Genomic DNA, 72089 nt, shown 5'->3' on the forward strand with positions numbered 1-72089 from the left:
CTTGGATTCAGCTAAGGGATCAGATCCACACCTTTGTCATGGGAGATAGGTCTCATCCACAAGACAAGGAGATATATTCATATCTTGACAATTTAATTGGAAGGTTGAAGGAAATCGGCTATTCCCTTGATGTCAATCTTGTCATGCAGGATGTAGAAGAAGAACAAGGGGAAGTACTTATTGGTCATCATAGTGAAAAACTTGCAGTTGTCTTTGGCATCATTAACACTGCTCCTAAGATGCCGATTCGAATTATGAAGAACCTCCGCATTTGTACTGATTGCCATAAGTTCATCAAGTATGCTTCTCAGCTTCTAGAACGAGAAATAATCGTTAGAGACATTCATAGGTTCCATCATTTTAGGCATGGCCATTGCTCTTGTGGAGATTATTGGTGACAATTGACAAAAGCCAAAATTATATTATACATAATTACCTAGTCTATATAGAATATTTCTGAAACCACTCTTCATTCTTTAGCATGTAAATCTTCACTCACCAGACACCAGTCCATCCGAGCCTTGTAGGCTGTAGCAGTAGCAAAAATTGACAGCAAATTCTTGTTCTAGTACTGGTTTCAGGTTAGTTTCAATTTCTGGTTTATATCTTCTATTCTATTCTGTTTTAATTTATTAAAGTACATGTTAGGCTGACCAATAATTTCAATCTAGATATGTTTGCTATCTAGAAAGTACGGACACTTTTCTGAATTGTCGAGTCTGCATGTCAAGCACATTACAAACACTAGCACCCAATGGTACCTGTCTAAAACATGTCTTATGCGTCCAACTATGTCTTGATAAAAAATCAAAATATAAGGTGGCCAAATTTTCAACTCATGACAAATTAACAATCACATCCTTTGTAATGGTAGTATGATATGATGTCTTCTCTAAGCAATTTCTAATAATAAAAAAATAGTGACTAAAATTAACAGAACTCTTCTTCACTTACCCTTCCAACAATCCATTCTGGTTTGATACGACACATATCTTAGTTATGGTTTATAGAAATCACAACTAAGAACCAACCCCTCATAAGCATCTTGACTGAAAGTAAAAAATCCTATGCTGTCTCATATTTCTGCATACTATATTCCAGAACAGTGCTCACCTAACCATTTTGATGCTTTGCAGAAGGTTATGATCATATACGCCAAAGAAAACTCTGGCAAAGTTCTTTGTTTATATGCATTCTGGCACCACGTCCTGTATCTTCAAATTTTTAACAATAGGAAAAATCTTACAACACTATTGTATTGCATTGTTTCAGAACAGGGTGGTGGAAAGTATAAAAGAGGAAAACAATTGTTAAATTCGGCATGACTGAATGGAAAAAGCAATTGAAAATGTTGTACTAAGCATTATTTGAAATTTCTTTCGTGAAGAGTAAAATTAGTGATTTCACCTTTATGTATAACAGCAAATTGAAAAAGAAAGACCATATTCACTCTTACATTAATAAATTACATCGTCATAATCACAATTTATTAATAAAGTGCATATAATGTTAATTTAGATCATTTTTATTTTATTTTAGAGAGGAATCTCTCTTAGAGTTTTTTCCTATTTAATTTTGGAATGTAAAGAAATAGTTTCTCCCTATTTTTTTTGTATTCTACTGTATCTCTGTGTTTGGCAAGCTAAAGATTAATTCGTCGCAAACTTGACTTCCTTTTAAAGGTTTTGTTGTTGGCCAATAACTTACTGTATGCACGCGCAAGGAATGATTCAAACTTTCAATACTTAATTAGATCAGTGAGCTAACTACTAAACCAACTCAACTTAAGACACGTATTAAGAATCATTTGATGCTTCTAGTCCTGCTCTCTTTATTGGAATAGTTGATTCTCATGGTTTATCTACACAATGTTTAGTTCTTTATCGGTTTTACACCAATCATGCATAGGCTAGGTGAACAATATTGTTAGTTAGGATAAAGACAGAAGATTGCCATTTATTATTTTGAGTGTTTTATTAACATTAAGGAACAGTTGCTATCCATATACCATGATATTAATATATTATGAGTATGTATTTGTTAGACTTGGAAATTTATAATTAAAGGAAATAATAATGGTTTGGGAGAGTGCTTTAAAAATTGGAACAAGGTGCCGAATTTATAATGTAAAATGATGATGAAACCATTTAGGATGGAAACATTGCAAAATGCTAGTTTACGATTTCAATTTGAGAATTAGTTTAATTTTGTAATAGAAATCATTTGTTCAATAAATAATAATAAAAATAAGAATAAAGTATGTTTTGAGAAAATACTCAGTTTAGTCCTGAAGTTACACTCGAGTTTCAATTTAGTCTTTAAAATTTCAATTGCCTTAATTTAGTCCCTAAACTTACAGAAATCATCGTAGGGACTAACGTGATTAAAATTTGAAAAGTTTAGGAATTAAATTGAGGCAATTGAAACTTCAAGGACTAAATTGAGACTCGAGTGTAACTTCAGAGACCAAACTAACTATTTTCTCTATCGTTTTTGTTTCTAACGTTTGGGGTAAGTCTTAAAGTTGTCTCTAACATTTAAATCGTCCTATTTAAGTGCATAATGTTTCAAAATCGTCTCAATATTGTCTTGCCGTTAGATCTCTATTAACAAAATTGACGATGGGACAAAATTAAGACGATTTTAAAACGTTAGGGACTTAAATAGGATGAAAACGTTGGAAACGAAAATGAAACATTACTTTTTAAAAAAATTACTAAATCAAGTAAAATGAAAGTAAATTTTAACGGAATGAATTGCATTATAAATTCAAGATTTTTACTCATCATAAAATACTTGTAGAATGACTAGTAAATAAATTTCGGAAAAAAGAAAAAAATAAATATGATACATATATAATAAATAATAAAGTATAAATTATAACCTTTTGTCTTTAATATATTGAACTTTTTTAATATTTAATTTAATTAAATTTTATTTTAACTTTAAAATAAATTTTAATTTTATCTTTTAATAATATTAATTTCTTTTCGGTACATAGTTATTCAATTATTTTTTTATCGTATCTAAATAAATTACTCTTAATCACATTGCTTTCATTTTAAATAATTTTTTTTTTTAATTTTACTCTTAAAAATTTTTACTCATTATGAAATGTTTGTAGAATGACTAACATATAAATTTGTGAAAAAAAACATGATACATATATAATAAAGTATAAATTATACTTTTTTGTCTGTAATATATCAAATATTTTTAATATTTAATTTAAATAAATTTTATTTTTAATTTTAAATAAATTTTAATTTTATTCTTCAATAATATCAATCTTTTACAGTAGATAATTATTCAATTATTTTTTTAGTTGCATCTAAATAAATTATTCTCAGTCACGTTATTTTCATTCTAAATATTTTTTTAAACTCTTAATCACATTACTTTCATTCTAAGTAAATTTGTTTTTTACTAAGAGCAAAACTAAAAAATAAATTAAATAATTATTTGTCATAAAAAATTAAAATTATTGAAGAAAATATTAAAATTCATTTAAAAGTTAGAAATAAGGTTAATTAAAATTCTTTAATGTTTAATTTAATTAAAATTCTACTAGTCATTCTACAAGTATTTTATAACGAGTAAAAATCTTGAATTCGTAACGCAATTCGTTTTTAAAATTTACTTTCATTTTACTTGATTTGGTAATTTTTTTAAAACATAATGTTTCATTTTTGTCCTCAATGTTTTCGTCTTATTTAAGTTCATAACGTTTCAAAATCGTTTTAATTTTGTCCCACCATCAATTCTGTTAACAGACGATTTTAAAACATTAGGTACTTAAATACGACAATTTAAACCTTAGAGACAACTTTTAGACTACCCCAAATATTAAGGACAAAAATAATATTTTACTCTAAAAATAATTTTTCACGTGTTCAATTTTTATTGGTAGGATATACTAAGTGATGACATACTTATAGAATAGATAATTACTGTAAGTAATGTTATGTAACTAATTTTTATTTTAAATTATTTTATTCATTTTAAATTTTAAATTCTAAATCATAAATTTTAAATCCTAATTTTTACGTTATGAACTTAAACTCTAAAATTACCTAAAAGTTAGTTCTCTGTTCTTTCTTCATCACTATTATCATCAAAAATTTTGTTTCATTAAGCTTTAATCTTGAGAATCTAATCATGTAAATTGATAAATTCCTTTGATGAGTTCAATGTTTTTCAGTTATCACTTTTTTTAAATATAGAGAGATTAATAAGGTCAAAAAAAGAAAAGAAAGAAAGAAAGAAAGAGTAAGAACATAAAAGTATGTAAACTTTATTAACATGCTAAGCATCTGTTAATCAGCATACATCAGATTTAGTAAGTGAAATTAGATAACTTAACCTTCTGCCTTCAACAAACGCATTTTCTATTCCTACAATCAATGATGCCTTTTCTTCTTTGGATTCAAGAAATATCAGATTTTGGTCTCAATCTCCATGAGGTGGTGGAGGAGATTCATTCCAAATAGGTCGCTTCACTTCCACTACTTCCACTTCGAGTCCAAAACAAGTAAACAAAACAACAAATATTTCAAAAAAGTAAAAGAAAAAAAAAAGAAACACTAAACGTATACTATAATATAGACCTACTAAATAAAACATAAAAATGAAACATTTTAAAAAGAAAAGAAAAGAAAATTGTTGATGAATTATTGTAGAAGACAGGTAAGTGAAAGAAAAGTAGTATGAGATCTCATCCTCATTCTTAGTAATTGGTTTTGTTTAGCCACTCACTACTCAACCAATTTTTTTTTCCAATGTGAAATGATGTCAAATTCGTTAGAGACACATAAAGTGAACTTGATAGATTTTGATATTATGATATAATAATAGAGAAATTTGTAGGACCAGTAATTTTTTAATATTTTTTTGTCATTATTTAATTAGCACAAATACTAAATTGTTTTTAATAAATAATTTTTATTAATTTATATGTATAAATTATATTAATTTATGTGTGTAAATTCTAATAAATATAAATACAAATTATATATTTTTGTGTATAAATTTTTTATAAATATAAATGTAAATTATTATTGATCAAATACTGACAAAAAAATAATAATATAATATTTACTGATTGTGCAACATTACTACTAATAATATTACTGTAATAGTACATTGCAATTTTTGTAGCTAAACACCTCAAACATACATACCCCTAACTATATGTTATTATATGTGTGAGTATATGTCCCTTTCACCTACCAAACGGACATTAAATTATATTAATTAAATATATTTTATTTATCTATGTAGCTAGCTTGACTTTCCATACGTAATAATAATAACATGCTTCATAACAAATTCAATTTAAGGGTAAGGAAAATGAGTGCTTCTTGATTATGTTATGTGTAGCATATGATTATGATTAATATATAATAACATTTAGCAACAACTTTTGCTATAGCCTATGATGACTATATATTATACTTGTCAAATCTTAGTTCATGGTACTTGCATCTTTGTTTGCTCATAGAAAATGAGACAAAGAATGGAGAGGCTTGTGATTCTTCCCTTCTCTGCTGGTTGTATCTCGGAGGCTAGTGTTGCTGTTGGTCTTCCACAACCAAGAAGATCAAAATCACTTTCCAATACTTCAATTGATGCAATAAGTCTCTCTCTCATTATTTCTTATTATCTTTCATAATTTTCTTATTTTTGTGATGAGTTGTAAAAACAACAGAATTCGGATGTGTTAATTTGTGTTTTTATTTTTAGTATTTTTTATTTTTAGAATTTTATAGAAAATAAAAAAAATAAGAAGTAAAAATACTGTTTTTCTTTTTTCTTTGCAAAATCTATAAAAAAAAAAAAAGCACAAACTAAGTGTACACTTAATTATTGGTTGTCTATGTTTATGTGTTGATCATGCTTTGTGGCATGATATAATAAGATCTCCATTCTCTGAGTTTTGAGTACTTAATAAATGAGTTTATAATATGTAATCATATTTCAAATGCTTCATTTCATTTGTATCTGATTTTTTTTTCTTTTTGTTAATTATGTGATAAGTTTAGAAGGATCTAAAGGTCCTGAAGATTCAGATGCTTCCACTGGTGAAAACCTGAAGAACCCTATGAGATTACTTGACAATGTTCCCAAGCCTAACATATCCACCGGCTTCAATAGGTTGGTCAAGGGTTTCAAGAACATCTCTCAACTATTTGGTGAGTGTAGTTTTTTTTTTTGGTGACTTTTTTATTTTTTTTTTGGTGACTGGTGAGTGTAGTTGTGTTAGGATTATATGTTTTTTAGGTTCAAACTAAACATATTGTTAAGAAAATATTACTTACCACTTCTCTTAATATTTTTTATATTGAATATAAATAAACGGTTTTCACATGAGTACTTGAAATTTTGATTTTTCTAAGATTCTTAAAAACTAATATGTGATTCAATCCGTAGAGTTAGAAATTTAAAATTAAATGAGATATAATAAAATAAAAGGACAAATCGATTCATAACTTTTTGGTCAGCAGACTTTTCATTGAGGATTTAAAAATGCATTCAAGTCCCGACTTTTTTAAATTTTGAACATATCGATTCTCGAGTCTAATTTGTTCAATTTTAAAATTCTCTCACGTGTGTATCTGTATCAACTAGTACAAAGGGAGCCATGTTTGATTTTTCTGTTGAGTCTAATAGAATCAAGTGAAGATGAGAGATCAATATGTCTAGGTTTTGAAAATTTCAGAGATTTAAATGTATTTTCAAATCTTCTGTGACTTAAATGTCTGCGCATCAAAAGGTCAAGGATCTATTTGTCATTTTCTCATATATTTATATATATAATATATTTTTTAAAATAATTTTTTGTATTTTTTTATTTTGACTGATTTAATGACAACCAATTTTTGTCCAAAATTGTAAACTGAATTAATTTAGTAGTTAGTTTCAAATAACCTGATCAAACCGACCGTTCAGTCCAATTTCCAAAACTATAAATTTTCTTGTTTAAAAAAATTTATTTACCCCCTTAATTCCTAACCGAATAATCATTTTTCTAATTAAAAATAATTTAGGAGGACAAATCATTCCTTTGGCCATAATTTCTATAAACAAATTAACCATGAAGCATAATTATGATGTGGTTTAATTATTTTATAGTGGAGAAAGATGATGATGAGGAGGATGATTTTGAAGAACTAGACATGGACATGGAAATAGGGTGCCCAACAGATGTACAACATGTTACACACATTGGTTTGGATGGAATCACAACAACAACAACAATAATAGCACCAACAAATGCACCACCATCATCTTCATCTTCTTCTTCTTCTGTTGACTCCATCAAAGGATGGGATCATCTAATACCCCATGAGCTTCTCACCCTCTCTGCTCATCAATCTTTGCTACAACAATATGATGTGGTTCCTAGTTTGGACCCTAAACTTGAGCCTCCATCATGTTCTCCAATGAAACCTTCTTCTTCTAATTAATCAAACTTTGCATTTCATGTACATGATACATGAAGAAATAGATCCTTGCTATTATATATATGCAAACAAGATTTGATTGTTGTGGAAATATATATATATATATATATTTTATAGTGAGTTGCATTTACTATTATGTTGGTCATGATTGTATTTGTATGTAAATGCATAAACCAAGGTGATATATATGTCTCAGTTTGTAAACTATTCCTAGCACATATATAATTCCTATAATTTTTTTAGGAAGATTTTAGATTAAGTCTAATGAAAAGAGTAGGACTTTACCAAATCCATAAGAACTAATTGGGATTAACCATTTAACTATAGATGCATGTTATAAATACTATGCCACTCTTTGCTGATCAATTTTGTTATCCACAAATTAAATTAAGATGAGAGAACAAGAGGGGGAATTTAGCATTGTAACAAAAGTGAGAGTCATTCATATACACATCCATCTCAATTCAACACTAGAAATCATTATATCATTCCTTGGTACAATTCATTGAGATTGAATATTTAGTAGATAAACCAAAGAAATTAAAATTTCTAAGTTTCTTCACTTGAAGTAGTAAGGAAGGTCCAAAACATAGAGAAGGAAGTAGGCCCAAGTAACACCGGAGATTCCTCCGAAGAAGAATCCACCGGTGAACTTGGCCCAACCGTCCGCTGTTTGGAGCTGATCGGGCTCCTTCTTGCGGCCGGTTAGGGTCAAAGATGGCGCGGTCGACGGCTGCCCTTCATTAAAGGATGCAACTCCATAGATTGTGAGGCAAATGCTTAGGATCACAACAAGTCCGGCGGCGGCAAGGGAGCCGGCACCACCGGCATAGGGAGTGTTCCTTAAAGGCCCGGCCTTTACAAATGGGCCTACTAGGAGGAAGCCATGGGCCAAGCCCACTTCAACTCCCCTTAGTAGTGGGTTCACTGCTGTTCTATATGCTGGGAGGTTGGAGAGGTACCATGCAATCAATGGGCTTGATGTGACTGGGGTTTCAAGGCTTCCAATGAAAGGGTCACCATTAATCGGTTGAATCACTTGATATGTTGGCTGCAATTGAAGTGCATATTGCAATCATTATCAAAACACCAATGATTAGTGGTTTAACAATTAGTATAAGTGTCCTAAAATTTGCTTAAAGAAATACATCATTTGTAATATTATCTAATCTCAAAAGAGAAGATAGAATTATGTAATTTACTTTGAATTTTTTCACATGCTTACATCATAATTATAACCCTAAACCCATTTCTTGACTCTACTTACAAAAATATACTTTAAAAATTGAATGTGAAATTCATCTACATACATGATAATGTTTATATGAATCATATTTCATTACACAATTGAAACACTTCATGAGACAATGAATGATAGAAAACACTAAACTATATATATGCATAAGTAACAGATTAATTTGATAAACTATATAATAGTAAGCAAAAATAGCATGGAAAATGTACCTTCTCAGATTGAATGGCCTTAACAGAGAAGGTGAAATGTCTTCTAGAAGGAGAGAACTTCAATGGAGAAGAGCCAGCAAAGCCCTTAGGAGTGGCAAGAGGCCTAGTGAAGCTTGACTTGAGCTGGCTAACCATTGGAGAAGAAGCTGCCATTTTTGCTTCTTAGAGACCCAACAAAGAAAGAGAGAGTTGCTACTACACAAAGTGAGTGACAGAATTTGGCTAAGTACTTCTATAGCTATCTATCAATGCATGAGATCAAAGTTGTGGCTGATGAAGCCTCTCACACCTCATTGGTTGATATGCATATCAAAACCTTATCCCTTATCCAAACCCCAACTTTCTTTTCATTTTTTTAAATTTTTTTTTTATTTTGTTAATTTTTTCAGTTGATATCTTGGTTTCCTAATGGGCTCTTGGGTTGGGGTTGACCCCTTTGTATACAGGCCCTTCTTTCTCATGCAACCCATCAACACATGGCAATACAAACTCCAAAGTTCATGAGTGCAAGATGCACAACATGCTATTAAATTTGGGGAGTAAATCAGTAAACCATAAAAGATACTTCTGAATCATTAAATTGGTAAAAGAGGGTATTCACCAAATTTGCTAATGATAAAAATATTTTAAGATGCAACAAAAGTATTTGAGGGTCAAATATATATTCTCAAAAAAATATTAGAGATTAAATTTTAATACAAATTTTTTGTAATATGATTATAAAAATGAAATATTTATATCATTGAAATTTAATAATTTTACATTAAGTTAAAATTATTTTGTGATTTTTTGGTCAATGACCAAAAATATTTTTTAAAAAACAAAATATATAAAAATTAAATTTTGATTTTTCGCATGCGAATTCTAAATAATTATGTAATATTTTTAAAAAATATTGGATCAAATATATAAATAATTTGTTAAATGTAAAATCCCACTTGTCATTTATAAAGAAATTGATATTTTTTATTTTTTTATCACATTTTAAAATTTTTTTTGTTAACAAATTTAAAAATAATTTTATCAGTCATTTGATAATTTGAAGATGTTTTTAATAGTTTATTCTAAATTTGGATAAAGTTTTTTTCTTTTAATTTTTAAATTTTAGACTAACAAATATACAAAAACCTAGTTAGGCAGCAACTTTGTTTCTTTCATAATGTTTACATTTGGGAATATGTGTATGTGATGTAATATATAGTAGAAAAAAATGTGTAAAAAATTCTAAAATTGTATCAGAATTAACAATTCTTTATTATGCTTATATCATGAGAAAAGTGAAAAAAAAGTGTATTATTCAATATGTGAAATAAAAAAATATATTTTTTTAGTTAAAGGATTGAGAATTAAAAATTAAAGGTAAGATAAGTTATATTAGGAAGGATAATTTAAGAATTTTGAATAATATTTTACAGTTTTTTCATTAATTTAATGTGTGGTTGTAATTAATTAGAGTTGAAATATATAAGGGGTGGCAAACAGCAAAATTCGTTCTGTTAAAAGTTCTCATCTGACGGGCTGGTAGCCCGTTTTATCTAGTGAGACGGTCTTTTTTTTTTTTTTTTGTTATATTTAATGGTGGGTTTGCGAGCCAAATCTGCCAAAAAAATTTTTAAACTATTAAATATTAAATAATATATATAATTTCACAATCATTTTAATAAATTTATAATTTTTAAAGATATAAAAAATTATAATTTCTAAATTCACAAACATTAAAGTCTTTATAATTATAAATATGTAATAAATATAATCATAAATCAAATTTTTTGAAACAAAATAATAAAACTAACATTGTCCCAAATAAAACAAATCTTGTCCAAAATATATAATTAAACATCTTAGGATTTATAATCAATTAAATATAAAACATGATCTAAAATATAACTTAAAACATTTTTAATTATCATCTTCATCATCTTGTAAATTAATAACATCAGAGAAATTTGTAAAGAAACGGCCTTGACAAAAAAAAAAGCCTGGCCTGCCGAGGAAGCCTTTCCCCGCCTGCCGAAGTCCGGACAAAGCCCATAGATTAAGTGGTGCGGTTAGGTGGGCTTTTTAAGTTTGGTAGTTTTAAATTTTTAGCCAAGCCTGCCTTTTTTAGCGGGTTACACAGGTCGGTCTGGCGAGTTTCAACTGTTTGTCACCATAAGACAAATATTTTTTGAGAAACTATAGGGAGCCAATGAAATATTTGTACAATATGTACAATGGAGGTTTAGAGAGTATTAGAGATATAACCATTAGTGTTACTTTTTTCCATTAGCTGAAGTTTTTGGAATGAGTGGTATCATGACATGGTATTAGAGCTTCAGATCCAAAAGGTCAAATTATTATGAATCCCAAAATGAGGTTAAATTTTTGGAATGAGTGATGTTCATTTTTAACTCAATAACCCATTATACACATTCTACAAATAGTCCATTCACTTCCTAGTAGGACTCATATTTTTTTTTTCATTTCAAAAATTTTTAAATTGCACATGTAATAATAATAATAACAAAATATATTTGTTTTTATTTTTTAAACTGATCTAAATAAAATTATTAAATTTTTATTATTTTAAAAAATTATATTTTTATACTTATAAATTAAATTTTTAAATTAAATAATTAATTAATCATATGAGTAGAATAATACGAATAGCTAAGTAAAATTGTGTATATCAAGAAATATTCTACAGATTAGGGATTTCATAAATAATATATTTATGGTGAATTCTATGGTGTCTATGGTATGGTGTCTAACTTTTGTCTAATTTACTTAATATGATAAGTTTTGAATATTTAATAATTTTTTATTTTTATACTTTTAAAATTAAATATTAATTTTTAACCCTTTTAGGAAGTTAGACAAACATTTGTAGGCACCATAGCAATTACCTATTATTTCATTTGAATAAAAAAAATCTTACAATTTATATTAAATTATTTTTTTCCCTCCAAAATGATTCAAAACCCTTTTCGCTCCTCTCACATTGCTCTTCGACTCCATTCGCCTTCACTGAGCTTTCTCTCTCTTGGGTTACTCCAAAACACAAAAGTTCGCTCTTCTCACCTCTCAAATCGTCGATGGCGGAGACCCAGAAGAGCAATGTGGTTGTGGAGGTCTTGGAAGAAGAGGAGCTTGCGGTGTCTCTGGTCAACAAGTTCACCTCTGAAAGAGGCGCTGTCACCGTTTGCTTGTCCGGTGTCTCTCTCATCAAGTTCCCATTTTGATGCATATCCAACATACAAAATGGAAGCAATTTCATTTAATTTGAAAATTTTTGAGATTAAAAATTCGGTGACTTGGGAGGTTTATGTCTGGGGTTTTAGGAAATTGCTGGAACCACCTTATGTTATTCTATTGAATGGCTTTGAGTGGAAGAGAGGTCATTGGGCTAAGCGAGGACAACAAGAAGCCCAAGAATTCCCTTCAAGCTCATTAGGGGGACAGAAATTCAAATTTATTTTATTAGAGTTAAATTTGACTTGTTGTTAGGGTTATCAAAAGATTGGATTAAATCTGAATACGTTCAAATCTGAATTAAATTTGGCGATGTATTATCTGACCTTGTAGAAGTTTCACCCGATATATACTTAGTTGACCGCTTTTGACTTCCATGTGGACCAAGTGAAGAAGAAAGAAGGAACGAACTGAACCTCTGAATAACGAATATTAGTGGGCCTGTGCACATAAGAGAGGGCCATGCTGCCCATGCAGAGACCAATTCTATTACTCACGCCCCAGAGCCACAATTGTTGGAGGGAGAGTAAGTTTACAAACCAAGGATAAATCAGGGACCATGCAGGAGCACAAGAGTGCATTGTGTTCGTTAGTGCATTCTCTCTCTTACACTGAATTTCCCTGCTAATTTCAGAATTGGAGGAATTCATTATCAAATTCCTTTGGTGTTGGTGTTACTTATCACAATACTTTTCTTTACTATACATTCTCGTTGTTTGGTAATTTCGTATGTCAGGCAGAATCAGCATCAACGAGTGAGAGGGAAAAGTTAGTTATTGGGACTGGACAGCTGTCAAACGATTCTTCAATTCAAGAAATCAGGAGAAGCACGAGGGGGAGGGTCATTAATAGAAGGCGGGAGGACTTTGAGTGATAGCTATGCAGTGCTAACCTCACTCCCTTGTAAAATTACTCCTCTGCTCTCCTTTCTTCTTCTCAAATTCTTCCCTCTCTCTAGTCTAATTCTCTCTCTCTCTGTTCTTGTTCAGGAATCACCCTTCCAGATCCACAATGGTGAAGAACTTGAAGTACGTTATCCTTGGTGGAGGTGTTGCTGCTGTAAGCTCCATTTCTTCAATATCAGTTTTAATTACTGTTATCGCTTCTTAATGTTCGGTGTTGACTCGTGTTGGAATTTTTTGTGATCTGTGAAATTTGAGTTGAATCTGAGTTTTACTGATTTGAATCGGAAGATGAAGATTCTAGAATTACGCTGAACTTAAATATCTATATGTAGCGCTTAGTAATTACGGATATAGCGAAGTAGTGAATTCACTTTATGCTTGATTAGATATGTTTGCTCATTAGAACTGTTGAGAGATTGGATGAGATGTGATATGACGTGATTTGATGAAACTTTTGAAATCTGAAAAAGGTTCTTCTTCTGTTTTTCTCTTTTATTTGCTAACTGATAGAATTTTGTTATGGAATTGTTAAATATTTCCGTAATTGCAGGGTAATGCTGCATGGGAATTCGTCAAACAGGGACTTCAGCTTGGGGAGCTGGCAATCATATCCAAAGAAGCGGTATCTTTTGTTTTCAACTGCACATTGCATCTCATATCGATGTTTAGAAACGTGTGATTTTCTCGTTTGCGATTCCTTCTCTTTTTTAGATGTATGAAATGTTTGTCGAATATATACATATATATTTCTTTTCTCGTTTACATTTTGTAAATTGATACATCATGGACCTCTAAGCCAGGAGTCAAATATTACTTATTCCCTGTGGTTTCATATGTTCCAATAGAAATGATTTTCCTTTTAACTTACAAAACGAATTTACTAGAAGTTGCAATTTTTCTTTTGAACCATGACAATAGGAAGCAATATACATATTATTTTCTAGTATATCCTTCCTTAAGTGTTTTCTATACATTTTGTCTTCAAATTTTGTGTTGAGTTTGTCACTTGAACCGAATACAGTTATCTCTAATACATGTTTCCTTATTTTTCTTTTTGTATTTTTTTTTGTAGGTACCACCTTATGAACGTACTATACTAAGCAAGTCTTACCTTCATCCTGAGTGTAAGTTGTGATGCTTTTATATGTTCATATTCTCTCTCCCTCCGTCCCTCCTTATGCTATAAGTTGTGACAATTGGATTTTGCAGTCCCTAATAGACTCCCTAAGTTCTATGTTAACGATCCAACTAGAAGAGAAACATTGCTTCCTGAGTGGTACAGTGAGAAAGGTGATTATTACGTTTGGTTCAACACAATTATTGGATAGTTTTAAGGATAGCTAGCCTTTCATGCCAAGTGAAAAGAAGAGTAAACTAGAAAAATGGTCCTTAACAATGATTTTCCAATGCAAATTTAAATGATTGATTGCAGGTATAGAGTTGATTCTCAGCACAGAAATAGTGAAAGCAGACCTTGCTGCAAAATCTCTGACAAGTGCGGGAGGAGAAACAATCAGTTATCAGATTTTGTTGATTGCAACTGGCTCAGCTGTAAGGATCCTTGAGGATATTGAATGAAATGTATAACTCGTATCTAAAAAACAATGAGAGTGAAAATTAAAGAGTCCTTTCTTATTCTACGGTTAGTTAGATTTTGAATTGAGAATGAGATGAATTGTATCTAATAGGTGAAAGAGTATGCGAGTTAGTTAGAAATCTTTTAAACTTAAACTACAAGATGCTTATAAGTTAAAAACAACAAATGCTGCTAAAATAAATAGGTGAACATTAGAAAAAGATTTAAAAACAAGTCATAAAAAAAATATATGTGCAATCTCAACATAATGTTCGTCTTGCTAATACCTAATATTTGTTTGCAGGTTATAAGATTGAGTGATTTTGGTGATGCAAAAAACATCTTTTACTTTAGGGAAGTTGATGATGCTCATAAACTATATGAAGCAATTAAAGCAAAGAAGAATGGCAAAGCTGTGGTTGTTGGAGGTGGATACATTGGTATAGAGCTGAGTGCAAGGTTGAGCGACAACAATCTTGATGTTACCATGGTCTACCCAGAACCTTGGTGTAGTAAGTGGATAGTTATAACCTTTTCTTTTCATACTATCCTATTTTATCTTTCTTTATATGTTTCTAAAGAAAGGTATTATAATCTTATTGATGTTGCAGTGCATGGACTTTTTACATCTGACATAGCTGCTTTCTATGAGGGATACCTTGCGAAAAAGGGGGTCAATATTATGAAAAGAACAATTGTTGTTGGATTCACTGCCAATTCTGATGGAGAGGTATATTGAACTCTTAATCTCAGTATGCTACTGATAGGATTTCCTTTGACATGATTTCAATCCACCGTTTAGGTGAAAGAAGTCAAACTAAAGGATGGGAGGGTCCTAGAAGCTGATTTCGTTGTTGTTGGTGATGGAGGAAGGCCACAAACAGCCTTATTCAAGGGACAAATTGAAGAAGAGAAGGGTGGAATTAAGGTTAGTCCTACCATATCCATTTCTAGAAGTTTTGAGTTAGTAGTTTAATTAGGATCAGAATATTAAAATTAGTATATTAGTTAACAAATATAGTTAGAGTGAAACTGATTACTTGCTAACTAGTACTGCCTTTTATGCCATTTTAGTAAAGTTTTTCATTTTCTTATTTTTTTCTTTATTTTTCTAATAATTATCATGAATTTTTACATGGCAGAAAAGTATACAATGACCACATGCACCCTTTTATATTGGTATAAAATGCGACTAACAAGTGATTAATTTCTAAGGCCTAATTTGATAAAGTTTTTATTTTTTAAAAGTTGCTTATAAAAATTAACTTTTAAAAAATTTTAGCATTTATGATCTCCATCAAGATCTTCATAGTTCTGTTTTGGCAGCCTCATTGATGACAGTATTGTAGAGCCCTTCCCCCATGTCTTCAAACCCCAACTTTCTTTTTTTTTTTTTTGCTTACTTTTGGTGTTGATATCTTGATTTCATAATGGGCTCCTTTGGGTTGGGGTTGACCCCTTTGTATACTTCTTTTAGAAATGATTGTAGTACAAAAAGTAATCTTTCATTGTTGACAATAATGTCTTTTATTGTTGCTGCAGACGGATGGCTTCTTAAGGACCAGTGTTCCTAATGTGTACGCTATTGGTGATGTTGCTACTTTCCCCTTGAAGTTATGCAACGAGTTTAGAAGAGTTGAACATGTCGAGCATGCTCGCCAATCAGCTGCAATAGCTGTGCAGGTGAGAATGGCATCCAATTTTGAGAACATGAGTTGGTTTCCAAAGCTACTCAGTAGATCAGTACCCAAATGGATTTTTGTTTTTTTTTTTTCATGAACTATTCTTGCCTATACGGTCTCATTTTGAGTAACATGTATGTAGGCCATCAAAGCTGCCGAGAAAGGGGAAATAGTGCAAGAGTATGATTACCTTCCAACATTCTTTTCCTACCCGCCTGAAATGTTTTGGTATTTCTGCGGTGACAACGTAGGTGACACCGTGCTATTTGGAGACAGCAGCCCCGAGTCAGCTAATCCCAAGTTTGGGTCATACTGGATTAAAGATGGGAATGTTGTCGGCGCCTTTTTGCTGAGAGCAAGCATTGAGGAGGTCCAGGCTATGTCCAATTTAGCAAGGGTCCGACCTTCAGTCCAGAATGTGGATGAACTTGCAAGGGAAGGTTTTTCCTTTGCTAGAAGAATATTGAACCTTTAGTTTCGAATGATAACTCTAAGGGTGATTGCATAGAATAAATTTCTGTACTGACTTCATTTTACTTTGGGTTTATGCGATTGTGTCATAGAGGAACTTTTGTATGTTTTATTTGATTTCCTATGAGATTGCAATGGATATCCCTTATTTCTGTGTTACTATTTATGTTTACAGTACTTGATATGTACATCTATGTTAGAATAATCCCTGACTGTGGGGCCATTCTTGAGAATGTTTGCATGGGAATTTTGGTTCCTATGTTTGAAACTAGGTATCAAAGAGGATCTGCATGTGAAATATTCCCCTGAATTATACATCTATTAGGCTGTTTCCAGCAGAGGAACCATGCACAAATCCCATTCGGATTATGCAGGCTTGAAAAGCCATGGCCTCTTTCAATACCGAAAAACATGATACAGATGGAAGTATGGTCACAAATGTCACTAAATTAGGCCTCACATTTTCTAGTCTCATCTGATTGAAAGTGGAAATCGCTTTGTCAGTGCATCTGTTATGCAGGTACCCTGCAATCATAACATTCCAGTATACCTCATCTCTTGCAGGCTTTGTTAAGCAAAACAATTTCTCAGCTGAGAAAAGGCTCCCACATTTGGCATACATGTCTATTAGAGCAACCTTTACATGAATGTAAAGAAGATCATTCTATGCTATGACTACAATAGCTAAGGAGGTATTTATAACCTCTTATTATGTTAAAAGTTAAAACAAAGACAAATCCTAAAGCCGATAAACATAAGACCCAGTCTAGTAATTAAATAAACAAAATCAAAATACATTAAATTAAAATATTCTAAAAATATAAACTAATATCTTATAAATAACACTTAAACTCTTCATATAACGAACATTTGAAACTATATCATGAAAGCACAATAACTAGGTATCAAAGATAAATGTTTAATATAGTTTAAGTCACTATATCTAAGATGTGTAAAAATTGTGTATATCAATAAATAAGTATTATGTATATTACATATTTCGGTAAATAATATATTTAATTCATTTAAATAAAAAAATCCTACCATCTATATTAAATTACTCTTTTTTTCCCTCCAAAATATTCAAATCCCTTTTTGCTCCTCTCACATTGCTCTTCGACTCCATTCTCCTTCACTGAGCTTTCTCTCTCTTGGGTTACTCCAAAGTACAAAAGCTCGCTCTTTTCAGCTCTGAAATCGTCGATGGCGGAGACCCAGAAGAGCAATGTGGTTGTGGAGGTCTTCGAAGAAGAGGAGCTTGCGGTGTCTCTGGCCAACAAGTTCACCTCTGAAAGAGGCGCTGTCACCGTTTGCTTGTGCGGTGGCTCTCTCATCAAGTTCCCATTTTGATGCATACCCAACATACAAAATGGAAGCAATTTCATTTAATTTGATGATTCTGTTGTAAATTTTTTAGATTAAAAATTCGGTAACTTTGGAGGTTTATGTCTGGGGTTTTAGGAAATTGCTGGAACCACCTTGTGTTAATTCTATTGAATGGTTTTGGGTGGATGAGAGGCCATTGGGCTAAGCGAGGACAACAAGAAGCCCAAGAATTCGCTTCAAGTTCATTAGGGGGACAAAAATTCAAATTTATTTTATTATAATTAAATTTGATTTGTTGATAGAACTTAGAAGTTTCAGCCGATATATATTCCCTTGACCTAACTGAAAAGGCGAAGAAGAAAGAAAGAACGAACTGAACCTCTGAAACTGTAGTGATCCACAATGGTGAAGACCTTCAAGTACATTATCCTTGGTGGAGGTGTTGCTGCTGTAAGCTCCATTTCTTCAATATCAGTTTTAAGCGACAGAATTTTGTTATGGAATTGTTAGCTGCATCAGCTAGAAATTTAGCCATGGCTATCGAAACCTAGTGTGAATAGTTCAGCACTATTATTTCACTACTTTCCCCTAAGAAATTTGGTAAAACGCAAAAAGAAAAAGTGCTAGGTCATTTGTTTTCACTTGCATTCTGTCTTATTTTCAGTTTTCGGATTGTGTAGTTGATATATTTTCGTAATTGCAGGGTTATGCTGCAAGGGAATTTGCCAATCAGGGACTTAAGCCTGGGGAGCTGGCAATCATATCCAAAGAAGCGGTATCTTTTGTTTTCAACTGCACATTGCATCTCATATCCATGTTTAGAAACGTGTGATTTTCTCATTTACGATTCCTTCTCTTTTTTAGATGTATGAAATCTTTGTCGAATATATACGTATATATTTCTTTTCTCGTTTACATTTTGTAAATTGATACATCATGGACCTCTAAGCCAGGAATTAAATATTACTTATTCCCTGTGGTTTTATATGTTCCAATTGAAATGATTTTCCTTTTAACTTGCAAAACGAATTTACTACAAGTTGCAAATTTTCTTTTGAACTATGACAATTGGTGAAGGAAGCAATATTCATATTATTTTCTAGTATATCCTTCCTTAAGTGCTTTCTATACATTTTGTCTTCAAATCTTGTATTGAGTTTGTCACTTGAACCGAATGCAGTTATTTCTAGTACATGTTTCCTTATTTTTCTTCTTGTATTTTTTTGTAGGTAGCACCTTATGAACGTACTGTACTAAGCAAGTCTTACCTTCATCCTGAGTGTAAGTTGTGATGCTTTTTATATGTTCATGTTCTCTCTCTCCCTCCGTCCCTCCTTGTTTGATATGCTATAAGTTGTGACAATTGGATTTTGCAGTCCCTAGTAGACTCCCTACTTTCTATGTTTACACTGGACCTAGAAGAGAAATATTGTTTCCTGAGTGGTACAGTGAGAAAGGTGATTATTACGTTTGGTTCAACACAATTATTGGATAGTTTTAAGGATAGCTCGCCTTTCATGCCAAGTGAAAAGAAGAGTTAACTAGAAAAAAAGAGTCTTTAACAATGATTTTCCAATGCAAATTTAAATGCTTGATTGCAGGTATAGAGTTGATTCTCAGCACAGAAATAGTGAAAGCAGACCTTGCTGCAAAATCTCTGACAAGTGCGGGAGGAGAAACATTCAGTTATCAGATTTTGTTGATTGCGACCGGCTCAACTGTAAGGATCCTTGAGGATATGTCATGCATTGTAATCATTTCTTCACTTTTTTTTCGTCTTGCTAATACCGAAGATTTGTTTGCAGGTTATAAGGTTGAGTGATTTGGGTGTTCAAGGAGCTGATGCCAAAAACATATTTTATTTTAGGGAAATTGATGATGCTGATAAACTATATGAAGCAATCAAAGCAAAGAAGAACGGCAAAGCTGTTGTTGTTGGAGGTGGATACATTAGTATGGAGCTTAGTGCAAGGTTGAGATGCAACAATCTTGATGTTACCATGGTCTAGCCAGAGCCTTGGTGTAGTAAGTAGATAATTATAACCTTTTCTTTTCACACCATCCCATTTTATCTTTCTTTATATGTTTCTAAAGAAGGGCATTATAATCTGATGTTGCAGTGTCAAGACTTTTTACATCTGACATAGCTGCTTTCAACGAGGGGTACTATGCGAAGAAGGGGGTCAATATTATGAAAAGAACAGTTGTTGTTGGATTCACTGCCAATTCTGATGGAGAGGTATGATTGAACTCTTAATCTCAATATGCTGCTGCTGATAGGATTTCCTTTTAAATTTCAAATCAAGCTTGACATGATTTCAAACCACCATTCAGGTGAAAGAAGTCAAACTAAAGGATGGCAGGGTCCTAGAAGCTGATATTGTTGTTGTTGGTGATGGATTAAGGCCACAAACAGCCTTATTCAAGGGACAGGTTGAAGAAGAGAAGGGTGGAATCAAGGTTAGTCATACTATATCCATTTCTTAATTGATATTGAATAAGATATCATCTAAGAAATGATTGTAGTACAAAAAGGAAGTGACTGATGAATCTTTCATTGTTGATAATAATGTCTTTTTATTGTTGCTGCAGACAGATGGCTTCTTCAAGACCAGTGTTCCTAATGTATACGCTGTTGGTGATGTTGCTACTTTCCCCGTGAAATTATACAATGAGTTGAGAAGAGTTGAATATGTCGAGCATGCTTGCCAATCAGCTAGAAAAGCTGTGGAGGTGAAAAACTTCTTCTAAAAAATGTTTAATCACTATGGCATCTAATTTTGAGAACATGAGTTGGTTTCCAAAGTTACTATGGATTTTTTTTTCCATGAACTATTCATGTCTATACTGTCTCATTTTGAGTAACATGTTTTATGTAGGCCATCAAAGCTGCCGAAGAAGGAAAAACAGTTGAGGAGTATGATTACCTTCCAGTACTCTATTCCCACCAATTTGGACAGGCTTGGGAATTCTACGGGGACAACGTAGGTGACACCGTACTATTTGGAGACAGCAGCCCCGAGTCATCTAATCCTAAGTTTGGGTCATACTGGATTAAAGATGGGAAAGTTGTTGGCGCCTTTTTGCAGGGAAGAATCGAAGAGGAGTAGCAAGGGTCCGACCTTCAGTCCAGAATGTGGATGAACTTGCAAGGGAAGGTTTTTCATTTGCTAGAAAAATAGAGAACTTTGGTTTGGAATGATACAACTCAAGGGTGATTGCATGGAATAAATTTCTGTACTGACTTCATTATACTTTGGGTTTATGCGGTTGTGTCATAGAGGAACTTTTGTATGTTTTATTTGATTTCTTATGAGATTGCAATGGATATCCCTTATTTCTCTGTTACTATTTATGTTTACAGTACTTGATATGTACATCTATGTTAGAATAATCCCTGACTGTGGGGCCATTCTTGAGAATGTTTGCATGGGAATTTTGGTTCCTATGTTTGAAACTAGGTATCAAAGAGCATCTGCATGTGAAATATTCCCCTGATTTATTACTTAAGTTCTCATTGCTTTTTAAGATTGATTGTCATGGAGCACGTTTTCTTTTTACTTTTTTTTTTTTTGTCTCTTGTACCCAAAAACACGAGAATATATGATCGGATATCTATGAAAAATAGTTAAATCCGTGCATACAAATTAAATTCAAGTTACAATTTTTCTTAAATAAAAATGGACTACTATTTCACCCCATATTGCATGCAATAACTATCGAGATCAATTAAACAACAATAACGAGGTTCGAATCCCGTGTTGCTGCACAAACTCTTAAATGAAACTCAGTACCGCGTGGAAAACCAAAAAATTTAAACAACAACAATAAATACAGATGAAGCTACATGAATCAAATGAAATGACACAAAGTTATATTGTGATCGATCCATTGACATCTCACTGTACGTAGTAAAAATTTTTGGTAGTTGCCTAGAGTTCGTTTTTATTAGCAACCGAAAAGAAAATAAAAAATGATTTTTTTTTTGTCAAGAATAAAAAATGAATTTAAAAGTTATTCGTGAGTTTTTTATTGGGCCAATTTGACCAAGTCTGGACCAATATATGATATCCCTTTTGTTCCAGAGGGGCCTTCTTCAAATCCTAAGCTTAGCTCCTATATTAATATTGTCGACCAAAAAAAAAAGGATGTAATTACTATTTAATAACCAATTGAGATTAATTAAGATAATAAATATTTTCTGACTAAAAAAAGAAAAAAGATAATAAGTATTACGTTAGTTCCTAAACCAAAAGTTTTGAGTTAGAAGTTTAATTAGGATAAAAATATTAAAATCTAAAATTAGTATATTAGTTAACAAATATAGTTAGAATGAAACTAATTACTTGCTGATTAATACTGTCTTTTATGCCATTTTAGTAAAGTTTTTTATTTTCTTATTTCTTTTTCTTTATCTATCTATTTCTATTCGATTATATAAAAAACGAGTTTCTGCACTTAATAATAGAGTTGACGTGGTATATTTATGAGAATGTTTTTCAATTTTTTTTAACTCATTAAATACAAATTATTACGATAAAATAATTATATCAACTAATTGATTTAATTAGATATTTAAATATCACACAATTTATTATAATTTATATCAATTTGATTTGGTAGTATTTTTTAATTTATTTTTAACGTTTTGTTAGTATTTTTCAATTTATTTCTTTAGTTTTAATAAACCAAATTTATTATGTATATTAATTAATTAATTTAATTAATTTATTAGTCATTAAAATAATAAATTTATGAATAAAATAGACAAAGAGATATTTTCAACTAATAATTAAATCAAATTAAATCATATATATCGAGTCAAATTCAAATCATGTGAACTAAGGACTAAATTAAAATAAGATATTTTTTACTTATTCAAATTGAATGCAATGAATACAAATTAATTTCGTTAAATAATCATAGTCTTTTGGTCTACTATATATAGATGGCCACACAAAATTATAAGAATCATCATTTTTATTGCTCTTGCAAATTTTTCTTTTTTTTTTCTTTATGTATAATTTCTTTCATGTATAAATGTACTCAAAATGAGAAGGCACGGACGAATGTTTCATTGATTGTGCTGCTTGATGATTACTATAGTTCGAAAATATCTCAATTTAGGCATACTATCACTGTCGATAAAAGTTGAACCTGTAGTAATTAAAGATGGCCAGTATATTTTTTATAGTATTGGATATAAGAATATTTGTTAAAATGAATATGCCCATTGTAATGAATTTTCTTTCTTAATTGTTAGATTTTTATGACAGTGTTGTGAATTCTTTGAAGTTACAAGACAATAAAATAGGTTGACTTTTGTAATACCCTATCACACAAAACTTTACGTTTAGGTCGTAAAGTAGAGGTGGCAAGATATAACGACCTCTAGAAATAAAATACGTACACAAATATAGTTGAAAAAGTTAATATCTAGGAGCCATGAAAAATAAGCTAAACAAAAGCGTAAACAGGAAATCGTGTCGCACTTGCAAGGATAATCGTAAACAGATAGATAAGATCAAAAGAAGGCTAAAAACATAATATACAAATCGGAGTTCCAAAATACAAATATCAAGCTCCAGACTCGACCTGCGAAACTAAGGTTGGCCAGAGTATATATATATATATATATATATATATATATATATATATATATATATATATATATATACACACAACCCAAAATAAAACTCAAACTATATAATAAACACCTGTTTCTTCAAGTCAACCTCTATGAGGGATAAAATAGGAGTTATACATGCGAAAATTCTACAAATATATATACATAGCCTAAAACATAATATAATACAGCTCAAAAGATAGTTCTTCGCTTGTAAGGAAGGTCTCCAGACGCTCAATGAGATGTCTTTCGACCTGCATTCGAAAAACAACAAAAATATGTATGGAATCAAAACCGGAGATTCTCAGCATGGTAAAGGTACCCGCATAGTTAATATAAAAGATTCTGGGAAAGCTAGAGGTATTCCTAGAACCCTGACACTCAGATTTTAGTTTAAAGATCCAACTAACACAGAAATTAAGTAAGTTATCTAAGATGTTCAAGTTCTAAATCTAACTTTAACCTATCCCTTCACTTTCTATCTCCTCAAACTCTCCAAATCACCGGTGGACAACTCCCCCCTCCCAACACCTCCGCCAAGAGAGTCTCTCAAAAAACATACACATACAATTCAAGTAAGGAAAACACAAATAAAGGTGCAATTATAGCAAGTAGAACAAGTAGTTAATAAGTAGAGTTAAGCAGTTAAGCAAACCAAAACAATGCACACTCAAACAAAACAAACAAATGCATATGATATATGCCTGTCCTATGGTTGATGAGTCTCATCTATCGGTTATATAGCTAGCCCGACATGTCCTGGTAGTTAACCATTAGACAGTCCCTCTGAGCATGCATCCCCAAGCTAAAAAATAATATCCATGGAGTCAAACTCCAAACTCAATAATATATATTCTATGGAGTCAAACTCCAAGTTCAATAATATGATATTTCATGAGAAAACTCCAAGCTCAATATATATATGCCTATGGGGGAACCTGAGGAGTTAAAGTGTCCGATCACATCTTGCGACAGAGAGTCAACAAATAGTCTCAATGTCATCATCATTCATCAAAAATTCATATTCAAAATTTAATTCACTCTTTTCTAAATAAATCAAACTCAAAACGTAATCGTTTTCTTAATAACTCAAAACTAAATTATAAAATCCTTAAACCCAAACGTTTCTAAATAACCACTACAAACGAAACCTCCAATTTTCATAAAAATTTTGACAGCATTTTCTCTAAAATTTGGACTTCTGCCACCCTTCAAGGGTTCCAACTACCAAACCAAACACCTCTTAATCATTCAAATAATTTCCAATATCAAATTATTTCAAAATCAAACCAATTCCAATAATAAATCTTTTCCAAAAACCTACCAGCTTTAATAGCAAACCGTTTACAAAATCAAATCGTACATCTTTCAACCAATCCATTCAATTCAATTTCACAAACCTACCATCAATTTTCAACACATCAACAATCTTAATTATTTTTTTTATACTTATCAAAGACATAATTCAACACATACAAATTCATTCATCCTTTATACACACATCATATACCATATATCGTATACATAATCCATCAATAATTCATTCAGTTTATTCCTAACTTAAGGTCGTCTAGCCTAAGTTTTTATGTGGCATTAAACATTAACTACGAGAAACTAAAACCATACCTTGGCCGATTTCTCCCTAAACTCGGAACACATAAAAAACCTCTCATTTCACAAGCTCCAAACTTCCAAATATCAATTTCTCAAGCTTAATCACCCGGATTTCGTTCCAAACTGCCTAATTGAACTCCAAATCAATAAGAACATAATCTAATTTCACACAATATCACTATAATTAACATTGAGCTCACTAAATCACCAATTCACAAGGGTTAGGATTTTCTTACCATTACTCACGAGTCAAATGGACAAAACCCGGTGATTATCCATCGCTAGAGTTCACCTAAATCATCAAAATCATATAATTCTTCAATAACCAAATCTCCAATTTTTGAAACTGAAAGTTACGGACGATTGAATTTTTGGAAGGGTTAAGTTATTTCCTTCCTCTCCTACAAATTCGACGTGTTTCAAGGGAACTATTAGGAAGAATAAGGCTGGATCTTGGTTTATATATAGAGCCTTGGGCCTGGTTTGAGTTTGATTCGGTCTGTTGGCTTGATATTTTGCTAAAATCTTTAAAATTAGTGTCAAAATTTGTATTTTTAATGTTTCTACTTTTCTAAACTATAAAATTTAATTTTCTAATTTCTTTGAATAATAATTAATTTATTGGCTAATTATTTATTAATTTTTCAAAGTTTATATCCTACCCACATAATTAAGAATTTTGTCCCCAAAATTCAGATTAAGTTACCTGAAAATAGGTAAGGGTAGTCTTCTCTCATTTATGGCTTAAGTTTCCAGGTGTGTTTCTCAATTCCAGCTCAACTCCAAGCAATCTTTACTAACGAAATTCCTTTTCCGCGTAGCCGCTTAATATCGGTATTGTCAATTCTAACCGGAGTTACTTGACGCGTTAGATCCTCTTTCAGTTACACTGGTTCAGGTTCTAAAATGTGATTGGCATCAGAAGCGTATTTTTGAAACTGCGAGACATGAAATACGTCGTACCGGTTTGAAATATGTGGGGGTAGAGTTACCCGATAAGCCACCGACCCAATCCTCTTTAGAATCTGAAACAGTCCATTTTTTTTGCCACTAACTCAGGTCCTATAACACTTCGACTTCAATTTTGTTTGCTCATCAGTTCCAGTTTGTTGAAGCAAGCTTCACGAATACAGGACTTCCTTCTTCAAATTTGAAAGATTTTCTCTCAGGTCCATATAACTCTTCTGTCGGCTTTTTGTAATGAGAATCTTAACTCAAATTTGCTTGATCTCTTTTTTGTTGTCTCGGCTATCGTTTCAGGACCTAAGATACTTGATTCTCCGGGTTCACACCAAAACAGAAGCGATTAACACTTTGTGCAACCTTACTATCTTCTTAACTTACAGTCTCCAATGCTCTGTCTTCACCTTCTGACACGTCAGGCACTTGGTCGCAAGTGATGCTGCGCCACCTTCCATCCCAGGCCATCAAAACATCTGCTTTAATTCGTGGTGCATCTTAGTAACTCTAGGATGAAGTCAAAAATCCATTTTTGAGAACTTCAGGCCACAGTTTATGCCTTCACTTACAACATTCGGCATGCAAATCATTCCATTGTACCTCCAACTCCTTCTTTGTCTCTCTCGATCTTCTTCTTGATTTTCTTGTTCAACAGACTTCAACATCCTTGGTAGCTTCTTACTATCTTGCTGTGTTCTCCAAACTTCAGCCTCACCATTGCTTATAATTGCCATTAATTCAGCCCAACACCCTCAGCCACTCTCTTAACACCCAACTTAAGACTCTAAACTCACTTAACAATTCTTCCCCTTGAATCCACATCTAAGCAATATTTAGAGACTTCCTATTCAGAGCGTCTGTCACCTTATTACAATATTGCCTCAACATGCACTCTAATCCCTTCAATGATGCATCGCAGTAACCCTAAAATAGTTCATTAAGTTCAGGTAACACTAGTGTTGGTGCTGTAATCAATCTCTCATTCCGAGTTCAAAAACTCTCTTCATGGTCGGGAATCCATACGAATGGTGCATTCTTGCGAGTCAACTTAATCACAAGCAATATGATCGATAAGAATTAAAGCTCCAAAACTCCTCTTGATGTCGCATACTTACAAGTCCTGTCTTCCACGTTCATAAATATTGCTCTACGAAACTAACGTCTTAATGGTTGCATCTAGGAGTTGTACGTGACGTAAATTCCATCTCAAGTTGATTTTTGAAAAGATGTTAGTTTCAAAGAGATGAACGAGCAACACGAATGATGTTCACAAAAGATCAAAAGAAGGTCTTGTATGCAGTCAAATAGAGTTGTACATAAATAACGAAATGCACAAGAAGAGGAACTAAGGTACAACTCAAAAAGAAATTTAAATCAAGACCTTGATAGAGAGAACAAGGCATAGCAAATCAGGTAAGTCTCAGTGGATTTTAGAAGAATACAGTTTGCGAAGGAGAGCAACTTCATTCACAGCAAGTTCCTTAGATTCAAGGATTACATGATTATACCAAGATAAGCTCAGGCTCATCTCGGAAGAGATAAGATTCATGCAATTAAGGAATAAAATTGGGAAGATGATCAATTCGTTTTTCAAGATGGAATTCAAGATAGAATTCCAATGCAACTTGCAAAAGAAAGGCTAGATCGAGTCGCGAAGATTTCTTGGCACACACTCTTTCTCACATAAAACTTCTTCTTATCATCTTTCTTTTCTACTAACATAACTGGTACTCACCACAGGGAAACACTTGGCCGAACATATTTTTCTTCTATTACCCTCCTTCAACTAAATTCTAAGTTCTGCCAATTCTAATGGTGTTAAGTTATACGATGCAATCAAAACAAGTCCAGCTCTCGGCACTAAGTTTATTACAAGTTCCATCTTTTCTTGCAGTAGAAATTCTGGTGCATCCTCGGGAACACTTCAGGAAACTCTCTCCTATTTGGGAGTCGATCAAAACTTTGCTTGCCACCTAACCAATTTAGCAATTAAAAGATAAACCCTTGTCATTGCTCTCCACTACATTTCTTTATTGCTGAATTCGAATAACAATTCTGCGTAATTATCAGCACTCATGATCCCTTAGATGTAACTCAAAATGAATGCTCAAAATAGTTCATCCTGCTTTTACCGCATCACTCTATTTATTATCTTCCAAGAACCTAGCCATTCCGCTATGTTAACCAAATATCACTCTGTCTCAATAATCGGAAGTCATCGGTTGATCATTCATTTCGAAATCACGATTCTCAAAACTTAGTCATGCGTTACGAATGAATGCTACATACCAATATTATGCAAGACAGTTAAAAATTTAGCTACTAGTTTGCAATTACCTCGTGTCTGAGAATCAGATTTAGCTGCATCCCTGCCTTTCCTATGTGGAAATTTCCAAAACATAGGCTCTAATTCTCCGCACTTGTAACACACACCTAGCCCGGCCCTGGCCGACTTGTCTTGATGATACCTTTTACATCTTGAGCACTTTAAATTATCCAGCTGAGTACTCGCCTGCTTTTCCTTGCCAGGTGTTTGGTGGTTGTCGTTTCCTTGGTCATTGTGCTGGTCCTAAAGATGTAGGAAAACATAACCATTCATTTTGAAACTTCAACTCTTTGGTATGATCTTCTTTCCCTTCTTCTTTGTGTAAGATTCCCGACGATCACTCTTTGCCCCCATAGTCTTTCTCGAGCTTTCTCCCGTTACTTGACCTGTGTTAACTAATTCCGAAAAACTCACTATCACTATTGGTACCACTGCACTCGAAATATTATCTCCCACATCATGTCCATTATTACCTTTATTTCAATCTCCAACTTGTTGTCTCATCCTATCCACTATTCGGTTGGTCGCAATACCAGTAGCATTAACGACAGCAGTCACGTTCATCATCGCAGTTATGAAGTTAGTCACACTACCTACCGTTACGGTTACCTCATTACCTCTCTGTACTTGACCATGACTGCGTCCATGAGTCATCATTTGGTTACTGTTCACACCAAACAAGTGATATTCCGGTGATCAGTCTCAATATCTCAAGTCTAATACTTCAAAGTCCCAAATGCATGCTCGTGAACTTTATGCTATGTTTATCAGTCAGATATCCTATATAGCACATAAACACGACTCAGAGTATGCTCAGAAGTATAGTTAGTCCGTCCCTCAAGCTCTACAGGAACGAAGCTCTGATACCAAAATGTAACACCATACGACACAGAGCCTTACGCATAAGTCATAAAGCAGAGGTGGCAAAGTATAACGACCTCTAGAAATAAAATACGTACATAAATATAGTTGAAAGAGTTCATATCTAGGAGTCTTGAAGAATAAGGTAAACAAAAGTATAAACGGGAAATCATGCCGCACTCGCAAGGATAATTAAACAGATAGGTAAGATCAAAAGAAGGCTAAAAACATAATATATAGATCGGAGTTCCATATATATATATATATATATATATATATATATATATATATATATATATATATATATATAACCCAAAATAAAATTCAAACTACAAAATAAGCACCTGTTTCTCCAAGTTAACCTCTAGGAGGGACAAAATACGAGATATACATGCAGAGATTCTATAAACATACATAAATAGCCTAAAATAAAATATAATACAGCCCAAAAGACAGTTCTTCGCTTGTAAGGAAAGTCTCTAGACACTCAATGAGGTGTCTTTCGACCTGCATCTGAAAAGTAACAGAAATATATACGGAATAAAAATCGGAGATTCTCAACATAGTAAAGGTGTTTGCATAGTTAATATAAAAGGTCCCGTCCCGGAAAAGTCGGAGGCATTTCTAGAACTCCGACACTCAGATTCCAGCTTAAAGATCCAACTAAACCAGAAATTAAGTAAGTTATCTAAGGTATTCAAGTTCTAAATCTAAAGAATCTCTGTCACAGGAGAGCAGAGAGTAGGAATAAAAGAAACGAAAGAAAGAACGAGCTAAGATGATTATGTATCTACTGAAAACAAGCAGAGATATGATGGTGAGTCCACTGAGATTTGCTTCCAGAGATACATCAGCCAATCCAGGGGATGGTCGCACCTGTAAGACAGAGGTTGCTTATAGAGGTTATCGCTACATACATTGGCTAGAGAGAGCCTCACCTATAAGACAGAGGTTGCTTACAGAGGTTATGTTTTCATACATCGGCTCAAGAGAGTCGCACCTGTAAGACAGAGGTTGCTTACAAAGGTTATGACACTGAAAACCAAACTCAGAGAAAGGTTGCTGAGTTACGTCGGGAGCGGGTCAAAATCGACAGATGAGCTCATTACCTGCACTAGGGATAGACATGCATCATACTTGTTTACGCATATTTGTTTGTGAGTGTGTTTTCTATGATTGTGTGTGCTTGTAATTGGATTTTGTGTTCTATAATTGTTGAATTGGCTCATACTTTGTTGACTGTTGTTGTTGATCAAGTATATATAAAAAGGATATAACTATACACCCCCGACCCTACTAAGAACTCCCCAATTCTTACTCCCTATTTCCACCCATTTCAGCTACAGGTGCGAAGGTTTAGTGCGGAGCTACAGGAGCATAAAAGATTATATTTACAAGTTGAGTTGTTAGATTTTATTTTTTCCTCTTTGTTTATTCTTTTGGTTTTTAGAGGGGATAGGACTTGTATTTTGAAAGTCTTGAAATAATATGTATATCATGCTATGTGAATATATATATTTTTGCGATTAAGTAATTAAAAGTAAAAACCTTTCGTTTCCTTAATTAAAGTCTCGGTTCGTATTCGCAAAGGCTCAATATTAAATAAACATAGTATAATTTTAACTTAATGTAAAATCACCAAATTTCAATGATATAAATGTTTCACTTTTATAATCATATTATAAAAAAAATGGTATCAAAATTCAATCTCTAATATTTTTTTGAGAATATATATTTAACGGTTGAATAGTTTTGTTATCTTTTAAAATATTTTAATGATATTTTTATCATGAGCAAATTTGGTGAATACCCTTTTTTACCAATTTAATGATTCATAAGTATCTTTTATTAGGTATGAATACGGATTCGATCGGATTGGATATGGCCAAAATATCTGTAACACCCTAATTTTTAGTACCTCATGATCGTACTAAAAGTCCAAGCGCTACTAACCTATATTCCTTTAAAATTTTTGTGTTCTATAATTGTTGAATTGGCTCATACTTTGTTGACTGTTGTTGCTGATCAAGTATATATAAAAAGGATATAACTATACACCCCCGACTCTACTAAGAACTCCCCAATTCTTACCCCCTATTTCCACCCATTTCAGCTACAGGTGCGAAGGTTTAGTGCGGAGCTACAAGAGCATAAAATATTATGTTTACAAGTTGAGTTGTTAGATTTTATTTTTTCCTCTTCGTTTATTGTTTTGGTTTTTAGAGGAGATAGGACTTGTATTTTGAAAGTCTTGAAATAATATGTATATCATGCTATGTGAATATATATATTTTTGCAATTAAGTGATTAAAAGTAAAAACCTTCCGTTTCCTTAATTAAAGTCTCGGTTCGTATTCGCAAAGGCTCAATATTAAATAAACATAGTATATAATTAAAGGAATATAGGTTAGTAGCGCTTGGACTTTTAGTACGATCATGAGGTATTAAAAGTTAGGGTGTTACAGATATTTTGGCCATATCCAATCCGATCGAATCCGTATTCATACCTAATAAAAGATACTTCTGAATCATTAAATTGGTAAAAAAGGTATTCACCAAATTTGCTCATGATAAAAATATCATTAAAATATTTTAAAAGATAACAAAACTATTCAACCGTTAAATATATATTCTCAAAAAAATATTAGAGATTGAATTTTGATATAATTTTTTTTATAATATGATTATAAAAGTGAAACATTTATATCATTGAAATTTGGTGATTTTACATTAAGTTAAAATTATTTTGTGATTTTTTTGTTAATGACCAAAAAATGTCTCTTAAAAAATAAAAAATATAGAGATTGAATTTTGGCTTTTTTAATGTATATTCTAAATAATTATTTAAATGTTTTTATAAAATATTAGTTCAAATATATAAATAGTTTGTTAACCACATAACTCACTTGTCATTTATAAAGAAATTGATATATTTTATTTTTAATTACATTTTAAAAATATTTTTTATCGTCAACAATTTTAAAAATAATTTTATCGGTGATTTGATAATTTGAATATATTTTTAATAATTTATTCTAAATTTGTATAAAGTTATTTTTTTTAGATTTTTAGACTAGAATATACGAAAATATGGATAGTAATTCTGTTTCTTTCCTAATGTTTGCATCTGGGAATATGTATATGTGTGCAATATATGGAAAATAAATGTGTAAAGACTTCTAAGATTTTATCAAATTAACAATCTTTTATTATGCTTATGCCATGAGAAAAGTGGCCAAAAAGTGTATTTTTTATTATGAAAATAAAGAAAAATATTTTCTTAGGTGAAGAATCGAGATTGAAAATTGAAGGTAAGATATGTTAAGTTAAAAGGATAATTTAAAAACTTTGAATAAATCTTTAGAATTTGGTTAATTTTATCAGTCAAAACTCATTTTTTACAGCTACAAAGTTAATTTTATTTTTTGTCAACTTTTTAAATATTTTTTAATAAAAGTAGCATTTTATTCTATTCATTCGTTTAAAAAGTCACTACAATATTTTTTATCTATTGCAACATATACTATAAGTAACATTTAAAAAGTGTTGTTTAAAATGATAAAAAACAATGCTTAATATTTGTTGCAATGAAATATTGCTATTGCAACACTTTAACTAACACTACATAAGTGTTCCCTTTGATTAGATAGAGAACACATGAAAGGCGTTGCTTCAACAAAATACACATGCAATGCTTATCATGTACATAAATTACACTTTTCTAAAATTGCTTTAAAATTTTTAATAAGCTTCTCATTATAAGTGTTGTCTAAAATATATAAATGTATTTTTTTCTTTTAAATTTCAATTTTTCCTCTAAATATATCAATAGGAAACCAACTTATTCAAACACAGAAACTTTCATTCATTTATCATCTTCACATTCCTAACAAAATGTTGAAACAAAATGTTGAAACAAAATGCTACTGGTAACCTAACCCCTAAATTGATGAAATTCGTGGTTCCTTTTCTACTCGCGAAGAAGCATTCCCTCTCTCTTTGCGTTCCTCCCTACTTGCCTTGTTATGCTCTCTTCGTGTTACCTCGTGTTCCTCTCTTTCTCTGTTCTTTGCACTGTGTCGGTTACTTCTTTCTGCATTTTGTCGAAAAATTGCATAGTACAAGATCTGGTTTCGTTCTGCGTTTGATCTGCTGCCAAACTTGTTTCTTTTCATTAGGTGCGCACTTCAATTCTTCCCTTTCCTACTCTAATTGCTCAATTGTGTGTGTGTGTGTGATTTTTTCAAGAAAAAGGAAATTGTGTGTGTCTATTTGCTGTTTTTTGAGCTATTTGCTGTTTCGAGCTTCTCTAGGTTTTGCTTGCCGTTCATCTCTGGTCTCTTCCAATTTGCCGGTGTTCTTCTGCTAGGGTTCATCACCACTGATCATTGTTCAGGTACTCATGATTCTGCCTCTGTTTTTCTTTTCTATTTTTGTGTTTTGAATCCTAATTTTTTAGATTAGCAATTATTCTGGAAAATTTTAGTTATGAAAAGTTCTTCTCCTTTTAATCTTCTTCGCCAGTTTTTGCTTCATCGGCACCTTCGCTTCACTCTTGCGCCACCTCAGCATCGAGCGTGGTGCACTGCCGCCACACCGGCTACAAACCCGTACCACCTGTGGAAGGAGAAGGAAGAGGAGATTTTGAGGGACATTGAGCCTGTGGTTACACTAACCAAAGATATTCTTCACTCTCGAAGGTAACTAAGTAACTAACTAAGCTTGTTATTCAGCTTTGCGCTCTTTTTGTTTGTTATATTGTCTCAGTCATTGGTTACTCTTTCTTCTATCTTTTGTTTTTCTCCAAGTACAAATAAGTAGTTTTGTTGTGATTAAGTTCCTTTAGAGTGTGTTGCAAGCTGCATTTTAGAGGGTAAAATGTATCATTTGGATGCTGTGTTATATCACTTTAATATTATAAAATATATAATTAACTTCCTGATAAGTAAAGTAACAAGTCTTCTAAAGGAACTGTACAAATTTGTGTTCTCCCGTTTCAAACACTAATCAGACTTATAAATGGATTAAATAAGCTGAACCTTTCTAAATGACGATATGATACACAACTCAACTCAACTCAACTCAAATGCTTACACTAACTATGAAAAACAGAGACGTCTTCAGCATCGTCGGCTGTGTCTCTGTCTTCGTGTCTGTGTCTTACTTCAAGACATTGCTCGTTATTGTTAGTTGGAGAGATGAGAGTGATTAGATAGCTTGCTATTATACTGATAATGTGAAAGAAAGTAAAGGGAGGAAGAACAGATTCAGATGGGTGTGTGTCTAGCCAATTATATTATTAAGTGTGGCTTGTGGGGTATCACATATATAGTTTCTACTTTCTGCACCAACAATTTAAAATAAAAATATCTAGGGACCTAATGTGACTCTATATATTATTCATTTTCACATTACTTTTTTTTAAATCTTCAAATCTGTGCTGAAAGTTTCTACTTTATTGTTAGTTTCATTATAAATGCAATCTAAGAAACATGTACACTATACTCATCTATGAAGCTTTAATTATACAAAGAAAAAGTAAGATTCAAACTCCCTTTTCCATATTCCTCTTCGTTTCTCTTTCTCTTCCCCAGTTGGATTTTTGTTTTATTTGAAAAACTATGAAATTTCTAAAACCTATCTTGTCTAGCGCATAATTAACTTCCTTAATAATTTTTTTTCATTCTTTTTTTCTGGACCAATTCCTTAATAAATTGATGGAGTTGAATGATTGCATTTATGATTTATCAATCAGATTCAATACTATATATATAGAAATTCAAAGATATGCTATTTTGATTAGGTAGTACAGTAGATATATGCTTGTGCCATGCTTGCAAAAGAGTTCATGTTGAAAAAATCTTAAAAGGAAAGAGATTAAATTATTCAATATAATTATTTTGAATGTGAATCGTTGGGGTATAGGAGCATGCCTTTATATAATAGTCTATTTCAAATATTCGAGAGAAATTCAAGCACAAATCTAAATGCTAAGTAGACTAAGAAATTCAGATTTCTACATATTGTTCATTCCAGATCCAAATCTGTTTATATCCCTCTGGTTCATACTGATGAATGCTTTCGGATTCCTTCTTAGGCGTATTTCAAATAATAATATAATTGACTCCATTCCTTCTTCCCTCGGTGACTTGGAACATCTTCTAAAGCTGTGAGTACTGTGGCAAGTTTCTTGTTATTTATTTGTTTTTCGAATCTGGCAGTTTCTCTTTTACTTACGGCTATTATTTGATTTTTGTAGGAACCTGAGCAGAAATCATATAACAGGATTTATTCCAGCAGAATTTGCTAATCTTAGAAGTGTTATGTACATGCAAGTCATTTGTCTTTTTTTTCCTTATGAAATCTGTTTGTTAATTGGTTTTTGTCATTCTATGTTGCAGTGATTTGTCAAATAATCAACTCTCTGGCTTGATTCCTCAAGAACTTAGTCAGCTTCAGAATATGGTGTCATTGTAAGTTCAGATGCTGGAAATTAATAACTTGTTATCTGTATTAGAACACAAATTTTCGTTGATGATGTTAGACTCTTGGAGTGTTAAATGGTAAAATTTCAATCTGGAAATCTTCATTCCAGATCCAATTACAAGATATTGTACTGGCTACTAGTAATTTCTATTAAGTTCCTTGTTAATTCTGTTTCTATTTCTACAGAAATTTTCTGCTCTGTTAATTCTTCGGCTTGCATATTAGAGTCTTGGTGTGGTTTATGGAGATTTGGGAACTTCTGCTTTGTATGTTTTCTAAAATACTTTTCCTTATGAATTGCCTCCTTATGAATAATAATCAAGCGGTGCTTTGATGCCATTATCATGAATCTTTGATTGACAGATGTATAAGGTTGTAGTGGGGATTATATTGAAGTGAGTAGCTAAAGTCTCCTTAAAAAGAAGTCTCATCTTTGTTAATCCCAAGATGCATAGGCATAAGGCATGTGCCTTTGACATTATTGGACTCATCATCATATAGTCAAGGATTTACAGCACACCTCCTAAGTTAAAGTGCATCGAATTCATCGTTTAATTAACATACACTAATAATTTTTTATCATCTGAAATTTTCCAATTTCATATGGCTTAGCTGCAGTTTTGTGAAAATATATAGCTGTTGTTTCCAATTTTTTTAACCTTTTTATTGAAGTTTTTAATGGAAGTTAGAGATATGTTTTATACTTTTAACTAACTGTGATCTTTTTTATTATAGTTTTTCTTTCCGAAGAGAATCAAGACTAAGAGACAAGCTTTGTTTGTTGAAATACTTGATCAAATTTATTATGTGGTTTCAATTAAATATTTTCCTTTTCTTTTGTCTCATATAGAGTGTGTGTCAACTTTTCAAGTATGGTCCTCAAAGAGAACAGAATGTTGTAGCGCTTTTCAAGTATGGCCTGGGATTAAATTTGCTTTCATGAGAAGTTTTCATTGCATTACATAGTCATAATAAATAGGCTCTGAAAGTCACAAATAATAGAGAAGGTGATGTGAATGTGACTTCTTACCAGTGAACTTTGTTTTGCAGAAACACACAACACAGTAGAAGATGGATGCAAAAGTGAACTTGTGAAGTAAAAAAAATTTCTTTTTTTATTTTTATTTTTGTTTGGGTATCAAAAGATGACAGCCTGAATAAACAACGAGGGATGGAGAAACATTATATTAAGGTAACAATCGATGTTATAATAATGACTTGAATAACCTTCGCATAACATTTTCTTTTTCTTTTGATGACACCTTTGCATCAGAATTGTTATACTTTTTTGTATTGATTGTGTTTCTAAATATATCTCTTTTGTTTCAATGGAATCCTATCGTCCTATACCTTAGCCACATTAGAAGGAGTTTTTTAGATCTATTTATTGCTTTTGTATCTATAATATTTAATATCATAAAGAAATTTTTATTATTATAATTTTTCAGTTTTAATAATAAGTTGCTTATTTTTTGTTGTATATTATTTGCAGATTTAGCATATGGGACAAGTCAAGTATGGATATAAAATATGCAAGTAGATTTGTATTTTTTTAATAAATATTAATTACTATTTTGTTATGACAATTATTGTTAGACAAGAATTTTATTATTTTGTTGAGAATTATTGATGAACATGTATTTGAAATACTAATTGAACTTTTTAATATCTATTTTAATTAGAATTTTGTTATTAGTTATTTTGTCTCTTTTATAATTTTTTCTTATTATGCACAAATTTATTTATTAATTAAAATAATTACACATGTATGAACAAAAAAATTTATTATAAATTTTAATTTTGTTGTATTTTTATTACGAAAGTAATTTTTTTTAATCAAAAAGGCAACCTTTTTATTAGTTGCATATTTTGAATATTAGGCAAAACTTGTATGGTTGCATATCCAAAAGAAAAAGCAACACTTGTATAGGTTGCATATCCAAAAGAAAAAGCAACATTTGTATAATTCGCATATTCAAAAGAAAAGGCAATGCTTTAAAAGGTTGTATATTCAAAACTAATAGGCAACACTTTAAAGTATTACAAATTCCAACTTATAAGCAACACGTAAAAGAGTTGCATTTTATTGCAAATAGGCAACACTTTTTAGTAGTGGCCAAAATACGAGAGAAGAGACAACACTGCAAAAGTGTTGTCTCAAACACACCTTTGAAGTGTTGTTGTTTTTCAACCAAAGGCAACACTTACCAAGTGTTGCTCTCAAAAGCGTTGCTTTTGAAACAAAGAAGTGTTGCTTTGATCTAAGGCAACGGCTGCATATGCAACGCTGACCAAAAACGTTGCCTTAGGCCCAAAAGTGTTGCCATTGATCAAAAGTAACTTTTTGTCAGCCATTAGGCAACACTTTTTAAATGTTGCCTCAACCTAAAAATGTTGTAGTGAGTTTATATGGTTATTTAGCTTAAAATTCATCCTATCACATGGTATTTCTCAAACCTTTTGACAAGTTGACATTTTCTGAAAAAATGAGAAGCACAATCATAATTGGTACTTTAATTCTAAAACTTGATCCCTACTCCATTCCATACTGATTGCTAAATACAAAACGTCTTTTATTTTTCTCTATGTTTTAGAATCTTTTGAATGATTAAGATTTTGTCTTGTGTGATCTCATTTTCCTCCATGCATCCCCCATTTTCTCCCATTTGGGCTGCTTTCTTGGGGAAAAAGCGTCAAATATATAGTGACAACAACACTTTAATAATTGCCATATTATCTTGACCATTAAATACAATTCTTCTCTATTTATAAGAATTTATCTCTTTTCTTTGTTACACTTTATAAATGACTATATATATATATATGTTGCAAATTGTAGATATGAATATAATATATTACAGAATTCAATAGCGTGTTTGACTTATGTAACTAATCCTATTTAATGGGATAAGGTTTTGTTGTTGTTGTATTATTAATAATTTTAATTTAACCTAATAGAGTAGTAATTAGATTTTTGACAAATTAATTAGATTTATAGGTTTTCTAGAAAAAAAAAAAGGTGTTTAGATTGATGAATGAACTGACCATGTTGAACTCACTTCCTTTAAAGATTCTTTTAGAATGAATATATCCTACTTAATATAGCTAGTGATCTTGTAATTTTGTTGGATCCTTAAAACCTCTGAATTGCTCTTTGATTAGCAATGAATATTATTATCTTTGCCAAAAATAAAAAAAGAAAGAAAAGAAAAAAATTACAAAAAGCTTTTTACACTGCACCTATAAAAAATAACAGTAATATGTTAGGTAACCAAAGAATCACAAACAACAAATAAAATGTATATTTAATAACATTCTTACTTAAAAGAGAACATGAATTACTCTCCTTATTTTTCTATAACTGTATTCTTTCTTTGAATTACACCACAAATGAATTCAAACTTATGTGAATCAAATTCCAAAATTTTCTTTCTCATTATTAGTTTATTATATCCACAATTATAACATCTTTATTTTAAATAAAAATCTTAAACTCTCATATCATTAACTCTAAATGGTATTTTTAAATTACCACGCCATATTTTATAAAAAAAATTCAACAAATTAGTGAGAGTTATAAATTTTCACAAATAAGAGAAAAAACTGCCATAATAAACTGATGAAAGCTGTTACCATATCATTATTTTTTTCGTTGAGATCAGAGATATCATAATGATTCTTATATTACTTTTATTTCTTAACATTTTAAATAGAATAATTTCTTGATTATTTAAAAAAAGACCAATTAGCTGACAAAACACTTTAATATTATTTATAAAAAGGTACAAGAAATCAACCACTCCAAATAAAATAAATGGGGACGTCCACGCCGCAGCTCCGAAGCTTCCCAAATTAATTAAGAAAAAATTGGGACATGGTCACCGATTTTAGAGACCTCTTATTCTTTGGAATATATTGCATAAAAAAAAAATTTAACTATGTTGCTCTAAAACATGCACAAGCATATTACAAAGCATGCATGCTATGGTATGTCATGCATCGTAAAAAATCCGACTGAAAAAACAAACTAAAGAAACAAAAGTAGCTAGGTAAAAAAATAAACATGCATATGAACACCGCACACTATTTTATGAGTTCAAGTTGAAATATCAAGTGTGACACATGATGTTTTATATCGGATGAAAATAGCTTAAGTGAAGAACATATATTATCAAAAGACTCATAAATTTATTATAGGGTAAAATATATTTTTTATCTCTAAAATTTGGTAAAAATTTAAAAATATTCTTAAATTTTATTTTGTTTGAATTTTGTCCTAAAAATCTTCGATTTGTATCAAATATATCATCGACGGCTAAATTTTTAAAAAATTTAAAACCAAACTAACAATAATACATAAAAATTATGCTTGATTTATTTGTATTGAGGATTGTTCTTATGAAATTATTGTTGAATTGATCTTACATTTTTTAAAAAATTAGCCTTCAGGGTATATTTGCTGCAAATCAAAAACTTTTAGAACAAAATTGAAATAAAATAAAACTTAAGAATATTTTAAAAACTTTTGTTAAATTTCAAGGACAAAAAATACACTTTACCTTTTATTATATTAAGATTTTTTTGTCTTGTCTGAACTACTCTTATAAATAACGTCTATTAATCTAATCTTTTATAAATTAAAAATAAGTATTGAAATAAATTTGAGAATAGTTACGAATTACGATAATAAACATGTTATAATACTAATATAAAAAAGTTATAGATTCAATTATTGAAATTATTGAAATTATTAAAATAATAAATATTTTATAAATTATATACGATGAAGGTTATTTTGAAAAAGATAATTTATATACTAACTCTCTCTCCTGTTCTTTTTATATATTTATTCACAATGTTTCTAAACTTCCAAATTTATAGGAAAATGCAGACTCACCAACTCATCATATTCAGCCACAAATCACGCTAAGCTAGGAAGGGTATTTATAAAAGAGTATTTACAAAATAATTGGGTATCAACAAACTTGAACCAGTTTTTTAAATTTAAAAAATCGTTAATTTTCAAAAAATGTATACCACCGCGTCCTCCTCCCGAAAAAAGTTTTTCAAAACCTAGAAAAGAAACCTTCAATAAGCCACATAAAAAAATCTATTTATTAAAAAAAAACATCTAAAAATTCTGTAAAAAAAAAAACATTCGAAAAAATAGTTAAAGAAAAACATGAACACAGACGCATTTACGAGGGAAAGAGAATTGCGGCGAGAGAGGGTGCTACGATAGTCTTGGGCACGATGAATTGCGACGGAAAGGGAGTTGTTGCGGTTGTCTTGGGCGCAATAAATAGCGCGAGGCGACAAAAAGCATTGCAGTGGTCCTGGACATGACAAATCGCGAGAGAGGGCGCTACAGTGGTCGCGATGCTGTGAATTGCGATAGATGGCGTTGTGGTGAGAGAAGAAGACATCAAGGTGAACGATATGAATGGGAGTGGAAGAAAAAGGAAGGAGTGTGCTATTATTTTTTCAACTTTAGGATTACATTTAAGGTGTTTTTTGGTGTTATTGGGACTTTTTGTTGCGATCCATATTGTAGTTGGCAGAAGTTGGATAGTTGGTTAGTATCCTAATTGTTTTTTTCGACTTTTTTTTACCCAAATACTTAGTATTTATATATAAAAATAAGTTAATATATGTATCCATGAAAGATTTAAGACAAATGTACTCATAAAAAATGGGTTTTGTATGACAGAAATACATAAATCCTAAAAAATTATTCAAAAACTCCAAATAGCCCTTCTCTCCGCTGCCACCATCTTCTCTCTCTCTAAATCTTCTTCCAACTCTCCAATGAGTGCCTGCCCAACGATCTCGTCCCTTTCTCCTTCCTTCTTTTTCCCTACTCTTTCATTCGGTTCCTTCTTACTTCAGATATTGTCAAGCTTCTCACCACCCGCTTAATCACCATGTACGCCGCACATGCACCTCACCCTCCGAATCATGCTTAGTGTTCCACAATTTTTTTAATAAGAATGACATATTCCTCTACAACGCGCATCTCAGCGGCTACACACTCCACCGCAATGCTATTTTGCTTTTCTTTGAATTGGTCTTCGTGGCAAGACTTCTGCTGAACAATTTCACGCTGTCGTGTGCTATCAAGGCCTACACTGGGCTTACGGAGGTGGAGCTCGGAAAAGCGCTTCACGCGCTTGCTTTGAAGTTGGGACTGTGCTATGATTCTTTTGTGAAAAATGCACTTATTGCTAGGTATGATAAGTGTGGGTTTGTGGAGAGTGCGTTCAAGGTATTTGAGAAAATGCCTCGAAGAAATTTGGTTTCGTGGAACTCAATTATGCTTGTGTGCTCAGCGAATGGGATTTTTGGTGAGATTTATGGCTTGTTTAAGAGGCTTTTGTTGAATGGTGTAGTGATGATGAAGGTTCGGTTCCTGATGTTGCTACTATGGTCACAATGGTTCCTGTGGTGGCTACAACGGGTGAAGTGAATTTAGGGATGCTGTTTTATAGTTTGGCTTTGAAACTGAATTTTGAAATTGGGACATTCACCAGAGAGTTGGAAGAAGATTGAGAGAGAGAGAGAGAGAGAGAGAGAGAGAGAGAGAGAGAGAGAGAGAGAGAGAGAGAAGATGATAGTACCAATGGTGGAGAGAAGTACAATTTAGAATTTTTGAATAGTTTTTTAGGATATGGATATTTTTGTCATACGAAACTCATTTTTTATGGATATAATGGTCGTTTTCTTATTTGATAGGTATATTTGTCAGTATTTATATCTTTTTATGAGTACATATGGTAATTTATTCTTATATATAATGCTTGAGGCTCCTTTTCGGATGGTATTTTTAGCATCAAGTCAACATACAATTCCATCAGTAAAGGACGTTGTCCAAACAAACTTTTCAAAACTATTTAGAGTTGGAACAAACTTGAGAGAATCCAAACTTTTTTGTGGTTATTAGCTCATGGGGGAAAGTAATTTCATTGCTTGTATACTTGTCAAAAAGAGTCAAGAGCTTTCCATGGGTATTCATATATTTGAAGTTCCTCCTGATAATGTTAATCATGTTCTGCTTATGGATAATTCGGGTGCCATAAGGATGAGAGGCGGTAATTAATTATCTATCCCTTTTTACTTTTTTGTTTTGTTGTTTCTTTTTTGTTTTGGATTTTTTTTATCCCATTTTCACAAAATAAAAAATAGATTAGAGGCTAGCAGCCAACATTACGTAAATATTTTTAATAGAATTTGGTTATACGTTTGTTCTAAATATATTTGATGGTAATCAGTGAATAAGAGAAGGGGGGTTGAATCTTAGCCCATTTTTGTTGACTATTAATTTTTGATTTTTCAAAGGAACTTCAGGAGATTTTTCTACTTTTGTCTCATGCTGAGTTAAGAGACACTTTTGTTTTGTCTCATGCCGAGTTGAGAGATACTTTTGTTTTTGTCTCCTGATAAATAGAGACAGAGAAAGGAGTAGAGAAGATGAAGTAACACCAGATATACCATGGTTCAACTACTAGGTGCAATGTAGCCTACATCCAGTCTCTATCACAATAATGATAGAATTTCACTATGTTTTCACAATATTACAAACACCAATTTCTCCCTAGAAACTACCCATTCCTATCTAGGACAAATCCAGATTCTAACTTCAATCTGAATTTGACTTGGACTCAAACCAAGCTTTCAACAGCAAAGTGCTAACCCAACTTACAAGGAAATCCCCACAGGATCATGAAACACAACAAATAGATGTACAAAGAAATTCTGAGACATCTCTGGCTTTTTCTCTTATTTGATCACTACCTTTTTCCTCTCACTGGCTTTTTCTTACAAACCTCACCATGTTTGCCTTTTTCACCATGAGACTCAGACAGACAAATACTAAAAAAAGGAAAACAAAATGGACATCATTGAAGAAGAAGAACTCAAGAAGTTTGGGTAGCTATGAGAACTCTGTGCTTTCACTTTCTCTCCTTAATCTCAACTCTTGGCCGTTCACCCTTAATATAGAAGGGGAAGCTTCCAAGGTTGAAACCCTAATCCAGCAACTTCTTCTCCTACCAAAGAGTAGCAGCGGCTTCAAACAGAGAGGGATGAGAAAACCGAGGTTGATGCATGCAAGCTTGCCTCATCACTCTCACCTTTTTTCTTCAAGCTTCTTCCATCTTGGCCATTGATCTTGACTTTGGCCTCAAGAATAGATTCTAATCGTTGATGGGCTTCTGACTCTGGACAGCTTCAAATTTTCTATTTTTGCTTCTATCTGCTTGAGATTCAGAGGCTATCTTTCTCTTGGAGGAGCAAAAATAGAAAATAACTTTTATCAAACTAGATCTTCTTCCTGACAGAGGCGGATTGCTTCTTTTCTTGGCAACAAAAATTTTGAAGCCTTTCTCCAAAATCTTTCATTCTGTAGCAAATATCTTTCTTAGCCTTTCTTCTTCATAAGCTTTTTTTCTTTTGATATCTTCTTCTATCTTCTTCTCTGGAGATTGAAGTGACTGAAAGTAAGAGAGAGGAGAGAGAAGAGAGAGAAAACTTTCGAAGGAAGCATTTATTAGAATTAAACTAAATTAAATTTTCACTTCCATTACCCAAGACATAAAGTAATGTATAAAGTTTTTAAAGCACATTAAACTCAATTGAATTTTAGCTTTTAGTTACCAAGGCATTAAATCAATTTGAATTAAAATTTGGGAAACGTGTTACTTGCACCAAAGGAGGTAGGTAAACTAAACTTGCTTTGTGAACCTTGGGTTCCTTTTTTTTTTTTTTTTTTTTTGGTCGGTGGATTGGACAACCCCCAATCCTAGGTACTCCAACGGATTGGACAACCCCCAATCCTAGGTACACAATACACACCCACACACTCCTCACATACTTACCAATTTTTTCTCCTCGGATGCAGTTGATAGGACTCGAACCCGAGACCTTTGAGGTGGGGAGGGGGCGAAATGCCGTGTGAGCTATGGCTCATTGGCACCTTGGGTTCCTTTCTTTAATCCATCAATTTTGGTTTTATGGGCTTGTGATATGGGCCGCTTTTCTTTTCAATACTCATGTTTAAATTAATTTTGCACAAAGCTTAACAAGTTGGGCTCACATAGCTTTTGGCCTATTAGTTTTCTTTTCTGCACACTAACAAAAATATCAAATAACCCATTGGAAGCAAAATACTTAAACATATTTTATATTTTAATAATGTTTGATCATCATATAAGTTTTTCAAACTTAACAATGTTAATATAAATTAAATTGAGTAAACTCAATTTAATTATTTACATGTAAATCGAATCAGATTGATTTAACGATGAACTTCATAATTCTATTTGTTATACATGTTTTAAGTATGAATTCTTATTATCTCGATTCTCGAGTAACACTTATTAACTCATAACCATTTTTATGTACATCTTTTGGTTTTAAGCCGAGAGATTTGAGATTTAATATCTTTTTTTTGTTGGGTTGTCATTACTTCATATTTTCGTAATAATTATTGAGTCTCTTTATACGATTTCACAGTGATCTTAAGCATGACTTATAACATCTCATTATATATAATATGCATTCACTAATTTTATTAAGAATAAAGTATACTTTTTGTCCTTAACATTTTCGAAATTTTTTTAAATTGTCCTTAATGTTTAATTGATTTAATTTTACCCTTAACATTTAAAATAAGTTCAATTTTATCCTTTTTGATAATTTTTTGTCAATCAACTCAAAATTATTTTTTCCCTATTTTACACTGCTAATGTTATCCCCAAACACCAAATTCTTCCAGCATCCATGACCTAGCCCATTAACTTTTATGATTCCACCTTCACCCAATTCTACTTCACCCGACCCACCAACACACCCTTCACCTCACCTCACCAGTGTCATTGTCGCTGCCTCAACGTACCACTACCATCACAACACCGCCACATTTCACTATTGCACCGATTATCATCATCATTATCATCATCATCAATAACAACCCATCCAATCCAAAACCTTCACTTCTCTGTCGCCACCCCACTCTACCTGTTCCTCTTCATTTTACTATCGTCTCACCTCTGCCTCTTCCTTCTTCTTTGTCCACTGCCGCCTTCTGTTGAGTTAAGAAATTAACTAAATAAATTAAGTGATGACAAACATTATTTTTGGACAAAATAAATAATTAATGTTTATTAATTATACTTACATGTTACTAATTACTTATAAATTGTTGCAGGCCAAAATATGAATTACAGTCCAAATGGAATGAAAATTAAAATAACCAACCTGGTGGGCTGAAAAGCAAAAACAGAAGCCCAAAAGAAACAAAGCCAAAGAAATTAAAACGGGCCAAGCAAATCATATTCATACCCAAGCTCGAATTGAGTTCAGTAAGCTTTTTCCCTCTCATTTGCTTTCACAAACTCAACGTTACTTTCCTCTCTGATCATGTCAAATCACAAGGTTTAGAAAAGTAAGAACGAGAAAGAGAGAGAGCTTCTTCCAGAAGCCTTTCACCGAAGAAGAGAGAAAGAGAAAGATTAAGCTAGAAAGGCAAATATCAAATCACCCAAATCAAACCAAATCTAGCTTTGATTAAAGGTAACCCATTTCCCCTTGCATGCATCAAATCTTCATCTCTTCTTTCCAACACTCTACTCTATCCAAAATGAGATACAAGGAAAAGAGGATTTCTGTTCTTCTCTGCTGTGTATCTACGGTCTTAAACAAGACTTGGGGACCAAGTTGGTTTTCAAGGGCTCAGATCAAGTTAACCATTGGAAGACTTCTATGATTGTTGTTTTATGGCTTTTGGCCAAGATGAGGAAGTCAGAAGCAAAGTTTCTACTCTAAGGCTTATTGAGAAAAAGTAAATCTATGGTTGGTGAAGCTCAAGGCTCAAGGTGTTGACCTTGGGAAAAGATCCCAGCAACATGCAAGGAGAATAAAAGAAGACTTCCTGCTCATTCAAAAGCAAGGAGAGAAAACCAGAAAGTGAGAACAGTGTTCTGTTAAGAAGTTCCTCTACTTGGATAATGCTTTCTTTCAAAGAAGCTTTCGGCCAATACTGAAGAACTGCATCTGAGGTTTGCGAATTTGGTTTTGCACATAGCAAAGAGGCTACTGATGAAGTCAATCTCCTTCATGTTTTACAAATTGTAATATACTTTTTTAAGTTTATCTTTCTGTAATTTCTTGTGAGAAAAGGCATTGTGAGAAAGCTCAAGTAAAAGCCATGAGTGAAAAAAGGCTGACTGATACACTTGAGAGAAAAGCCTAGAGTTATTTTCTGATTTCTTTAGGTTGGTTAAGTGTCTTGTATCTTGTACCTGTTTGGTATCCCTTTCTTAGTTGAGTTAGCACTAAGAGTGAATAGTTAGGTGTTAGCATAGCCAATGTCAAGTTAGGTTAGAACTTGACTGTGAAATTGGTGTATTGGTGCGCGAAATTGTGAACTATACTTTTTCACAACTCTCATAATCCCTGGTAATGGCTCCAAAAACTTGGTGCGCTCAATACCATGGCATTACACAACTTCGCACAACTAACCAGCAAGTGCACTGGGTCGTCCAAGTAATAAACCTTACGTGAGTAAGGGTCGATCCCACGGAGATTGTTAGTATTGAAGCAAGCTATGGTCATCTTGTAAATCTTAGTCAGGCAAACTCAGATATATATGGTGATGAACGAAAATAACATAAAAGATAAAGATAGTGATACTTATGTAATTCATTGGTAGGAACTTCAGATAAGCGCATGAAGATGCCTTCCCTTCCGTCTCTCTGCTTTCCTACTGTCTTCATCCAACCCTTCTTACTCCTTTCCATGGCAAGCTCGTATAGGGTCTCACTGTTGTCAGCAGCTACCTCCCATCCTCGCAGTGAAAGCTAATGCTCAATACTCTGTCACAGTACGGCCAATCACCGGTTCGGTTCCCTCCCCTACCGGAATAGAATAACTCTTTTGCGTCTGTCACTAACGCCCAGTAGGTTACAGGTTTGAAGCACGTCACAGTCATTCAATCATTGAATCCTACTCAGAATACCACAGACAAGGTTAGACCTTCCGGATTCTCTTGAATGCTGCCATCAGTTCTTGCCTATACCACGAAGACTCTGATCTCACGGAATGGTTGGCTCGTTTGTCAGGCGAGCACTCGGTTGTCAGGCGATCAACCATGCATCGTGCAATCAGGAATCCAAGAGATATTCACTAAGCCTCAGATGCTTGTAGAACAAGAATGGTTGTCAGTCACCTTGTTCATGGGTGAGAATGGTGATGGGCGTCAATCATCACCTTCATCATGTTGAAGAACAAGTGATATCTTGGATAAAGAACAAGCAGAAATTGAATGAAAGAACAATAGTAATTGCATTAATACTCGAGGTACAGCAGAGCTCCACACCTTAATCTATGGTGTGTAGAAACTCCACCGTTGAAAATACATAAGCATAAGGTCTAGGCATGGCCGAATGGCCAGCCTCCCAATGATCTAAGAACTAAAATGTCCAAAGATGATCTAGAGATCTAAAAGTGATCAAAAGATTTCTATACAATAGTAAAAGGTCCTACTTATAAGAAACTAGTAGCCTAGGGTGTACAGAAATGACATAAAAATCCTCTTCCGGGCCCACTTGGTGTGTGCTTGGGCTGAGCAATGAAGCAATTTCGTGTAGAGACTCTTCTTGGAGTTAAACGCCAGCTTTGGTGCCAGTTTGGGCGTTTAACTCCCATTTGGGTGCCAGTTCCAGCGTTTAACGCTGGGATTCTTTGAGGTGACTTTGAACGCCGGTTTGGGCCATCAAATCTTGGGCAAAGTATGGACTATTATATATTGCTGAAAAGCCCAGGATGTCTACTTTCCAACGCCGTTGAGAGCGCGCCAATTGGGCTTCTGTAGCTCCAGAAAATCCGCTTCGAGTGAAGGGAGGTCAGAATCCAACAGCATCTGCAGTCCTTTTTTTGTCTCAGACTCAGATTTTTGCTCAGGTCCCTCAATTTCAGCCAGAAAATACCTGAAATCACAGAAAAACACACAAACTCATAGTAAAGTCCAGAAAAGTGAATTTTAATTAAAAACTAATAAAAATATACTAAAAACTAACTATATCATATCAAAAACATACTAAAAACAATGCCAAAAAGTATACAAATTATCCGCTCATCACAACACCAAACTTAAATTGTTGCTTGTCCCCAAGCAACTGAAGATCAAATAGGATAAAAAGAAGAGAATATACAATGAACTCCAAAAACATCTGTGAAGATCAGTATTAATTAGATGAGCGGGGCTTTTATCTTTTTGCCTCTGAATAGTTTTGGCATCTCACTCTATCCTTTGAAATCCAGAATGGTTGGCTTCTTTAGGAACTTAGAATCCGGATAGTGTTAATGATTCTCTTAGTAAAGTATGATGATTCTTGAACATAGCTATTTATTGAGTCTTGGCTGTGGCCCAAAGCACTCTGTCTTCCAGTATTACCACCGGATACATACATGCCACAGACACATAATTGGGTGAACCTTTTCAGATTGTGACTCAGCTTTGCTAAAGTCCCCAATTAGAGGTGTCCAGGGTTCTTAAGCACACTCTTATTGCCTTGGATCACAACTCTTATTCCTTTCTCTTTTTTTTTTTTGTTTCGTTTTTTCTTCTTTTTTTTTTCTTTTTTTTTTCTTTTTTTTTTTTTTGCTTCAAGAATCATTTTATTGATTTTTCAGATCCTCAGTAACATGTCTCCTTTTTCATCATTCTTTCAAGAGCCAACATTCATGAACCACAAATTCAAAAGACATATGCACTATTTAAGCATACATTCAGAGAACAAAAATATTGCCACCACATCAAAATAATTAAACTATTATAAAATTCAAAATTCATGCAATTCTTTCCTTTTCAATTAAGCACGTTTTTTTTTTATTCAAGATGATGGATTCATAGGACATTCATAACTTTAAGGCATAGACACTAAGACACTAATGATCATAAGACACAAACATGGATAAACATAAGCATTAAAATTCGAAAAACAGAAGAACAATAACAAGGAAATCAAAGAACGGGTCCACCTTAGTGATGGCGGCTCTTCCTTGCTCTTGAAGATCCTATGGAGTGCTTGAGCTCCTCAATGTCTCTTCCTTGTCTTTGTTGCTCCTCCCTCATGATTCTTTGATCTTCTCTAATTTCATGAAGGATGATGGAGTGTTCTTGATGCTCCACCCTCAGTTGTCCCATGTTGGAACTTAGTTCTCCTAGGGAGGTGTTTAGTTGCTCCCAATAGTTTTGTGGAGGAAAATTCATCCCTTGAGGAATCTCAGGGATCTCATGATGAGTGAGATCTCTTGTGTACTCCATCCTTTTCTTGGTGATGGGCTTGTCCTCATCAATGGGGGTGTCTCCCTCTATGTCAACTCCAACTGAATAACAGAGGTGACAAATGAGATGAGGAAAGGCTAACCTTGCCAAGGTGGAGGTCTTGTCCGCCACCTTATAGAGTTCTTGGGCTATAACCTCATGAACCTCTATTTCTTCTCCAATCATGATACTATGGATCATGATGGCCCGGTCTATGGTAACTTCGGACCGGTTGCTAGTGGGGATGATTGAGCGTTGTATGAACTCTAACCATCCTCTAGCCACGGGCTTGAGGTCATGCCTTCTCAACTGGACCGGCTTTCCTCTTGAATCTTGCTTCTATTGTGCGCCCTCTTCACATATGGTTGTGAGGACTTGGTCCAACCTTTGATCAAAGTTGACCCTTCTAGTGTAAGGATGCTCATCTCCTTGCATCATAGGCAAGTTGAACGCCACCCTCACACTCTCCGGACTAAAATCCAAGTATTTCCCCCGAACCATAGTGAGATAATTCTTTGGATTCGGGTTCACACTTTGGTCATGGTTCTTTGTGATCCATGCATTGGCATAGAACTCTTGAACCATCAAGATTCCGACTTGTTGAATGGGGTTGGTAAGAACTTCCCAACCTCTTCTTCGGATCTCATGGCGGATCTCCGGATATTCACCCTTTTTGAGTGAAAAGGGGACTTCGGGGATCACCTTCTTCAAGGCCACAACTTCATAGAAGTGGTCTTGATGCACCCTTGAGAGGAATCTATCCATCTCCCATGACTCGGAGGTGGAAGCTTTTGCCTTCCCTTTCCTCTTTTTAGAGGTTTCTCCGGCCTTGGATGCCATAAATGGTTATGGAAAAACGCAAAAGCAACGCTTTTACCACACCAAACTTAAAATGTTTGCTCGTCCTCGAGCAAAAGAAGAAAGAAGAGAGTAGAAGAAGAAGAAATGAAGAAGAAGGGAGATGGTAGTGTGTTCGGCCAAGAAGGGTAAGAAAGGGTGTTTAGGTTGTGTGAAAATGAAGAGTTGAAGAAGGGTATTTATAGGAGAGAGGGGGGGTAAAGGTTCGGCCATTAGGGGTGGGTTTTGGGAGGGAAAGTGGTTTGAATTTGAAGGGTGAGGTTGGTGGGGTTTTATGAAGGATGGATGTGAGTGGTGAAGAGAAAGATGGGATTTGATAGGTGAGGGGTTTTTGGGGAAGAGGTGTTGAGGTGATTGGTGAATGGGGGAAGAAGAGAGAGAGTGATGGTAGGGTCCTGTGGGGTCCACAAATCCTGTAGTGTCAAGGAAAAGTCATCCCTGCACCAAATGTTGCTCAAAATCACGTTTTGAGCCATTTCTGGCGTTAAACGCCGGGCTGGTGCCCATTCCTGGCGTTTAACGCCAGGTTCTTGCCCTTTACTGGCGTTTAACGCCAGTCTGGTGCTCCTTTCTGGCGTTAAACGCCCAGAATGGTGCCAGACTGGGCGTTAAACGCCCAACAGCTAGCATTACTGGCGTTTGAACGCCAGTTTCTTCTCCTCCAGGGTGTGCTGTTTTTCTTCCTGTTTTTCATTCTGTTTTTGCTTTTTTCATTGTTTTTGTGACTTCTTATGATCATCAACCTACAAAAAAAATAAAATAACAAAAGAAAATAATTAATTATAAAACATTGGGTTGCCTCCCAACAAGCGCTTCTTTAATGTCATTAGCTTGACAGAGGGCTCTCATGGAGCCTCAGAAATGCTCAGAACCGTGTTGAAACCTCCCAACACCAAACTTAGAGTTTGAATGTGGGGTTTCAACACCAAACTTAGAGTTTGGTTGTAGCCTCCCAACACCAAACTTAGAGTTTGACTGTGGGGGCTCTGCTTGGCTCTGTTTTGAGAGAAGCTCTTCATGCTTCCTCTCCATGATGATAGAGGGATGTCCTTGGGCCTTAAACACCAAGGATTTTTCATTCACTTGAATGATTAACTCTCCTCTGTCAACATCAATCACAGCCTTTGCTGTGGCTAGGAAGGGTCTGCCAAGGATGATGGATTCATCCATGCACTTCCCAGTCTCTAGGACTATGAAATCAGTAGGAATGTACTGATCTTCAACTTTAACCAGAACATCCTCTACAAGTCCATGGGCTTGTTTTCTTGAGTTGTCTGCCATCTCTAATGAGATTCTTGCAGCTTGCACCTCAAAGATCCCTAATTTCTCCATTACAGAGAGGGGCATGAGGTTCACACTTGACCCTAAGTCACACAAGGCCTTCTTGAAGGTCATGGTGCCTATGGTACAAGGTATAGAAAACTTCCCAGGATCCTGCCTCTTTTGAGGCAGTTCCTGCCTAGACAAGTCATCCAGTTCTTTGGTGAGCAAGGGAGGTTCATCCTCCCAAGTCTCATTTCCAAATAACTTGTCATTTAGTTTCATGATTGCTCCAAGGTATTTAGCAACTTGCTCTTCAGTGACATACTCATCCTCTTCAGAGGAAGAATACTCATCAGAGCTCATGAATGGCAGAAGTAAGTCCAATGGAATCTCTATGGTCTCATTTTGAGCCTCAGATTCCCAAGGTTCCTCATTGAGGAACTCAGAGGAGAGTGATGCACGCCCACTGAGGTCTTTCTCAGTGGCGTCTTCTTCCTCTCTTTCCTCTCCATATTCGGCCATGTTGATGGCTTTGCACTCTCCTTTTGGATTTTCTTCTGTATTACTTGGGAGAGTACTAGGAGGGAGTTCAGTAACTTTCTTGCTCAGCTGACCCACTTGTCCTTCCAAATTTCTGATGGAGGACCTTGTTTCATTCATGAAACTTTGAGTGGTCTTTATTAGATCAGAGACCATTGTTGCTAAGTCAGAAGTATTCTGCTTAGAACTCTCTGTCTGTTGCTGAGAAGTTGATGGAAAAGGCTTGCCATTGCTAAACCTGTTTCTTCCACCATTATTGTTATTGAAACCTTGTTGAGGTCTCTCTTGATTCTTCCATGAGAGATTTGGGTGATTTCTCCATGAAGAATTGTAGGTATTTCCATAGGGTTCTCCTAGGTAATTCACCTCTTCCATGGAAGGGTTCTCAGGATCATAAGCTTCTTCCTCAGATGAAGCATCCTTAGTACTGTTTGGTGCATTTTGCATTCCAGACAGACTTTGAGAAATCAAATTGACTTGTTGAGTCAATATTTTGTTCTGAGCCAATATGGCATTCAGAGTGTCAATCTCAAGAACTCCTTTCTTCTGACTAGTCCCATTGTTCACAGGATTCCTTTCAGAAGTGTACATGAATTGGTTATTTGCAACCATTTCAATCAGTTCCTGAGCTTCTGCAGGCGTCTTCTTCAGATGAAGAGATCCTCCTGCAGAGCTATCCAGAGACATCTTGGATAGTTCAGAGAGACCATCATAGAAAATACCTATGATGCTCCATTCAGAAAGCATGTCTGAGGGACATCTTCTGATTAATTGTTTGTATCTTTCCCAAGCTTCATAGAGGGATTCTCCATCCTTCTGTCTGAAGGTTTGGACTTCCACTCTAAGCTTACTCCATCTTTGTGGTGGAAAGAACTTTGCCAAGAAGGCATTGACTAGCTTTTCCCAAGAGTCCAGGCTTTCTTTAGGTTGAGAATCCAACCATATTCTAGCTCTGTCTCTTACAGCAAAAGGGAATAGCATCAGTCTATAGACCTCAGGGTCTACCCCATTAGTCTTGACTGTGTCACAGATTTGCAAGAATTCAGCTAAGAACTGATGAGGATCTTCCATTGGAAGTCCATGGAACTTGCAATTCTGTTGCATTAGAGAAACTAATTGAGGCTTAAGCTCAAAGTTGTTTGCTCCAATGGCAGGGATAGAGATGCTTCTCCCATAAAAATCAAGAGTAGGTGCAGTAAAGTCACCCAGCATCTTCCTTGCATTGTTTGCATTGTTGTTGTTTTCGGCTGCCATGGGTTCTTCTTCTTTGAAGAATTCGGTCAGGTCCTCTAAAGAGAGTTGTGCTTTGGCTTCTCTTAGCTTTCTCTTCAAGGTCCTTTTGGGTTCAGGATCAGCTTCAACAAGAATGCCTTTGTCTCTGCTCCTGCTCATATGAAAGAGGAGAGAAAAAGAAAATGTGGAATCCTCTATGTCACAGTATAGAGATTCCTTGAAATGTCAGAGGAAAAGAGAAATAGAAAGAAGAAGGAGAAGAAGAATTCGAACTTTAATTAGATAAGGCTCGAATTGTGCATTTAGAAGGAGTGGTACTCCATAAATAGAAGGATGTGGGAAGGAGGGAAGAGGATTTTCGAAAATTCAATTAAAAATTTTGAAAACACTTTGAAAAACACTTAATTGATTTTCGAAAATTGAAAGTGGAAAAGAAATCAAGTGATTTTTGAAAAAGATTTTGAAATTAGAAATTAAAAAGATTTGATTGAAAACTAAAAAAAAATGTGATTAAAAAGATTTGATTGAAAAGTTATGGTTTTAAAAAGATGTGATTGAGAAGATATGATTTAAAAACAATTTTAAAAGATATGATTTGAAAACAATTTGAAAAGATATGATTAAAAATATTGATGACTTGCCTAACAAGAAAAGATATGATTCAAACATAAAACCTTCCTTGATAGAAAAGGCAAAAAAATGTTCAATCAAATCATTAATTGTTAGTAAGTATCTTTGAAAAAGGAAAGAAATTAATTTTGAAAACATTTGAGTGAAAAGATTTGATTTGAAAAAGATTTGATTTTGAAAAACTTGAAAAAAATTGATTTGAAAACAAAATCTTCCCCCTAGCACCATCCTGGCGTTAAACGCCCAGAATGGTATCCATTCTGGCGTTTAACGCCCAAAATGCACCCTTTTTGGGCGTTAAACGCCCAACCAGGTACCCTGGCTGGCGTTTAAACGCCAGTCTGTCTTCTTCACTGGGCATTTTTGAATGCTCAGCTTTTTCTGTATAATTCCTCTGCAGTATGTTCTGAATCTTCAATCCCTTGTATCATTGACTTGAAAAGACACAAATTAAAAATATTTTTGGATTTTTAATAATTAAAATGCAACAAGAATCAAATAACAATGCATGCAAGACACCAAACTTAGCAGTTTGTATACTACTGACACTAATGAACTGAAAATGCATATGAGACACACAAAATACTCAAGTCAATAGAATTCAAAGATCAGAGCAAGTGAATCATCAAGAACATCTTGAAGATCACTAAGACATATGAATGCATGCAATTGACACCAAACTTAGGATGAGACACTAGACTTAAGCAAGAAACAGCAAATATTTTTTTTTGGTTTTTATGATTTTGTAAATTTTTTTTTTGTATTTTTCGAAAATTAAGTAAAAAAAAGTATCAAAATTCTTAATGAGAATTCCAGGAATCAGTGCAATGCTAGTCTAAGACTCCGGTCCAGGAATTAGACATGGCTTCACAGCTAGCCAAGCTTTCAAAGAAAGCTTCGGTCCAAAACACTAGACATGACCAAAGGTCAGCCAAGCCTTAGCAAATCACTGCTCCAAAAGCAAGATTGATACGAAATCAACAAGCTCTTGTGGTGATAAGTTGAAACCTCGGTCCAATCAGATTAGACATGGCTTCTCAGCCAGCCAGATTTCAACAAATCATCATGAAACTCTAGAATTCATCTTCAAGAATTTTGAAAAAAATAAATACCTAATCTAAGCAACAAGATGAACCGTCAGTTGTCCAGCCTGAACAATCCCGGGCAATAACACCAAAAATTTGATGTTGTTGCCGGATCTTGGCACTGATGTTACCGAAGGCTTGCTCAAAACTAGAACAATCCCCGGCAACGGCGCCAAAAACTTGGTGCGCGAAATTGTGAACTATACTTTTTCACAACTCTCATAATCCCTGGTAATGGCTCCAAAAACTTGGTGCGCTCAATACCATGGCATTACACAACTTCGCACAACTAACCAGCAAGTGCACTGGGTCGTCCAAGTAATAAACCTTACGTGAGTAAGGGTCGATCCCACGGAGATTGTTAGTATTGAAGCAAGCTATGGTCATCTTGTAAATCTTAGTCAGGCAAACTCAGATATATATGGTGATGAACGAAAATAACATAAAAGATAAAGATAGTGATACTTATGTAATTCATTGGTAGGAACTTCAGATAAGCGCATGAAGATGCCTTCCCTTCCGTCTCTCTGCTTTCCTACTGTCTTCATCCAACCCTTCTTACTCCTTTCCATGGCAAGCTCGTATAGGGTCTCACTGTTGTCAGCAGCTACCTCCCATCCTCGCAGTGAAAGCTAATGCTCAATACTCTGTCACAGTACGGCCAATCACCGGTTCGGTTCCCTCCCCTACCGGAATAGAATAACTCTTTTGCGTCTGTCACTAACGCCCAGTAGGTTACAGGTTTGAAGCACGTCACAGTCATTCAATCATTGAATCCTACTCAGAATACCACAGACAAGGTTAGACCTTCCGGATTCTCTTGAATGCTGCCATCAGTTCTTGCCTATACCACGAAGACTCTGATCTCACGGAATGGTTGGCTCGTTTGTCAGGCGAGCACTCGGTTGTCAGGCGATCAACCATGCATCGTGCAATCAGGAATCCAAGAGATATTCACTAAGCCTCAGATGCTTGTAGAACAAGAATGGTTGTCAGTCACCTTGTTCATGGGTGAGAATGGTGATGGGCGTCAATCATCACCTTCATCATGTTGAAGAACAAGTGATATCTTGGATAAAGAACAAGCGGAAATTGAATGAAAGAACAATAGTAATTGCATTAATACTCGAGGTACAGCAGAGCTCCACACCTTAATCTATGGTGTGTAGAAACTCCACCGTTGAAAATACATAAGCATAAGGTCTAGGCATGGCCGAATGGCCAGCCTCCCAATGATCTAAGAACTAAAATGTCCAAAGATGATCTAGAGATCTAAAAGTGATCAAAAGATTTCTATACAATAGTAAAAGGTCCTACTTATAAGAAACTAGTAGCCTAGGGTGTACAGAAATGACATAAAAATCCTCTTCCGGGCCCACTTGGTGTGTGCTTGGGCTGAGCAATGAAGCAATTTCGTGTAGAGACTCTTCTTGGAGTTAAACGCCAGCTTTGGTGCCAGTTTGGGCGTTTAACTCCCATTTGGGTGCCAGTTCCAGCGTTTAACGCTGGGATTCTTTGAGGTGACTTTGAACGCCGGTTTGGGCCATCAAATCTTGGGCAAAGTATGGACTATTATATATTGCTGGAAAGCCCAGGATGTCTACTTTCCAACGCCGTTGAGAGCGCGCCAATTGGGCTTCTGTAGCTCCAGAAAATCCGCTTCGAGTGCAGGGAGGTCAGAATCCAACAGCATCTGCAGTCCTTTTTTTGTCTCAGACTCAGATTTTTGCTCAGGTCCCTCAATTTCAGCCAGAAAATACCTGAAATCACAGAAAAACACACAAACTCATAGTAAAGTCCAGAAAAGTGAATTTTAATTAAAAACTAATAAAAATATACTAAAAACTAACTATATCATATCAAAAACATACTAAAAACAATGCCAAAAAGTATACAAATTATCCGCTCATCATGTATGTAATACTGTTAAGTATAGTGAAATTCTTCCATAGTTGTGGAGGAGACTGGATGTAGGTTGCATAGCACAAGGCAACCGAACCAGGATACATGCTGGTGTTAGCTTTTCTCTTCTCTACTGAGTTTTGTTTTCTGATTTTCATGAGACAAAAATAAATTGTCTCATAAATTTCCGCTGCTGTGTTCAAATAGAACCTGAATTGAAAGTTTGTTTAAAAGGGTAATAACTGCAACTAAAAGGAAGGCATAGATTCAATCCCCCTTCTCTAAGCCTACCACAACCTTCAATTGGTATCAGGAGCTAAGGTCTCAAGAATCAAGCTTAACCGCTTGGAGTAAAGATCCAATGGCGAACAACTTGGGCACAACCACAGTTGCCTACACCCTCACTGAAGGACAGTCAAACAACCGGCCACCTTTCTTCAACGGTAAGAACTACTCCTACTGGAAAGAAAGGATAAGGATTTTCATTCAATCCATTGACTACAACATATGGAAGATTGTCGTGAGCGGTCCAAAGATCCCAACAAAAATAAGTGATGATGGAGTGGTGACTCCAAAAGAAGAAGCTGAATGGAATGAGGATGACAAGAAGAAGATAGAGCTGAATGCTAAAGCAATCAACCTTCTTCACTATGCTATCAACTTTGAAGAGTATCGAAAGGTGTCTAGATACAAGACAGCCAAAGAAATCTGGGAAAAACTCCAGGTTACACACGAAGGCACCAAACAAGTAAAAGAAACGAGGATTGATATGCTGCGAAAAGAGTACGAGATGTTTAGCATGAAGGATGGAGAAAGTATTGATGAAGCGTTTGAGAGATTCTCAATCATAATCAACAACCTTGATGCTATGGGTACAAATTATGCAGAACAAACCTTGGTGAGAAAACTCCTTAGAAGCCTCACAAAAGAATGGGAAAATACTGCCACTGTCCTAACAGAGAGTAATAACATAAGTCCCATAACCTATGATGAGCTGAGAGGAAAATTTCTTGCCTATGAAGCCACACACACAAACACAGACTCAAAGAAAAAGGGAATAACCCTCAAGTCACAAATAGAACCGAAAGAGAGTGAGTCTAGTGATGGTATTTCAGATGATGAGCTTTTGTTCTTTGCTAGGAGATTTAGAAGAATGATGAAGAACAAGGGCAAATACAAAGGTTCAAGTTCAAAAGAGCACAAGATCGACTTGAGCAAAGTGACTTGCCATCACTGCAAGGAGGTTGGACACTTCAAGCTAAACTGTCCAAAGCTCAAAAAGGAGGACAAAGGAAAGAAGGAAAGGAAGAGAGTACTCATGGCAGCTTGGGAGGATCTCGAAAATGACTCAAATGAAGAAGAAGAATCTAAAGGGGATGACAAAGACTGCTTCATGGCTGGAAACAACAATCTTGATGAGGTAAACTATTATGATTTGACCATTGAAGACTTGCATGCTATTATTGATGATCTCACTTTAAACACATCAAAATTGCTTGATAAATACAATGAATGCAGATCTGAAAGAGATGTGTTAAGAGTTGAAAATGATTTTTTAAAAGAAAAAGTGAAGGAAACTGAATGTGCTTTGGACATCATTGAAGAAAATAGATTTCTAAAATCCGAACTTGAAAAATTAAAAGGAAAGCACATTGTGGATCCTTCTCATGAGTTAATTGCTGAAAATGAAAGATTAAATGATATGATTAAAAGGCTGAATGGTGACTTAGCAAAATTTGCTCAAGGTTCTAACAACTTGGGCAAATTACTTACAAGTCAAAGACCATTGTTTGAAAAATCTGGTTTAGGCTACATAGCCAAGGAAGATGCAGTTTTTAATACTTCCTCTATAAAATTTGTGGCTTCTTCATCAAATACCAAATCCATACCAAGCAAATCAGGTATCGGATATGTTTCAACTTGTGAAGAAAAATTTGATGAAGCAAACACAAGTGAAACTAAGCCTTCACCAAGAACTGGTCTGAGTTCAAACTGGCCAGGTTTGGGTTACATTTCGAAAAATGAGGATGCCTTCAAGAAACCACTCTTTTACAACAAAACCTCATTTTCGAAAGGTAAAAATGTTCAAAAAAATTCTGGTGAAAATATTTTTGCAAAGAGGAATAATTATAACAAAAATCAGTTTGTCAAAAGAAATGTATCTCCTCCAAAAACCAGAAAATTCCAACCATTTAATCATTTCAAGCAATATAACTTACCTAAATTTCAGCGGCACACATCAAAAAATTATTGTGTTAATTGCAAGAAATTTGGTCATTCATATGCACAATGCTTCATTGAAAAGAGAGTTGTAGGAAACAAAGTCTATAATGTTGTTTGTGATTTCAATGCACTTGGGCAACCAAGATGGATTAACTTCAGAGGATCCAAATTAATTTGGATACCTAAGGCTACTTGAAACTCATCATGCAGATTTGCCTAGCATCCAAGAACAAAAAGGACATGTGGTACATGGATAGTGGATGTTCAAGGCACATGACTGGAAGGTCAACCTACTTCATCAAACTAAACAAGTATGATGGAGGTTTTGTGACCTTTGGAGATGATGGTAAAGGTAAAATCATTGCTGTTGAAAAAGTAGGTAATGAGCAATCAACTTTCATTGATGAGGTACTTTTGGTATGTGGTTTGAAACACAATCTTTTGAGTATAAGTCAGCTGTGTGATTTAGGATATTTAGTGACTTTTAAAAGATCTGAATGCTGTGTTGTGAATGAAAAGACAAATGAAGTAATGTTTGGTGCCAAGCGTTTTAATAATATGTATGGACTTACTCTTGATGAACTAAAGGATCAAAATGTAGCTTGTTTTCACTCTAAAGAATCTGAAAAGTGGTTATGGCATAAAAGATTGGGCCATGCAAGTATGTTTCAAATAAACAAACTTGTAAAGAAAGAATTAGTAAGAGGTCTTCCGTTGATAAAGTTTGACAAAGACATCACTTGTGATGCTTGCCAAATGGGAAAACAAACAAAAAGTTCTTTTAAACCAAAGGAAGACATCTCTACTAAAAGACCACTTGAGTTGCTACACATTGATTTATTTGGTCCAACAAGAACTCAAAGCCTAGGTGGTAAACATTATGGTTTAGTAATTGTGGATGATTATACTAGGTTTGGTTGGGTTTTATTTCTTGCACACAAAAATGAAGCCTTTTCGGCCTTTGAACCTTTTTGCAAGAAAATTCAAAATAAAAGGATTTAAAAATATCTTCTATAAGAAGTGATCATGGAACTGAATTTAAAAATAATTTATTTAAATCCTTGTGTGAGGAATTTGGAATATCTCACAACTTCTCTTGTCCAAGGACACCACAACAAAATGGTGTGGTGGAAAGGAGAAATAGAAGCATACAAGAGATGACAAGAGCTATGCTTTGTGAGAACAATGTTCCAAAATTCCTTTGGGCTGAAGCGGTTAACACGGCTTGCCACATTTTGAATAGAACAATCATAAGAAAATTTTTTAAGAAAACCCCTTATGAACTTTGGAAAGGCTACCCACCAAACTTAGACTACTTACACATCTTTGGATGCAAGTGTTTTGTTTTAAATAACAAGGATAATTTGGGTAAATTTGATCCAAAGGCTTATGAGTGTTTGTTTGTAGGATATTCCACAACTAGTAAAGCATATAGGGTTTATCATCAAGATGCTAGAATTATTGAGGAGTCCATACATGTTACATTTTGTGATACTAACTTGGTACAAAGCATTTTGGAAGATTGTGATGTGGTGCACGAAATTGTGATCAATACTTTTCAAAACATAAACAATCCCTAGTAATGGCTCCAAAGACTTGGTGCTCAATACCATGGCATAAACACAACTTCGCACAACTAACCAGCAAGTGCACTGGGTCGTCCAAGTAATAAACCTTACGCGAGTAAGGGTCGATCCCACGGAGATTGGTGGTATGAAGCAAGCTATGGTCATCTTGTAAATCTCAGTCAGGCAGACTCAAATGGGTATAGTGATAAACGAATAAAGCAATAAGATAAAGATAGAGATACTTATGTATATCATTGGTGTAAGAGCTTCAGACAAGCGTATGAAGATGCCTTCCCTTCCGTCTCTCTGCTTTCCTACTGCCTTCATCCAATCCTTCTTACTCCTTTCCATGGCAAGCTCGTGTAGGGTTTCACTGTTGTCAGCAGCTACCTCCCATCCTCTCAGTGAAAATACGTCCCTGATGCTCTGTCACAGCATAGGCTAATCATCTGTCGGTTCTCGTTCAGGCCGGAATAATATCCATTGATACTTTTGCGTCTGTCACTAACGCCCTAGCCTGCTAGGAGTTTGAAGCACGTCACAGTCATTCAATCATTGAATCCTACTCAGAATACCACAGACAAGGTGAGACCTTCCGGATTCTCTTGAATGCTGCCATCAGTTCTTGCCTATACCACGAAGACTCTGATCTCACGGAATGGCTGGCTCGTTTGTCAGGCGAGCACTCGGTTGTCAGGCGATCAACCATGCATCGTGCAATCAGAAATCCAAGAGATATTCACTAAGCATCAGATGCTTGTAGAACAAGAGTGGTTGTCAGTCACTTTGTTCATGGGTGAGAATGATGATGGGCGTCAATCATCACATTCATCAAGTTGAAGAACAAGTGATATCTTGGACAAAGAACAAGCGGAATTGGATAGAAGAACAATAGTAATTGCATTAATACTCGAGGTACAACAGAGCTCCACACCTTAATCTATGGTGTGTAGAAACTCCACCGTTGAAAATACATAAGAACAAGGTCTAGGCATGGCCGAATGGCCAGCCTCCCAATGATCTAAGATAGCATAAAACGAAGATAGCTACCAAAGTCTCTAAATACAATAGTAAAAGGTCCTACTTATAGATAACTAGTAGCCTAAGGTGTACAAAGATGAGTAAATGACATAAAAATCCACTTCCGGGTCCACTTGGTGTGTGCTTGGGCTGAGCAATGAAGCATTTTCGTGTAGAGACTCTTCTTGGAGTTAAACGCCAGCTTTTATGCCAGTTTGGGCGTTTAACTCCCATTTAGGTGCCAGTTCCGGCGTTTAACGCTGGAATTTCTTGAGGTGACTTTGAACGCCGGTTTGGGCCATCAAATCTTGGGCAAAGTATGGACCATCATATATTGCTGGAAAGCCCAGGATGTCTACTTTCCAATGCCGTTGAGAGCGCGCCAATTGGGCTTCTGTAACTCCAGAAAATCCACTTCGAGTGCAGGGAGGTCAGAATCCAACAGCATCTGCAGTCCTTTTGAGTCTCTGGATCAAATTTTTGCTCAGATCCCTCAATTTCAGCCAGAAAATACCTGAAATCACAGAAAAATACACAAACTCATAGTAAAGTCCAGAAAAGTGAATTTTAACTAAAAACTAATAAAAATATACTAAAAACTAACTAAAAGATATCAAAAACATACTAAAAATAATGCCAAAAAGCGTACAAATTATCCGCTCATCACAACACCAAACTTAAATTGTTGCTTGTCCCCAAGCAACTGAAAATCAAATAAGATAAAAAGAAGAGAATATGCAATGAACTCCAAAAACATCTATGAAGATCAGTATTAATTAGATGAGCGGGGCTTTTAGCTTTTTGCCTCTGAATAGTTTTGGCATCTCACTTTATCCTTTGGAATTCAGAATGATTGGCTTCTTTAGGAACTCAGAATCCAGATAGTGTTATTGATTCTCCTAGTTAAGTATGATGATTCTTGAACACAGCTACTTTATGAGTCTTGGCCGTGGCCCAAAGCACTCTGTCTTCCAGTATTACCACCGGATACATACATGCCACAGACACATGATTGGGTGAACCTTTTCAGATTGTGACTCAGCTTTGCTAGAGTCCCCAATTAGAGGTGTCCAGGGTTCTTAAGTACACTCTTATTTGCCTTGGATCACAACTCTTATTCTTTTCTTTTTCTTTCTTTTTCTCTTTCTTCTTCTTTTTTTTTCGGTTTTTTTTTTTTTTGCTTTCTTTCTTCTTTTTTTTTTGTATTCACTGCTTTTTCTTGCTTCAAGAATCATTTTTATGATTTTTCAGATCCTCAGTAACATGTCTCCTTTTTCATCATTCTTTCAAGAGCCAACATTCATGAACCACAAATTCAAAAGACATATGCACTGTTCAAGCATACATTCAGAGAACAAAAGTGTTGCCACCACATCAATATAATTAACTGTTATAAAATTTAAAATTCATGCAATTCTTCTCCTTTTCAATTAAGCACGTTTTTATTAAGAGAGGTGATGGATTCATAGGACATTCATAACTTTAAGGCATAGACACTAAGACACTAATAATCACAAGACACAAACATGAACAAACATAAAGCATAAAATTCGAAAAACAGAAGAATAAAGAACAAGGAAGTCAAAGAACGGGTCCACCTTAGTGATGGCGGCTCTTTCTTCCTCTTGAAGATCCTATGGAGTGCTTGAGCTCCTCAATGTCTCTTCCTTGTCTTTGTTGCTCCTCTCTCATGATTCTTTGGTCTTCTCTAATTTCATGGAGGAGAATGGAGTGTTCTTGGTGCTCCACCCTTAGTTGTCCCATGTTGGAACTTAGTTCTCCTAGGGAGGTGTTTACTTGCTCCCAATAGTCTTGTGGAGGAAAGTGCATCCCTTGAGGCATCTCAGGGATCTCTTGATGAGAGGGGTCTCTTGTATGCTCCATCCTTTTCTTGGTGATGGGCTTGTCCTCATCAATGGGGGTATCTCCTTCTATGTCAATTCCAACTGAATAACAGAGGTGACAAATGAGATGAGGAAAGGCTAGCCTTGCTAAGGTGGAAGACTTGTCCGCCACTTTATAGAGTTCTTGGGCTATAACCTCATGAACTTCCACTTCTTCTCCAATCATGATGCTATGAATCATGATGGCCCGGTCTAGAGTAACTTCGGACCGGTTGCTAGTGGGAATGATTGAGCGTTGAATGAACTCTAACCATCCTCTAGCCACGGGCTTGAGGTCATGCCTTCTCAATTGGACCGGCTTGCCTCTTGAATCTCTCTTCCATTGTGCGCCCTCTTCACATATAACTGTGAGGACTTGGTCCAACCTTTGATCAAAGTTGACCCTTCTTGTGTAAGGGTGTTCATCTCCTTGCATCATAGGCAAGTTGAACGCTACCCTCACACTTTCCGGACTAAAATCCAAGTATTTCCCCTGAACCATAGTAAGATAATTCTTTGGATCCGGGTTCACACTTTGATCATGGTTCTTGGTGATCCATGCATTGGCATAGAACTCTTGAACCATCAAGATTCCGACTTGTTGAATGGGGTTGGTAAGTACTTCCCAACCTCTTCTTCGGGTCTCATGGCGGATCTCCGGATATTCACCTTTTTTGAGTGAAAAGGGGACCTCGGGGATCACCTTCTTCAAGGCCACAACTTCATAGAAGTGGTCTTGATGCACCTTTGAGATGAATCTATCCATCTCCCATGACTCGGAGGTGGAAGCTTTTGCCTTCCCTTTCCTCTTTTTAGAGGTTTCTCCGGCCTTGGCTGCCATAATGGTTATGAAAAAACGAAAAAGCAATGCTTTTACCACACCAAACTTAAAATGTTTGCTCGTCCTCGAGCAAAAGAAGAAAGAAGAGAGTAGAAGAAATGATGGAGAGGGAGATGGTGGTGTATTCGGCCAAAGAGGGGGAGAAGTGGTGTTTAGGTTGTGTGAAAATGAAGAAGGGAAGAAGGGTATTTATAGGAGAGAGGGGAGAAGGAGTTCGGCCATGTATGGGTGGGTTTGGGAGGGAAAGTGGTTTGAATTTGAAGGGTGAGGTTTTTGGGGAAGAGGTATTGAGGTGATTGGTGAATGGGGGAAGAAGAGAGAGAGTAGTGGTGGGGTCCTGTGGGGTCCACAGATCCTGTGGTGTCAAGAAAAAGTCATCCCTGCACCAAATGGCATCAAAATTCACGTTTTGAGCCATTTCTGGCGTTAAACGCCGGGCTGGTGCCCATTCCTGGTGTTTAACGCCAGGTTCTAGCCCTTTTCTGGCGTTTAACGCCAGTCTGGTGCCCCTTTCTGGCGTTAAACGCCCAGAATGGTGCCAGACTGGGCGTTAAACGCCCAACTGCTAGGCTTACTGGCGTTTGAACGCCAGCAGCATCTTCCTCCAGGGTGTGCTGTTTTTCTTCCTGTTTTCCATTTTGTTTTTGCTTTTTCAATTAATTTTGTGACTTCTCATGATCATCAACCTACAAAATAACATAAAATAACAAAAGAAAATATATAAAATATAATCATTGGGTTGCCTCCCAACAAGCGCTTCTTTAATGTCAGTAGCTTGACAGAGGGCTCTCAATGAGCCTTACAAATGATCAGAGCAATGTGGGAACCTCCCAACACCAAACTTAGAGTTTGAATGTGGGGGTTCAACACCAAACTTAGAGTTTGGTTGTGGCCTCCCAACACCAAACTTAGAGTTTGACTTTGGGGGCTCTATTTGTCTCTGATTTGAGGGAAGCTCTTCAAGCTTCATCTCCATGGTGACAGAGGGATATCCTTGAGCCTTAAACACAAAGGATTATTCATTCACTTGAATGATCAGTTCACCTCTATCAACATCAATCACAGCCTTTGCTGTGGCTAGGAAGGGTCTGCCAAGGATGATGGATTCATCCATGCACTTCCCAGTCTCTAGGACTATGAAATCAGTAGGGATGTAATGGTCTTCAACTTTTACCAAAACATTCTCTACAAGTCCATGAGCTTGTTTTCTTGAGTTGTCTGCCATCTCCAATGAGATTCTTGCAGCTTGTACCTCAAAGATCCCTAGCTTCTCCATTACAGAGAGAGGCATGAGGTTCACACTTGACCCTAAGTCACACAAGGCCTTCTTGAAGGTCATGGTGCCTATGGTACAAGGTATTGAAAACTTCCCAAGATCTTGTCTCTTTTGAGGTAATTTCTGCCTAGACAAGTCATCTAGTTCTTTGGTGAGCAAGGGAGATTCATCTTCCCAAGTCTCATTTCCAAATAACTTGTCATTTAGCTTCATGATTGCTCCAAGATATTTAGCAACTTGCTCTTCAGTGACATACTCATCCTCTTCAGAGGAAGAATATTCATCAGAGCTCATGAAAGGCAGAAGTAAGTCCAATGGAATCTCTATGGTCTCATTTTGAGCCTCAGATTCCCATGGTTCCTCATTGGGGAACTCAGAGGAGGTTGGTGCACGCCCATTGAGGTCTTCCTCAGTGGCGTCCACCTCCTCTCTTTCCTCTCCAAATTCGGCCATGTTTATGGCTTTGCACTCTTGATGAGCGGATAATTTGTATGCTTTTTGGCATTGTTTTTAGTATGTTTTTAGTATCTTTTAGTTAGTTTTTATTATATTTTTATTAGTTTTTAATTAAAATTCACTTTTCTGGACTTTACTATGAGTTTGTGTGTTTTTCTGTGATTTCAGGTATTTTCTGGCTGAAATTCAGGGACCTGAGCAAAAATCTGATTCAGAGACCAAAAAGGACTGCAGATGCTGTTGGATTCTGACCTCCCTGCACTCGAAGTGGATTTTCTGGAGCTACAGAAGCCCAATTGGTGCGCTCTCAACGGCGTTGGAAAGTAGACATCCTGGGCTTTCCAGCAATATATGATAGTCCATACTTTGCCCAAGATTTGATGGCCCAAACTGGCGTTCAAAGTCACCTCAAGAAATCCCAGCGTTAAACGCTGGAACTGGCACCCAAATGGGAGTTAAACGCCCAAACTGGCACCAAAGCTGGCGTTTAACTCCAAGAAGAGTCTCTGCACGAAAAATGCTTCATTGCTCAGCCCAAGCACACACCAAGTGGGCCCGGAAGTGGATTTTTATGTCATTTACTCATTTCTGTACACCTTAGGCTACTAGTTTTCTATAAGTAGGACCTTTTACTATTGTATAGAAAATCTTCGGATCTTTGGAACCTTTTTCTTGAGATCTTTTGATCACATTGGGAGGCTGGCCATTCGGCCATGCCTAGACCTTATGCTTATGTATTTTCAACGGTGGAGTTTCTACACGCCATAGATTAAGGTGTGGAGCTCTGCTGTACCTCGAGTATTAATGCAATTACTATTGTTCTTCTATTCAATTCCGCTTGTTCTTTGTCCAAGATATCACTTGTTCTTCAACTTGATGAAGGTGATGATTGACGCCCATCACCATTCTCACTCACGAACAAAGTGACTGACAACCACTCTTGTTCTACAAGCATCTGAGGCTTAGTGAATATCTCTTGGATTCCTGATTGCACGATGCATGGTTGATCGCCTGACAACCGAGTGCTCGCCTGACAAACGAGCCAACCATTCCGTGAGATCAGAGTTTTCGTGGTATAGGCGAGAACTGATGGCAGCATTCATGAGAATCCGGAAGGTCTAACCTTGTCTGTGGTATTCTGAGTAGGATTCAATGACTGAATGACTGTGACGTGCTTCAAACTCCTGAGGGCGGGGCGTTAGTGACAGACGCAAAAGAATCACTGGATTCTATTCCGGCCTGATTGAGAACCGACAGATGAATTCCGCTATGCTGTGACCAGAGCATATGCAATCGTTTTCAATGAGAGGATGGGAGGTAGCCACTGACAATGGTGAAACCCTACACAAGCTTGCCATGGAAAGGAGTAAGAAGGATTGGATGAAGGCAGTAGGAAAGCAGAGAGACGGAAGGGAAGGCATCTTCATACGCTTATCTGAAGTTCCTACCAATGAATTACATAAGTATCACTATCTTTATCTTTTATGTTATTTTCGTTCATCATCATATACATTTGAGTTTGCCTGACTAAGATTTACAAGATGACCATAGCTTGCTTCAATGCTAACAATCTCCGTGGGATCGACCCTTACTCACGTAAGGTATTACTTGGACGACCCAGTGCACTTGCTGGTTAGTTGTGCGAAGTTGTGTAATGCCATGGAATTGAACTACCAAGTTTTTGGAGTTCATGACCGGGGATTATGAGAGTTGTGAAAAGTATTGTTCACAATTTCGCGCACCAAGTTTTTGGCGCCGTTGCCGGGGATTGTTCAAGTTTTGAGCAAGCTTTTGGTAACAATGCCTGGGATTGTTCTAGTTTGGACAACTGACGGTTCATCTTGTTGCTTAGATTAGGTATTTATTTTTTTCGAAATTCTTGAAGATGAATTCTAGAGTTTCATGATGATTTGTTGAAATCTGGCTGGCTGAGAAGCCATGTCTAATCTGATTGGACCAAGGTTTCAACTTATCACCACAAGAGTTTGTTGATTTTCATCAATTTTGCTTTTGGAGCAGTGATCTGCTAAGGCTTGGCTGACCTTTGGTCATGTCTAGTGTTTTGGACCGAAGCTTTCTTTGAAAGCTTGGCTGGCTGTGAAGCCATGTCTAATTCCTGGACCGGAGTCTTAGACTAGCATTGCACTGATTCCTGGAATTCTCATTAAGAATTTTGATATCTTTTTCCACTTAATTTTCGAAAAATACAAAAAAAATTACAAAATCATAAAAACCAAAAATATTTGATGTTTCTTGCTTAAGTCTAGTGTCTCATCTTAAGTTTGGTGTCAATTGCATGCATTCATTCATGTGTCTTATGGATCCTCAAGTAATTCTTGATGATTTTTGTGTTCTAATCTCTAAATTCTATTGACTTGAAGTATTTTGTGTGTCTCATATGCATTCTCATATTGTTAGTGTCAGTAGTATACAAACTGCTAAGTTTGGTGGCTTGCATGCATTGTTATTTGATTCTTATTGCATCTTGATTATTAAAAATCCAAAAATATTTTTAATTTGTGTCTTTTCAAGTCAATGATACCAAGAATTGAAGATCCAGAACATACTGCAGAGGAATTATACAGAAAAAGCTGAGCATTCAAAAATGTCCAGTGAAGAAGACAGACTGGCGTTTAAACGCCAGCCAGGGTACCTGGTTGGGCGTTTAACGCCCAAAAAGGGTGCATTTTGGGCGTTAAACGCCAGAATGTATACCATTCTGGGCGTTTAACGCCAGGATGGTGCTAGGGGGAGAATTTTGTTTTCAAATCAATTTTTTTTCAAGTTTTCAAAGTTTTTCAAAATCAAATCTTTTTCAAATCATATCTTTTCAATCAAATGTTTTCAAAATCAATTTCTTTCCTTTTTCAAAGATACTTACTAACAATTAATGATTTGATTGAACATCTCAAATTTGTTGCCTTTTCTGTTGAGAAAGGTTTAATGTTTGAATCATATCTTATCTTGTTAGGCAAGTCACTAATTTTCAAAATCAAATCTTTTAACATTATTTTCAAACATATCTTTTAAAATTGTTTTCAAATCATGTCTTCTCAATCACATTTTTTTTTAAAAACCAATCATATCCTCTCAACCACATCTTTTTCAAAATAGTTTTCAATCAAATCTTTTTGATTTCTAATTTCAAAATCTTTTTCAAAAATCACTTGATTTCTGTTCCACTTTCAATTTTCGAAAATTATCAACATCTTTTTAATTGAATTTTCGAAAATTCTCTTCCCTCCTTCCCACATCCTTCTATTTATGGAGTACTACTCCTTTTCAATGCACAATTCGAACCTTATCTAATTAAAGTTCGAATTCTTCTTCTCCTTCTTCTTTCTATTTTTCTTTTCCTCTGACACCTCAAGGAATCTCTATACTGTGACATAGAGGATTCCATATTTTCTTGTTCTCTTCTCTTTCATATGAGCAGGAACAGAGACAAAGGCATTCTTGTTGAAGTTGATCCTGAACCTGAAAGGACCTTGAAGAGAAAGCTAAGAGAAGCCAAAGCACAACTCTCTTTAGAGGACCTGACCGAATTCTTCAAGGAAGAAGAACACATGGCAGCCGAAAACAACAACAATGCCAACAATGCAAGGAAGGTGCTGGGTGACTTTACTGCACCTACTCCCGACTTCTATGGGAGAAGCATCTCTATCCCTGCCATTGGAGCAAACAACTTTGAGCTTAAGCCTCAATTAGTTTCTCTAATGCAACAGAATTGCAAGTTCCATGGACTTCCAATGGAAGATCCTCATCAGTTCTTAGCTGAATTCTTGCAAATCTGTGACACAGTCAAGACTAATGGGGTAGACCCTGAGGTCTATAGACTGATGCTATTCCCTTTTGCTGTAAGAGACAGAGCTAGAATATGGTTGGACTCTCAACCTAAAGAAAGCCTGGACTCTTGGGAAAAGCTAGTCAATGCCTTCTTGGCAAAGTTCTTTCCACCACAAAGATGGAGTAAGCTTAGAGTGGAAGTCCAAACCTTCAGACAGAAGGATGGAGAATCCCTCTATGAAGCTTGGGAAAGATACAAACAATTGATCAGAAAATGTCCTTCTGACATGCTTTCTGAATGGAGCATCATAGGTATTTTCTATGATGGTCTCTCTGAACTATCCAAGATGTCTTTGGATAGCTCTGCTGGAGGATCTCTTCACTTGAAGAAGACGCCTACAGAGGCTCAAGAGCTAATTGAAATGGTTGCAAATAACCAATTCATGTACACTTCTGAAAGGAACCCTGTGAATAATGGGACTAATCAGAAGAAAGGAGTTCTTGAGATTGACACTCTGAATGCCATACTGGCTCAGAATAAGATATTGACTCAACAAGTCAATTTAATTTCTCAAAGTCTGTCTGGAATGCAAAATGCACCTGGCAGTACTAAGGAAGCTTCATCTGAGGAAGAAGCTTATGATCCTGAGAACCCTTCAATGGAAGAGGTGAATTACCTAGGAGAACCCTATGGAAACACCTATAATTCTTCATGGAGAAATCACCCAAATTTCTCATGGAAGAATCAAGAGAGACCTCAACAAGGTTTCAATAATAATGGTGGAAGAAACAGGCTTGGCAATAACAAGCCTTTTCCATCATCTTCTCAGCAACAGACAGAGAGTTCTAAGCAGAGTACTTCTGACTTAGCAACAATGGTCTCTGATCTAATAAAGACCACTCAAAGTTTCATGAATGAAACAAGGTCCTCCATTAGGAATTTGGAAGGACAAATGGGTCAGCTGAGTAAGAAAGTTACTGAACTCCCTCCTAGTACTCTCCCAAGTAATACAGAAGAAAATCCAAAAGGAGAGTGCAAAGCCATAACCATGGCCGAATATGGAGAGGAAAGAGAGGAGGTGGACGCCACTGAGGAAGACCTCAATGGGCGTGCACCAATCTCCTCTGAGTTCCTCAATGAGGAACCATGGGAATCTGAGGCTCAAGATGAGACCATAGAGATTCCATTGGACTTACTTCTGCCATTCATG

At 34.8% G+C, this 72089-nt stretch overlaps 4 protein-coding genes, 2 non-coding genes and 1 pseudogene across 6 annotated transcripts in view; 5 read left to right on the forward strand and 2 right to left on the reverse strand.

Moving 5' to 3' along the window:
• The window catches only part of LOC130975706 (putative pentatricopeptide repeat-containing protein At3g23330), a 6475-nt gene extending 5894 nt beyond the window's left edge, over positions 1-581 (forward strand). The window contains exon 10 of the mRNA XM_057900454.1: positions 1-581. This exon is cut by the window's left edge and continues 1882 nt beyond it. Within this exon, the coding sequence (XP_057756437.1) occupies positions 1-398 (398 nt within the window). The 3' untranslated portion in view covers positions 399-581.
• Positions 582-5350: 4769 nt separating this feature from the next.
• LOC130974203 (CRIB domain-containing protein RIC4) lies at positions 5351-7657 on the forward strand. Its single transcript, XM_057898980.1, has 3 exons — positions 5351-5636; positions 6042-6191; positions 7132-7657. The coding sequence occupies exons 1-3, from the start codon at positions 5504-5506 to the stop codon at positions 7464-7466; spliced, it is 618 nt and encodes a 205-aa protein (XP_057754963.1). The 5' UTR covers positions 5351-5503; the 3' UTR covers positions 7467-7657.
• Positions 7658-7883: 226 nt separating this feature from the next.
• Positions 7884-9185, reverse strand: LOC130974202 (photosystem I reaction center subunit XI, chloroplastic). The gene is made up of 2 exons (XM_057898979.1): positions 8928-9185; positions 7884-8514 (listed from the first exon to the last, which is right to left on the reverse strand). Exons 1-2 carry the CDS (start codon positions 9078-9080, stop codon positions 8023-8025), a joined length of 645 nt encoding a protein of 214 aa, XP_057754962.1. The 5' UTR covers positions 9081-9185; the 3' UTR covers positions 7884-8022.
• A 3984-nt stretch (positions 9186-13169) lies between these two features.
• Positions 13170-16910, forward strand: LOC130974201 (monodehydroascorbate reductase-like). The gene is made up of 10 exons (XM_057898978.1): positions 13170-13217; positions 13614-13685; positions 14136-14187; positions 14273-14353; positions 14496-14614; positions 14944-15151; positions 15251-15369; positions 15442-15567; positions 16182-16322; positions 16464-16910. The coding sequence occupies exons 1-10, from the start codon at positions 13170-13172 to the stop codon at positions 16794-16796; spliced, it is 1299 nt and encodes a 432-aa protein (XP_057754961.1). The 3' UTR covers positions 16797-16910.
• Positions 16911-18435: 1525 nt separating this feature from the next.
• LOC130976482 (monodehydroascorbate reductase, seedling isozyme-like) lies at positions 18436-21228 on the forward strand (annotated as a pseudogene).
• Positions 21229-53716: 32488 nt separating this feature from the next.
• Positions 53717-53824, forward strand: LOC130978194 (small nucleolar RNA R71). Its single transcript, XR_009085850.1, has one exon. It is a non-coding gene; the product is annotated as a small nucleolar RNA R71 (small nucleolar RNA).
• A 17239-nt stretch (positions 53825-71063) lies between these two features.
• LOC130978799 (small nucleolar RNA R71) lies at positions 71064-71171 on the reverse strand. The gene has a single exon (XR_009086413.1). It is a non-coding gene; the product is annotated as a small nucleolar RNA R71 (small nucleolar RNA).
• Between the last annotated feature and the right edge of the window lie 918 nt (positions 71172-72089).

Source organism: Arachis stenosperma, chromosome 4 (genome assembly GCF_014773155.1).
Source record: "Arachis stenosperma cultivar V10309 chromosome 4, arast.V10309.gnm1.PFL2, whole genome shotgun sequence".
NCBI lineage: Eukaryota > Viridiplantae > Streptophyta > Magnoliopsida > Fabales > Fabaceae > Arachis > Arachis stenosperma.

What these genes read in the sequence shown, in the direction of transcription:
- LOC130974203 (XM_057898980.1), top strand. Translation starts at nt 5,504, where the DNA reads ATGAGACAAAGAATGGAGAGGCTTGTGATTCTTCCCTTCTCTGCTGGT. An exon ending in TACTTCAATTGATGCAATAA is followed by an intron (nt 5,637 to 6,041) that starts GTCTCTCTCTCA and finishes TGATAAGTTTAG; the next exon opens with AAGGATCTAAAGGTCCTGAA. An exon ending in GAACATCTCTCAACTATTTG is followed by an intron (nt 6,192 to 7,131) that starts GTGAGTGTAGTT and finishes ATTATTTTATAG; the next exon opens with TGGAGAAAGATGATGATGAG.
- LOC130974201 (XM_057898978.1), top strand. Translation starts at nt 13,170, where the DNA reads ATGGTGAAGAACTTGAAGTACGTTATCCTTGGTGGAGGTGTTGCTGCT. An exon ending in CTACCCAGAACCTTGGTGTA is followed by an intron (nt 15,152 to 15,250) that starts GTAAGTGGATAG and finishes TTGATGTTGCAG; the next exon opens with TGCATGGACTTTTTACATCT. An exon ending in CTGCCAATTCTGATGGAGAG is followed by an intron (nt 15,370 to 15,441) that starts GTATATTGAACT and finishes TCCACCGTTTAG; the next exon opens with GTGAAAGAAGTCAAACTAAA.
- LOC130974202 (XM_057898979.1), bottom strand. Translation starts at nt 9,080, where the DNA reads ATGGCAGCTTCTTCTCCAATGGTTAGCCAGCTCAAGTCAAGCTTCACT. An exon ending in AGGCCATTCAATCTGAGAAG is followed by an intron (nt 8,515 to 8,927) that starts GTACATTTTCCA and finishes CTTCAATTGCAG; the next exon opens with CCAACATATCAAGTGATTCA.